The sequence below is a fragment of the Protopterus annectens genome, chromosome 3.part0 (assembly GCF_019279795.1).
Source record: "Protopterus annectens isolate FY-2018-M chromosome 3.part0, PAN1.0, whole genome shotgun sequence".
Classification (NCBI taxonomy): domain Eukaryota; kingdom Metazoa; phylum Chordata; order Ceratodontiformes; family Protopteridae; genus Protopterus; species Protopterus annectens.
Genome location: NC_056731.1, coordinates 1,967,839,114 through 1,967,911,202, shown reverse-complemented (window position 1 = coordinate 1,967,911,202; position 72,089 = coordinate 1,967,839,114).

Here is a 72,089-nt window from a genome sequence, read left to right as displayed (position 1 = left end):
CTTCTGTCAAACACTATTCCTGACATTCGGTGCCTGTTGGCATCAGCCCAGCTAATTCTATTTGTACCCTCCTCATTCAGGCTTTGCTTCTCAACCAACCCTCCCAGATACTTGAAGCTGTTAACCTGTTACACTATTTTCCCTTCTATCTCAGTTATCTTCTTCTGATTTCCCACATTTGCTGTCATTGCAGTTGCCTTATCTGTATTCAGTTTCATCCCGTGTGCTTTCAGTTTTGCATTTCATTCCCCTGTCCTTTGTCAAAAGTCTTGCTCAGAATCTGGCTGACTGCATAGTGCAGCTTTGTTGATCTACCCCCTCTGACCTGTTTGCTAATGTAGTTCATCACCAGTATAAATAGCAGTGGGGTCCACAGCCAATGAGACCAATACTGCTCTTCGTATAAATTATTGTTTTTGTCCTTTATTTTGTTATTCTTTGAGGCTTACAACATTTTATGTGCTCTTATATTATTTACTGTGCTTAAATAAATATATGGAACAAAACAAGTGAAGAAAATAAACTCTAATTAATCTATACTGTTAATAAGCATGTATAAAGTGTGATGTATATGTTCTCTCACAGAAATCTCTCCTGTCCATGTCTGTGTAACTGTTATTGTATACACCCATCATGTCTTGCATCTTTGTAAATTTCTATAATGTTTGTAATATTTATGTAACCCACAGAACTGATTGAATTCTCACATCATGTCTTAAATCTTTGTGAATTTTCTCCCCAGGTCTCCACTGAAAAAAAGGACCTGTGTCCCAGTCGGACTTCCCTGGTAAACAAATGTAAAATAAATAAATATAGTCATGACCATGAGTTAGGAAGACAATCTGCTAGACACTGTAGTCTGGCCAGAAATGTGTGAGGCTGTCTGAATTTAATATACTTTCCTTAAGCTCTTTCCCCTTTTAAGGTAAGTAGACTGGATTACAAAAAAGACTTCTCAGTTGCAGTCAAAGTATATAATATAGCAATCAAGTCTTACAAAACATTTTTATCACAAATGTTACAAAGGTACTGCTATATAGATTGCTAGTCAATAATTTTTATTTTTATTTATTTTACATTTGTTGACTGGGATAGTCCGACTGGATGCATGTCCATTTTCAGCGGAGGCCCGGGGAGAAAAGCTCCAAGGGTAAGCAGATACAGCATTACATAATACCAGCATTACATATTACAGACTATTTACAGAGATTACATAAGTAAGCAAGTTAAACAAGTTCCACAGGTTACAGTTAATCCTGAGCACAAGTCAGGATTAAATTAAATTACACAGTAAACTAGTTAACAGGTTTTTACACATTCTAGAGAGAGTTAGCCAGGCTTGATACATTGACATAGCCAGTTAAGTGACAAATGTTGTTTGAGTCTAGTTTTAAATTGACCTAAGGTGGAAAGTAAGGTAATATCAGCTGGAAGAGAGTTCCAGGATCTACTTACAGAGTTTGCAAAGAGAGAATCAACGGCTGTGTTATTAATTTTGCTAGTCTGAATTAGTAGTTTGTTAGAGGATCGAAGCGGTCTAGGATTGTTATAGGGGGTGATAGTATTTTTAAGTGCAGGAGTATTGTCTGGATTATAGAGGATTTTATAGGCCATAATCACAGTGGCGGCTGGTGACTTCAAATCAAAGGGGGGCTGCAGGAGACAGCTAAATGGGTGGGGTCAAGGGGAAGGGGTGTGGTCAACTAGAAAGGGGAGGAGCTAAAACCACAAAACTAACTTTAATTAAATACGCTGCCCTGGGTTGCAAACCATCATTATGAGAGTCCAATCAAGCTAAAAATAAGTGTAGAAGAATAAAAATATTTCAATGCATTGGCTGCATGACAGCTTACTTAATATCTAGATGGAAACAAAAGGTTGTGAGGCATGAAAAAATAAATTACTTTTTAAATACATTACTGGAATGCCAGTCAAAATCAAGTATAAGAAAAAACAGAAGCACTCAACTCAAACCACTTCTCCTTGCACTGCAGTTCTAATTATAATTTATATTCAGCTTTATTAAAGTACCAAGTAACATGTTGAAAGTAGAAATATCTGTGATGCCCCCACTTGTAAAAAATGTTTCTTATCCAAAAAAGACCTGTTGCCTGACAACTATCTACTTGTTTCATGGGGAAAATATGATCAAAGTAAAAAATGAAAAGCAAACAAGAAACAAGCTCAAGATACATTGCTTAAAGGATTACTGTACAGGTTATGGACCACACATGATTGGCATTCTGTTTAGTTTATGGGTAAAGTCTGTAGAGATGACTGGAAGTCTCCAACAAGTGTAATGAGCTTTTTAAAATAATGGAATCCTGTCCTTTAATACCCAAGGCTTATACATTATCTAGTCAAGTATTCTCTGCATGGCAACAACAGAAAGGCTTTCAGTGTTGGCAATTCTTTAACAGTATGCTTATTAAAGCTTACTTGCATCTTACAATCTCAGACAAGCTTACCTTATGGTCATTAAAGCATTGCTACTTAAACACAGAGCAACAGGCACTTTCTGAATAATAAGCATAAATCTGAGTAATAAGCATAAATCAACAGTACAAAAATATGACAGAAACCAGACAGTTCTGCAAAATCAAGGACAGATGAAAAGCCACTGTAGTACTTGTGTCTACCTTGGATGGGGGGACACACTGCACATTTACACTGCATAACTACTCCTTGCCTTGCTTGGACACATCCAGAGTCACTACATGGGGCAGTGGGGTGCAACAAGTATGTCACAATTTGAAATGTCTCTGGCTGACTGTGATGGCCCTGACACATTTGTCATACCTCTCAACCTCAGAGCAAGAAATCTGGACAAAGCCATACACAGAAGTGGGACAAAGGCCCAAACATAAGGACAATTTTTAAATATTGCTCTAATAAACTTAGAAAGATAATAGAATAGGTCTTGCATTAGTATGAATTTTCTGAAGGGTATACAATCTGAAACTCAAATTTCTGTCATTATTTTCTAACTTTAGTCTTTAGTGATTTGTCACTAATTTGCCAAAAAAACACAATTTTATGAAACATTGACCAAAAATGTGATGCAAAAATATAAAATAGTCACACAATACAGCTGGGAACCTGTCAAAGAAGGGGCACTTTAATATTAGAACTGCTAACTTGAGCAGCTGACAAAATAAAATAATCTGCATGCATTTCAAGTAATCAATAACTTTGATTATTACGGTTATTTCTTAATTGTAAACCCTCCATGTTTTCTTCCAAAATTGCTATTTTGCAGAGGGATTATTAGGGGGAAGAGCAACATTTTGAGCCAAAATTGGGGACAGTTGAGAGGTTGGCTATGCCTAATTCTATAAAGCAATTTATTTGCATGTACCTCTCAACCTGTTAATGCAGTAAATCTGAACAAGGCCAAATATATTGGGGGAACATATAAACAGTACTATAAATTGCTCTTGTATAAATTGAGACAGTTGATAGAATAACAGTTCTTACTTTAGCATGCATTTTACTGAAGGTTATGAAGTCTGAAACTCGGTGTATCATTATTTAGTGACTTAATTCCTAAATGATTTGCCAGAAAACTACAAATTTTATGAAGAACAAACCAAAAATAAGAAGCAAAAATCTATTCATTCTTTGAAAATCTGGACAGTTGGGAGGTATAGTTCAGCTGGGCTTGTCCGAGTTTGCTGCCCTTCCCCCCTGACAAAATCATGGTTGAATGGAGCCTCTGCAGCCATTCCAGTGAACCATTACTTGGCTATTTTACTCCATTTACCATAAACACTAATGTGCATTCTGCTTTACTTCTATGATGAGTTGGACTTCATTTGAAAGTTTTATTTTGTATTTTACAGCACAAACACTAAGTAATCTGCTAAACAAAGCAATGCAGTCTCACAATGAAAATTTAGCATTAAAACTTCTCTGCCCTTGAAACTCACATTAATTGAAACAGCATTGAAACCTACATTCAAAGAAAATACATTTTGCCAGTGGCAGATAAAGATTAATTTTGGGCTATTTTCAAATCATAGGCCCCTTGCATATGAAACATACATGTGCTCTTTGATACACCTTCCTCATTGTACTAAATTATATTCCTTGTACAATACAGTACAGTTGTTAGAGGGTGTTTTAAATTTGTTTTGAACATTTTTCCAGTAAGCAATGAAACAAAACACATGCACCCATAATGGCAAAACTGCCCAGTTCAGAACATTCATCATAAAAGTCTACTCAGACTTCCACAGTCCACCATTATCAGTAAATATGCACAATTCTACAGTCCGCCATTATCAGTAAATATGCACAATTCTACAGTCCATTATCAGTAAATATGAACATTTCTACAGTCCATTATCAGTAAATATGCACAATCTCTGAAGAAGTAAAAGTCATCTAAATAATTCCACATTAAAGAAATCTGTAACTAATGAAGAGGTTGCTGCTAGCAAACACCTTTATATTTCATGGTTTCATCGAAAAATAAAGTGTCTGTTGACCCTCAGGAATAAATTGCCTATATTACATTAAAAAATGATAAGCTAGTAATATTGCAAGAGGAAATGGATGGCAAACTGATAACAGACTCATAGTTAGTATCTTCACCAAGGAGAACATTCTCAGTATGGCAGCATCCACCCCTTGTGGGAGTAGAACCCACAGCCTTCTACATCAAAAGCAAGTACACAACCTGTTGTGCTATTAACAAGGCAAGCCAACTTCATTTAAGCAACACTAAACTTCTGTTCCCCTGCAGCTCTCAGCTCCTTGTAAAATCTACTCAATACTCAACTGCATCTCAACTTCGCAGCACAAGAAAACTGGAAAAAGCCAAAATGTATTGGGGGGGTCAAAAAACAGGGACACATTAAACATTGCTTGTATAATCTTGGAAAGTTGCTAGAATAAAATGCTGTGTTACCACCATACATTTTACTGCCAAGGTCCCTGTGCAAAACAGTCAGAGCAACATACCACTACCACATCAGCTGCTTTGTAAAAGAGAGGAAGACTGAAACTTAAATGGCCATCATTTAGTGAATTCAGTTCTCACCATAGCTGTCAACCTCTTAGTACAAAACACCTGGACAAACCCAGTAATGAGGGAATACAGCCCTCAGACATATTCAGTGAATTCAGTTCTTGCCATAGCTGTCAACCTTAGCACAAAAAACCTGGACGAAGCCAATAATGGGGGAATACAGTCCCAAAAATAGGGACAAATTTCAAATATTCATCTTATAAACTTAGAAAATTGCTAGAATAAAAGGTTGTGTTACAGTTGTGTTACTATGTATTTTCTGAAGAACATGAAGTCTGAAATTCAAATGCCTGTCAATTTTACTGCTGACAGAACAAAAACAATTTTCAGCAGAGACCCAGGGAGAAATACTGCAGACACATCTTTGTAAAATGACAGGGCACCAGAGAAAATCCAAACAAACACAGGGAGAAGATGCAGACTCCACACAGAAGGCACTCCAGCCAAGAATCAAACCAGAAAACCTATAGCTATGAGGCAACAATACTATCACTGCACCATCAAATATGCAAAGGATTAAACATTCAGAAACCTGAAGTCTGAAATTCAAATGCCTGTCAATTTTATTTAACATTTGTTAATCAGGACAGTCTGACTTGGAACAAAAAAAAAATTTCAGCAGAGGCCCAGGAAGAAATAATGCAGACATGTCTTTGTAACATGGGAGGACACAAAAGCAAACCCACACAAACACAGGGAGAAGATACAGACCCCACAAAGAAGGCACCCCAGCCAAGAATCAAACCTGAGGACCTGCAGCTGTGAGGCAACAATGCTACCACTGCACCATCAAATATCATGCATTATAATATTTACAAACCACGGATATTATGAGGAACAGATCAGATCAAATATGAGGCAAAAATCTGCAATTTTTTTTTTTACAAATGGTGGTGGGTAGGGAATTCAGGTCTTTAACACCTGCATACAAGGTACAGGTTTCAAGCCTGAGGTATTCCCTACCACACACACACACCTGTAGTAGCAAACCACAAAAACTAAATATACTGCCCTGGGTGCCAAACCGTCATTATGAGAGTCCAATCAAGACAAAATGAAGTGTAGAAGAATAAAAATATCTCAATGCATTGGCTGCATGACAGCTTAATATCTAGATGGAAACAAAAAAGGTTGTGAGGCATGAAAAAATAACTTACTTTTTTTTAAATACATTAATGGAATGCCAGTCAAAATCAAGTATAAGAAAACAAGCAGCACTCAACTCAAACCACTTCTTGCACTGCAGTTCTAATTATAAAATATAAATTATAATTAGAACTGCAGTGCAAGAAGTGGGTTTATTCAGCAACTATATTGTGTAGTCATTTTATTTGTTTTCATCTTAATAGCAGACATTTCTTTATGACATACAGCTTTGACAGTATTTCTATAAAGGAAGCTGTAGTCTCTTTTTTCAAATTCTTTGTAGTCATTTTCCTGGCTGTTAGTAAGTTACATAGAAGTCTGATTTGGAACATTAAACAACACAAACGGTTTACTTTATACAAATTTATAAAACCACACTGCTTGAAGGAAATATTTGTAGGTACTGCACAAGTATGTCCTCAGTAATTAATGTTAAGGTTTCAGTTACAGAGCACTGTACTCTTGCACTCTGGTGTGAAATATGATGCATGAACATAAAAAACAGCATTTGTATCCATTATCATTCCCCTCACAAAAATAAAGCAGCTCTGTAAGTCAATGAGTCAGCCATACACCCATCAGGGAGCCAAAGAGTATACTTACTTTAGTTCTTCACTCTGTTCTTCTAACTTCTTTTCTGTCTTCCTTCTTCTTTCTTCAGTTCTTCTTGACTTCTGTTCTGTTATTCTTTCTTATCTTCACTGTCTTCAGCACAGGGTGCACAGCAAGTCAGCAACAGCACAGCTGACAAAATAGTATACCGGCGCCCAAATAAAAAAAAAATAAATAAAATGCAATCGCAAATTAAAAGAAAATTATTAATAAAATAAATACTGTGTGACTGTGACAGTCATGATCGATCCACAAGGCAAGCCCACAATTGAGTATCTGATTGATTCTCGCTCTTTTCCCAACGCATAAAGCCCGGGAAGAGAGCGACAACCAATCAGCATCATTTAACCCAGCAAGCACGTCATGACATGCCTGCGGACGTCGCAGTCCGAGCCCCTTCCAATTCTATGCGGTTTGGAACCGCATAGACTTCTGGGCATCACAATGATGCCTTAATTACTCCCCCGGGCTGCAATAAAAAAAAAATAAATCTATTTAAAACCGCCGCAACCTAAGGCGGTTAAAGTGCGCATGCGCGTACTTCCGAGTCGCGGACTCGGAGAGACCAACAATTTTCATTTAAAACAAAAAAATACATCTCTGCTGCAAAAAAGGTACTTTATTTACATTTTCTTTTTCAAAGCTGAGGGGGCTGCAGTCCGGCAGTCCGATGCCACGAGCCATCCCTGCATAATCAGTTGGTTATACTGGATTAGGCTGGGTAGTTCAAGCCAACCAAGCTGATTTAGATTGATGCAATGATGTGTCCTAAAAGGCAGCCCAGTGGCAAACCTGGCAATGTGGTTGTAGCAAATTGAGAGTTTGTTAAGGACAGTCTTGTTTAAATTTGAGAGTAGAGGGGATGCATACAGAAGGGTTGAAAGAAGGTGAGAGCGAGCTATGGCAATTTTAGCTGGAGGAGTTAGGAAGGCTTTTATTCTGTAAAGTGATCCTAGTTTTTTATTGATGGTTTTGATAGTTTGGTTAGCATGTAGGTAAAATTTTAGATTATTGTCTATGATGACACCTAATCGTTTTGTAGATGGGTCAGGGGAGATTATTGTGCCATCATTTGATTTTATGGTTAAGGTGAAAGCAGTAGATCTACGTGTTGGTGAAAATAACAGCATTTTAGTTTTTTTGAGATTTAGGATCAGACGATGTTCAGAAAGCCAGTTTTCTATTGTATTAAATGTGGTCTGGGTAGCTGACCATAACTCTACTGGAGATGTGGCTGAGCAAATCAGAGTAGAGTCATCAGCATACTGGATACAGCTGACTTTTGGGATGACAGTATAAAGGTTGTTAATGAAGATGGAGAACAGCAAGGGCCCTAGTATAGAGCCTTGTGGTACTCCAAGGGTGTTAGATAGAAGGTTAGAGAGTTTGTTCTGCCAGAGGACAGCCTGCTGTCGACCATTCAGGTAGGATTGAAACCATTGGAGGGCTCCAGTATCTAGACAGAATGCTTGCAGGGTGTGGATTAAAAGTTGGTGATCAACCATATCGAATGCCTTGGAAAGATCCAAAAAGAGGGCTGAGAATATATAATTATTGTTGTGATTATGGTTTATGGTGTTAGTAAAGGCTAGGAGGGCTGAAGTAGTGCTGTGATGAGGACGGAAGCCATGCTGAGTGTCTGCCATAAGGCGATTTTGGATTAGGTGGTGCATGAGTTGTCTATGAATACATTTTTCCATAATCTTTGCAAGGGAGAGTATAGCTATTGGCCTATAATTGGAGAATTCAGTAGAGCTGCCTCCTTTGTGAAGTGGGATTACATAGGATATTTTCCAGATGGTGGGAATTTTAGCTTCTACTATGGTTCGATTGATTAGTATTGAGATGGGGTAAGCAATAGCATCAGCTGATTTTTGTAGGTATTCGGCAGGGAGTTGATCAGCAGAAAGTGTAGTGGGTTTTAATTTTTTGATCAAGGTACGTATAAGTGAAGTGGCGACTGGTTGGAAGCTGAACGCAAGTAGGTTTCTAGGGGTGCTACTTTCAGGACCAGGGGAGCTAGGAGGTAGTTGGCTAGCTAGGGCTTGAATTGTCTCAGTAAAGAATTGGTTTAAACTATCAGAAACATCTTCAGGAGTTTTATCAGTAGTATCAATAAATTAGTCAGTAGGAGCTTGGTCTGAAAAATGAGTAAGTGGCACATTACACCAGAACATTACTACTAGTCAGAGGCCTGTGACAGTCATTTAACTATTACTAGTACATGTTACACTGTGCAAGTTGTATAAGCACGTAGAAACAAAAAAATTGTATGGTTCATACCAGCCTTTCAAATGAATTGTGCTGATAACCTAAGAAGTATTTTTAATGGCAGCATATTGTCCCATTACATACCACAGCATATTAAGATGCAAATGAAGACAATGACATAATTGTTTGTAAGATTAATAGCATTAATATGCAGAATGACAGTCACTATAAACATTCAGATACCTTACATTTTCAAATAACTCAAGTTAACAGTTACTATAGGTTTCAAATAACCTAAGGAGCATTTATTGCAGCCATACTTTCAAGGGAACTCAGAAAGCCTACACACATTCATTGTCCAGAATTAGTTATGAGCTGTCTCCACTATAGCCAAGAAAATATACAGCAGCTGTTAAATATTTGTTGGGCTAGAACAAACAAAGGAGATAAAAATCAGCCATAAGGCATGAAATAGAGCATTGTCGTATGGCCTGACTGCACAGGAATAAAGAAAATATACACAAGTGTGTAATGAAATTCTGAGGTCTGCTCTTTCATTAGCACTACACTTCTGTGTGCAGGAGTGGTACCCTGCAATCTATATTTAGAAAAGTGAATTTAAATAACTCATCGTCATACCTTTATGAAGCTTTTCAGATTCTCAGGTAAAGATTCAAAGTGACTACCTTTGTAATTGCTAGATGAAATGAAAACTCATGCAGAAACTGACAGAAGATTAAATCTTTAAGTAAATAAAGAACTCTGATTGTGTGAAATATGCTGGTGGAGAGAAACATCAGGCTTTTTCCAGCATTATTGCAAAGGTTTTCTATTATGAATTCAAGGTTTAATGTTATATGAGAACATGCCCATCTGTCTGTCTAATCTTTCTATTATGTGTTTGTCTTATCTATCTATTTATGTATATGTCTTTGTTTGTCTATCTGTCTATCTATCTATCCACCCGTCATTCTGTTTGGCACATTAAAGTATGTATTTTAAAAACATGCCTGTTAGCAGGACAGTAGATATGTTTTACCATCACTCTACCTACATTGTCAAGCATTTATTGCCATCCCAGAGATGTAGCTAGACTCTTAGCCCCTGCCCCCCAAAAAAAAGTTTGCCTCAAATCAAAAAAAGTGTTAACATTTGCTAAAAAAATTACCAAGAGCCCTGCAAAAGCTTGCACCTGGAACAGGTGCCCCCTTTGCCCTGTCCGAATTATGGCTCTGTACCACCCTACCTGTGTTAGTGAGCAAGTATCACCATTCTGTATTCAATTCATCAATCACCAAAGCTGAGCCCTACTTGTGATAAATTAAAACAAAACTTCACATACTGCAAATTTAAATAACAAGCCCAAATAATCCAAAATAACTAAATCCACCTAAAACAAACCTCCCTCCTAAATCCAAATTTAAAATAGTAAAAAAAATAAATAAAATAAAAAAATAAAATGAAACATTGACTACATCTCATTATTGCCAAAAACATATTACTGAAAAATTGGAACACAACAAATGACAGCAAAACTAGGTTAAAATGTACAAGTACAGTACAAAACAATAGAAAAATAACCAGACTCCAACAATACTTTTAAAAACACCAGAACTCCATTCTCATACAATGTAATAAAAAGAAAAATCACATTCTGCACAGACAAAATACATATTTACAAATACACACACACACACACACACACACACACACACACACCTATGTTGTGCAAAAGCCAAAACAACATTATGCATCTAAATGCAATATCCATAAGTGGTCTAACATTAGTATAATGAAAAAGTAAAAGGAAAAAAGTAACAGATAAGTAAACATAAAACACAGTCAATCAATCAAAATCCAGCATTGCCTGCAAATAAAACAAATAAAAAACTGTACTAAAGTGCATACCATACTTAATTAACTATAATATTATAAAAATAAAATCCTAATTACAATTAATTAAAACAACACACCAAGATTATGTAAAAATCTAATAAACAAACAAAATAGTAAATAAATTCACAAAACAACTCATCCATAAAAATCTATTTAACTTAACAAAGCTAGTTAGCACATCCCTCAATGAAATTAATGGAAAATAGTAACCTAAACTTAAACTAACAGGAAATAATTTTTAAATATAATATGTGTGGCCTGTTTTTTATGAAGAATTACGTATCTTTTAATGCAGAATTGGGGAACTTGATTCTGGACTCATGACTTTTCAAAACTAATTCCCTAAGCATATACTACAAGATGCTCAAGTTGACCATTTATTATAGAATAGACCACCACCTCTGTATGAACATATATATATTTAATATATATTTCTTACAGCCACAGTTACAAGTGATCACAGCATTGGTGATAGAGTGACTTTAGTTTTAAAATTTCTGCCACAGTCCATTTCATATCAGTATGTTGTACTGTGTGAGCTATTGGGGCATTTTTACAGGACATTTTCATTTTTCTCCATTGTGGTCTGACCATGGAGTTGGTATATATAATTTAGCGGGGTCTGGGGGTAGTCTCAACCAGATCAGCATGCAGGAGAGTTTGCCTACCTGCAAAAAAAAATTTTTTGGTGTGTTTTTCTAAGTTTTTCACCTCAGCCATTTTCAATATTTAATTTTCAATAAGAGTTGAGTCAAAACAGTATGCTGCAATGGCTTGCAGGTAAACCATTTTGGCATTACAGTTGATTACAGTTCTTTTTTTTTGGGGGGGGGGATTTCCCAAATGTTGCCATAGCAACAGAAGGATATAATGTCCATAATACATCTTGTGTTACCCCGGTACCTCTTTGAAATGGGCCTCCTCTAGAATAACGTCTGTGGAAGTCATTGTGAGAGCAACCTTATAAAATGGTTAATCTACCTTCTCTTAATGTAGAGAGGCAGTGGCTAGTCTCTGAGCCTCTCTGACATCATGAAGCACCTCATCTTCCACATATCATAAGCCCAATGACCTCATTTCTGTAACTTTTGCCTGTGATCTTATTATTTCCATCATCTTAAACTCTAGGCGTTCGTAACTGCTGCAAAACGTCGATTGATGCTAATACACTTGTGGCAGTTCCCTGGATGAACGAATAACCAGCTGATAATTCCAGAATAAGAAAACTTTTATTATACAAATCAGATTAAGCGCTTTCACCTACTAACAACGTAGGCTTCATCAGAATAACACTCAAATACTTTTGCAACTCTTATATAGTATTATTTTGGCACCAAAAAGTCAAACAAATTTAAAGCTGTATACACTTAATACATTAGTACTGAAATTCCATAACATATTCAAATTATTAAAAAACATTTTCCAATTTGATCTGTAAACCTTTAAAACCCGAAGGTATTATAACTTAATATTATAAAATAAATCATACAATACAGTATAATACTTAAAAATACTTTATAAATATTAAAAAACTCTAATATACTTTTTGTTGATATGCTCTCATTTAATCCTGGGGGTGTAGTTGCGTCTGTTAAAATTTGCCAATAACTTTCTCTATAAGATAATGCATTTTTTATATTTCCTCCCCTAGGATTTGGTATAACTATTTCCAAAATGCCAAACCTAAATTGATGTTCTGTGCCCTTATTTATCACATGCTTTGCCAAGGCATTCTTTTCATCTTTTTTCTTTATACAATAATTATGTGCATAAATTCTCTTTCTGAATTTCTGCTCGGTTTTGCCTATATAATATGACGGCCTCCTCTAGAATAACGTCTGTGGAAGTCATTGTGAGAGCAACCTTATAAAATGGTTAATCTACCTTCTCTTAATGTAGAGAGGCAGTGGCTAGTCTCTGAGCCTCTCTGACATCATGAAGCACCTCATCTTCCACATATCATAAGCCCAATGACCTCATTTCTGTAACTTTTGCATGTGATCTTATTATTTCCATCATTATTAAATGATTATCAGCATGAGTGAAGGTATGGATGTAAACTAAGTGAAGTGTGACCTTTATCTAAGTATTTACATTCCAGATTAATAACTGCAAATTGCTTCAACCCCCCCCCCCCCTGCAAGACAGCTGCCTGATGCATCATTCTGCTTGACAGGCTCATGTTCTCAATTTCTGTTACTTTCATGATGTCCTTGAAATATACAATCTTTCCACTGACAGTAGCTGATCTCTGCCCACCAACCTGAAACAATCAATTATTTTCTAGAGAGGTACCATTACATCAGATTTGGTGATATTGTTTCTATTCCATTCTGCTTCACATTAATTAGAGAATGAGTGGAAAATGATGCAAGGTTAAACGCCAATCAGATAAGAAGGAATTAGCAAACTTGTTTGGCCAGACAGGTCACTTGTTAGAGCAGGAAACTCACTGGAAACATATTAAAAGCTGTTGACAGCTGGAGATGCACAGAGAGAGATGGTCTAGATAATCAGAACAGTAGCATGGCTATATTTGTCTATGCTGGTTTTCATGTATGGTTGCTATGGTGTCATATATTGGCAAGTGAGTAGTCTTAGGGGCTTATGCTTTCATATTTGCTTGAATAGTGGTGCTGTTTTGGCCATTACAGTACAGTCACATCTGGTACTGGTTTAATGTTTCTTTATAGCCAGATTACACTGTGAATTCATCCAAGATTTTGGGTGTTTTATCACTGGATTCTTAACTGCAAGCCATACATCAAGTGCATGTATGTCAATGGACACATTGAGATACAGCCAAAATGGTATCCTTATAGGCTGCAAATATCAGAGATGCAAAGCTAGGTTCCCAATTTGAAGTCCAGTTGGTGTGTGAAAGCACTTATCATAAATAAAGGCTGTGCTATTCCAGTGACTATGTCTGCTCTAGTTTTTCTTTAATACTTGTATGGAAGAGGAATTAACATCTGAAGTTTTGGACTATTTACTATTGCTGCTTTTAATTCTAAGTTTAAGAGGTTTTATTTTTCATTTTTCTCAAATAACAAGGAACTGAAGGCAATCTGCTATTTTTATGCTAGAGACAGTTACCTCCTCGTATCTCTGCTTTCTTTCAAATAAGCACACTTTCAGACTCAAGTATATTTTGACATCCTGTCTATGAAAATTATAAACAGGGGTTGTGACAAGACAGTTTTAGGAAGAGCTTGAAACTTAACTTGAATTAAGTCAACTTAATGCTAACAATCTCATCACAAACATCACCACCTTCATAAAGGAATAATATGACATAGAGCTATGAGGCTATTAAGCCTTACTGCCACAACCCTTGCAACTGTTCATACTGGTTCATGATGTTAAAGTCTTCTTCATATTCATAGCATGTGAGCAGATCATATTAACACATAGCCACACATACACTATTATGCCATGCTAAGCAGTTGGTCCACTGCTCCGCGGCCTTCACAAAAATCTGTTTTGTTCCTCCTAAAATCAAAGCTTCTGTTATCAGCCAGACTCTTCTGTCCAACATGATACAAATATATACTTTTAAATAATTGTGTAGATGAACTGGTTGAGAAGACAGACATACAATTCCAGCAAGATATTTCCCATCACCAGTTTAACATATTATAACTCAGTACAGCAAATGGAGTATAATAAAACATCAGACAAATAACTGCACCAAAACTACTTTGAAAAAACAAATATAATGCGTGTAATAAAAGGAAAATTTGTCTATCCTCAGTTTGCAATGTACCAACTTCATGCATTTCAAGCAACATAACTCATTTTGAACAAAATGTATAACATTATTACTACTGGATATTAAATTTATTTTATTAAGTTCTTTTTTCTCAGACACATGATATAGGAGTAATCAACTCATGACAGAGATGAACAGACAGAATTCTTCATCTTAGTAGGTATAGGTGTTCTAGCAAGTGCTAAAATACACTAAAATAAGGAAATTGTATCACATCTTATGCAACATAATAGGTTTAGGGTTAGCATTGTTTACTGGAGTTAGTTCTTCAAGTACTCTTTCAGATGATGCAATGAAGTAGTTTGGCTAAAAGCCACTTTCACTCTCATATATTATTTGTTCATGTTTGCATTACTAACTCTAAACCATGCCACACTGTATTACAAGATTTCATTTTAAAGTTTACATTATGGCACATAAAACTCTGTTGAAATTTGATATCTAGCGAGTGTAGCTAAAGGGATATAGTGTATTATTTGTATTGTATGTATTGGTATTGTAATTTTCATATTTCTCTAAATATCTCAAAAAGCAAGTGCCACAAATAGAACTGCTTTGCCTCATATGAAAGCTCATAGCTGAATAAAGATGATGTTATCAGCATATGTGCTACTTGAATGACAACTGAAATATCGCAAGCTGTTTAAACATTATGAAATGTAATATTTACCATCTTTATTGTGTTATTTAGAGTCAAATAAATGCAACCCCTGTAACAATGCAACCACTGTAACAATTAATTTACAGTTTCTAGTAACACTTATGATTCCAGAGATAGGGATTTATTTGAACTATGAGACAATAACTTTATTTTTATAATGGCACAGGCCACACCCATAGGGAAGTAGAGTATAAACTCGAAAGACCCCCATTGGAGGGAATGAGATAGGGTCTACAAAATGACAATCTTTAGAAAAGCCTGTTATTTAGTTATTTTCTTTGACTGGAGATGAGTATGATGCATATGATCATCATTAAGGAAAAAAATGCAAACATGCCTGCTATAAAAAGTGTGTTAAGATGCCTGTGACTCACACTACTACCATTATATCTCAGTGGGATAAGAGGGCAATATTACTGCCTTATATCCATCATGACTCATATAAAAGAGACTTGAAATGGATTCTAGGAAAGGGACAAAAAAGCACTTAAGGAAGATCATATAAATATGACAGGCATCATGTAGTAATTTTTGGGAAGAACATATAACATTTTATAAGAAGCATCCAGAGAGATTTTGATCATATTAAAATAGCTTGTTAAACAAAGGTGCAATGAACATGACATTTTTTTAGTTTCAAGGAGGAATTTTCCTTTAATTACTACATCAAATCCTTCAGTCTATATTTTTTAATTAGAATTGTTTAGTTATGTTCATATCTTAAAATTTATTTGGCACAATCCCATATATTCCATTAGTAAACTGCTCTGTTATTACTGAGCACTATAGCATTTTCAATGGCTGTTGATCAGCTAATTAAATTAAATATCTTGAAACCAGAATTTGGCTATCTTGATTTAAAATTCAGTTATACCAAGGCATTCCTAGACACTGGTGTAATAATTTCTTTCATGGAATCAAAATGTAAGTACTATTAAAATGATCAAATTACTTAGGTGCTTCATTAATTAATAATGCTACTTCTTTTCCTTCCAACTAAGTTTGAGACTTTTACAAACATAAGATGGTTCAATTTTGTTGGTATCCTTCAAGGCTAATGTTATAATTGGCTATTTTCTTTAAAACAAACTCAAATGGTATAATCCAGGTTTGAAATTATAAAAATTACTAACATATTTTAATATTTTTTTGCTTATTGTTGCTTGAGGATTACAATATTTTTGGAAGACTATAGAGGCAGAGATTATTACTCATATTTCCAAAGACATTGGGGTCGTTTTAAATTCCAGTAAGCTTTTCCTTATTCTGTGGTTATTTGTAATTAAGCAGCAGTTTAAAATGGTTTCTTAAAAAGCAAATGCACAGTTAAGAAATTTCTTTAGATATTTGGAGCTGTCTATAGCACCATCCAGTAGAAAAAATTAAAAGTTGACAAGGTTAAATAGTTCAGACTCACTACAGGTAACCTGCTAACAATTAGAAGGAATGACCTCATAATAATATGTAAAAAGCACTTTTTGTTATACGCAGTTCTTTTTTTTTATTGAAACCAAATTTATTGTTCTTGACACTTCACTCCAACCCATACTTAAATTCATTTTTAATTTTACAACAATCTAAAAAATAATAGTAATACAAAAAAGAAAAAAAACTAGCCAAACATGACTCTATTAACTCTCCAACTCATCAAAATTACTAAATGAAAATGTTATAATTTGACCTATGGTCTGACAGCATATGAGTCTTAAGTTATATTCTTTTGTACAATTAATAAGTATTCATTCATAATTTTCATCAATCTCCCTGTTCTCTTTGGGCTCAACATACATAATCATCCTTAAGTCAGTAACTCACTAACAAAGTTTAAAATAAAGTCCTTGCTGGGGTGTACCCCAGGACATCTGTGTATCACAACCCTTTCTAGTTTGTCAATAAGTCCCAATGTCTCCATTTGGCTTATCTCTTTTTCTGGGCCTCCCCCTTATTCTACCTAACTCCGGGGATTCCACCGCCTGCATAATATTTATAACCTCCTCTGTCTTTGGAACTATCCATGTTTTCCAGTTTTTGATTATTGCTTTTTTTAGCAGTCAACATTATGAAGGTCACTATGGCTGGATGTCTTCCTGGGGTAGTTATGCTTGGTGTCCAACTTAATAAAAACATGTCTATAGACACCTCTAGCTCATCTCTCTATACTTTCTTCACCAATCTATCAAAATCCTTCCTAAAAGAGGCTACACTATCATGCTTCCAAAACACATGTTCCCAGGTAATAACTGTGTTATTACACCTCCAGCATTTTCTGAACTACCCAAAAACAACTTGTTTAACCTTGTGGGCCTATAAAAATATTTGTGGAGGCATTTCCAGACAAAAATTCTAAAATGCCTTTGACAATGTGGCTTTGATGGGGGCTGCACAGATACTAACCCATTGTTGATTTGTCAGGTATTTGCTCACTGATCTTTCCCAAATGCTTCTCATGCTTAATGACGGGTCATGAAAATTGTTCTACAAGATCCTATACGTGATGTTAATACATTTCTTTCATTTAGCAAGAGGAGACATGGCTTCACTCAGAAGCTGAATTATACTGGGCTACTAATTCACACTCCCAGGAGTTTTTAGTGTCTTCCTGGCCTCCTCATACCACACCCTATAGGGCAAAAATTCCTTCAGAGTTAAGTGATAATCCACCTTGATAGAGCTCTGATTCTCTAAAAACTCTAAAAACTTAGAATTTGTTCCCAGTAACATAAATCCATCCACTTTTTAGACAATTCCTGCTGCCTGTATGATCACAATGCTGAGAGCCACATTTCAGTGAAAGAGCAGTGGGTGATAATAGCCATGCCCAATCCATCAGACCCTTATTTGCTAAAATCATTTCAACCACCTGAATAGAGTGTGAACTTACTTGTATATTATTAATTAGCCTTGCCAAGCTGGTTCTACATACCCATTTTCTCAAAAACATGCTCGCTTAGTAACTAATGCAACATTCCTCTCTTCCATTTCAGATGATATTCTTTCATTTGCAACAAGTAAATCAGTCTCAGCTGGGAAGCTCCATAATAGCCTTTTAATGTTTGAAGGCCCAAGCCTCCCTGCAACGTTGCAAGCATAAGCTATACCCAACTGACTCTAGACAGTTTGCCTTCCATTATTTGGTTTTTAAAGCTCTTTGTCAATTTCTTCCCAAAATAGCCTCATCCAGATTATAAAGAAAAGATTGGCCAGTAAATAGTATAAGGGAAACCATGGACATTTTAAATAATTATATTTTACTGTCAAGATCCAGTGTTAACATTTGAAATTCTTTAACCATCTTGACAAGATCATCTCCTTAGATAGGCATCCTCCCAGCTTGAAATATGCTGAAGCCTGATAATGGACAGTCTGTATTAAATCTGCTAAACGTAGAAGGAAAAAACATATTTTCTCATAATCTGGCATGAGTATTTCCTGGACACCCTATCAAATGTTTTTTCAACATCAGTTGACCATGGTGCAGTGGTGCAGTGGTGTCACCTCAGCAAGAGGTTCTCTGGTTTGAGTCTTGGCTGGGGTGCCTTCTGTGCACAGTCTGCATCTCCTCCCTGCATTCTCATGGGTTTCCTCCAACATTCCAAAGACGTGTCTGGAGCTTTTTTCCCTGGGCCTGTGCTGAAAATGGGCTCTGACCTAGTCAGACTTTCCTGGTATACAAATATTAAATAAATAAACAAATAAATAAATAAATAGCAGTGATTTACCCAACTGCTCCATCTCTCTTTGTATCAACATTACCCTGTTAACGTTAAGTACCCTCAATTGTTTCCTGGCCAGTAAAGATGCAAAAACCTTATATATATATTTATTTATTAATGCATTTATTTATTTATTCTTTGGTGACTGGGTTAGTCCCACTAGGCTAGTAGCCTTTTTTCAGGGGAGACCCAAAGTGATATTTATACTACTAGGAGAAATTTGGCCAGTGCATCAAGGAACAGCCCTACTCATTTGAAAGTGGGTATGCTGTTTGCTGTAGGACTTTCTTCTTCTGTTCCAGGTGTGGAAAGTGGCTTTGTGAAGCAGGAAGGAGCATGGTGAGTGTTGAGAGATCAGAGGCAGGAAAAGAAGTCAAGTGAGAAATGGGAGAATTCCATTTGAATGCAGAGGAAATCATTCCTTCACAAGAAAATAAGTGGCAGCAGGAACAGAGGTATGTGAAGCACTAGAAATGTAAATCAAGAAGGGAAAAACATATGTGGAGAGTAATGTAAAGGTAGTTGAGTCTTTACAAGACTTGGAGAGATTGTTCTAGAAGGGATTATTCGAAGGAGAAATTGAGTCATAGACAGGCTGTAGCATTACAACCCTCCAATCAGGAGGGTTGTGGGGTGTATATTAAAATGTCTTAATTAATCAAAGTAAACCAGAGAGTGAAAAAGCCATGTCATGGGGGGATATCATGGCTAGAATACAGGAAGAAGAAGTGGAAAAAAATAACAAAGAAAAGAAGTCATGTGCGCAGACTGTGAGAGGAGGAGAAGAGAAAGAAGAGAAGAAAGCAGGTTTGGGAAGGAAGAAATTATTAGCAAGAATAAGCAGTAAGATAAAGAAAGAACTCAAGAAATACGACATTTGGGATAATAGAATTTTACCTCTGGGCATTTCACCTAAAGAGGTAATACCATTAATACATATTAATAAAGATATATTTTGTGGTGTTCTTTCTGAATCAGGTCAGAACATGGAGAAATTTTTAGAAGAGTATGAAGTAAAGAAAACTGCAACCCATGGAACTCATACATTATACAAGCATTTAACAGAGTGACATAAAAGAGACTGTGTGTGCAGTTTAGAACTGAAGTCGAAACGGAAACAATAAAAGACTATTTAAAGACTGCATGGAAGGATGTTATGGACTTTACACAAATTATGATAATAGGGCTTATGGACTGGGGTTAGGCATGTGGTGTGTACTGGAAATGGAAAATTAAAAAATAATACATATTCCAAGTATGATAAATGTAAAAGGAAATAGAGGTAGTGTGAAATATTGGGGACAACTGAATATGTGTTTCTTTTGTGGCAAGAATGATCATTTAATTATCAATTGTGACAAAGGGTAATGTTTTATTTGTGGTAAAGTGTGTATGAAGCTAAAAATAATGTGAAATGAAATGTGTAAAATGTGAACAAATGGGGCATTTATAGATGGATTGTAAGGAAAATATAGAAGACAAAGAAGAAAGGAGTAACAAGTATGAGAAAGTACAAGAAAGAACACAAGGAACAAAATATAGAAGTAGACCAAGAGAAGGAGCAGGAAGAACCAAAAATGGTAGACAACAAGGGAGAAGATGAACAAATAACAGCAAGACAAATAACATTGAAGTAGCAAGAATGGATTAAAATCACCTTTATTGTACTGCAAAAAATGATAAAATCACCTTTATTGTACTCAAAAAATGATAAGCGCTTTCACACCTATACAACCCTTCTTCAGAGCATCAATGTGACAAAAGTTAAGAAAGCACAATATATATATATATATATATATATATATATATATAGAGAGAGAGAGAGAGAGAAAAAAACATTAATTACAAATTTAGTGGGCTAACACATGTGATTTCAGTATTGGTCTTAAAGCAACAGTCTCATTAAGGCCTAAGCCCTTGTCCACTTGTAGCTCAAGTTTCCAATCATCCTCCAAGCATTCCGAGCAATTTTTAATGTCCCCTCCTCTCTTATTAACTTTATATAGTTGTAAAACCATAAAATGGAAAGTATGATCATTTCTATTTACATGTCCATGTCTATACAAATCATTCCTTAAATCACATTTCTTGATATCATTAAGATGTTCTCTAATGCAATCTCTATTTGTTTTTTTAACAGAAAAACTTTTATATAATTTATAGGATACTAAGTATACTAAATTACTACTTTTACAGTCAGCATAAAAATTAAAATGATATACACGACCAGTAGATGGACAGACATGAAAAGTATCACTACATATATAATTGCACATATTGCATGTTCTACAAGCAAATACCCCACCTGTCAGATTTAAGATTCTCCTTTCTGCATAAATTATAACAGCCTCCTTTATGGGGAATGGCTATCTGTAAAACAAAAATGGGGAATATCATCTAAAAACATTCAACATTTATCTTCTGTCATTAAAATTGGCTATTTTTTCTTTATAATATCATAAACAAGATATACATCATTTGAATACGAATATGTTAATAAGTCTGTTAGTGTTAGCAATATTTCTAGGGACAATATTATTCTTAGAGAAGTATGGTCTAGCAGAAGTTTCTCTGTGTGACAGAACTTCATTAATAGTACAATCAATCTCAGTACCAGAGTAACCTCTAGCCAAAAAATCAGTTTTCATTTCTTTAAACGTGTTTTTCATACTATCATCACTGTCATTAAGTCTAGCTGCTGTAAAAAACTGATTTTTAAGAACATTTTTGTGAATATGCCAAGGATGCATGCTATCTCTATGCATGGGGTCAAGTACTATGAAAGTATGTGATTCACCTTATTTCACTGATGTATCTGTAACAAAAAACACAGCTAGATAATGACACATGCATCTGATATCCCATGTGCATGCAAGAGACCTGTGTGAGTACATGCATCAAGTTGTGGTACAAGTGATTCAGAAATCACACTCTATCATAGTATCATTTTTAGAAGGCATTCATACAACAATAGCTTCCTCTTCCAATTCCCATGGGAGAATAAATGTTTGGTGCAGGAAGGACAGCATAATTTATTTATTTTATTTATTTTATTTTATATTTGTTGACCGGGATAGTCCAACTGGATACATGTCCATTTTCAATGGAGGCCCGGGGAGAAAAGCTCCAAAGGTGGTTACATATGCAATCATCACAATATACAGATAAAACAAGAGTCATAATAACATTGTACAAATAAAACACACTTTACAGTCATAGTTAAATTTATACAGTCTGACAAACTTGTAATCTGGCTTAACAAATAAAAAGACATTTGAGTTCCATTTACAAACATAGTATTAGTACACTAGTATGAATGATGATTTAGTCAGGCTTGGAGCAGGGACATATCCAATGAGACCTGAAATACTCCTTGAGAGCTTTTTTGAATTGAGATAGGGTAGTATCTAGGGTAATGTTAGCAGGAAGTGAGTTCCAAATTTTGCCAGCAGAGTTGGCGAGCAGGGAGTCACCTGCTGAGTAGTTGGATTTGATGATTTGCACTACCAATCTATTAGATGAGCAGAGTGATCTGGAGTTAGAGTGGGGATAGATGATATTATTCAGTGCAGGTGTATTTTCTGGTTGGTTAAGTGCTTTGTGAGCCATAATAAGTTTGATTATACTGAATCTGCCTGGGTAGCTCTACCCATCCGAGATAATTTGGATTTTTACAATGATGCGTTCTATAGGGGAGACCAGTGTCAAATCTAGCTATGTTATTATAGCAGCTTAAGAGTTTGTTAAGATCAGTTTTATTTAGGTTGGCAAGTAAAGGGGAAGCATAGTAGAGGGTAGAGAGTAGATGGGAGCAGGCAATTGTAGTCCTAGCAGGTGGGGTAAGGAATAGCTTTATCCTATATAGTTAGCCCAGTTTTCTATTAATGGTTTTGATAGTTTTGTTAACGTGCACATCAAACTTAAGATTGTTATCTACAATAACTCCTAGGAGTTTTATATGGGCATCTGGGGAGATTAAGGTACCATTATTAGACTTAATGGAGAGAGAGAGAGCGCTGTGGATCTTTGGGTGAGGGAGAAAAGTAGGAGCTTTGTTTTGTTAGGATTTAGAATCAGACAGCAAGTGGCAAGCCAATTCTCTACTAGGTTAAAAGTACTCTGAGTTAGGAGTTAGGATCTTGGAACCTGCAATTAAAGGTAAGTATGCTTAGGTTTCACAGAGTAGGCTTTGAATGCTTAAAATTACTGTTTAAATTGTAAGTCAAGGATATGCATTATTTTCTTTTTTTTACTTACAATTTTTTGTTTAATTTTGGGGAAATATCTGTATTTTGCTTCCAATTTAAAGATAATATATGGGGGAATATATGGTAAGCATCTAGTATTCATACTGTGTAGTTTTAGGGGTTGGTACTGTAGTTGGGGCTAGGTAATAGTGCTATGGACCCAAGTCAGCAAATGTGGTATTCACAGAGAGATTTAATGAATATTAACCTTAGCAGGGCTTTTTGGCCATTGGGCAGCTTAGACCAGATTTGCAGAGTAATTCAGCTGGGTAGCATCCTTCTTGCTGTAAGCCTTGCAGGACTGCTTGTTAAGGGGGGTAGTTCCTGGTGGGAAAGACAGATTAAAAGAATGAGAACAGGTTTAAGGTTCAAGCATTTACACTATCTGCAGAGAATCACTATGCCCAAACAATACAACTACAGCAACAGCTCAATTAGTTTCCCTGTATTGAATACGAAGAATATGTCCCACTGCCTAGGGGTAGCCAGTAAAAACCACAAAGTCAAATGATAAACAAGCTACACCTCCACGACTGTAGCACTCGAAAATTTGAAAAAAATAGTATATTTTAATCAAAATATTAAAACACTGCTAATAAGATGTAAAGTCCCTTAAATTCCACAAACGATAAGCGCTTTTGATAAATCTTCATCAGATCACGGATAAATTGGGACTGAGAATGTCTTTTAATGCTCAAAGTTTAAAGCAGTCTTTTCTCCTCCTTAAAAATGGACCAATCACAAGTGTTTAAAGTGGGCACACCTTCTTAACAACCAATAGTTATTTCACTAGCTTTCCGCTTTAAAGAAAACAGGAAGATTTTCTCTCATCTAATTACAATTGTCTAAAATAGACACTCCTTCTTTTCAGCATTGATCTAAACGGAATCACCGCATTTAGACCAGGAAATTGATCTGCTCTTAAGTTAATTATCTATCTGATCTCTCTCTTTTCTGTTTGATTATTAATATCTCCTTGTTTCATTCCCACAAAGGCCCTTTCTATTACTTTGAATAAAAAGAAATGTGTAGGGAAAGTATTAACATGTGCAGCAAGGGAATTATGTAAGTCCTTTCATGGATGTCTCTCAGATGCCTCAGGATGTGGTTTTTAAAGGCTTGATTTGTTTTGCCGACATAATAAGCCGGACATGATGTATAGGTCACCAAATACACAACATTTGAGGTGCTACATGTAGCTTTCAAATTAAATGTGCATTCCCTTTCAGAATTTGGTTGGAAAAAGGAATTACTACAATCAATGTGTTCAGAAGCTAAGCAGTTTCCACATTGAAATGTCCCTTTGGGACCCAAAATTAGAGGTTTTGGAAAGCCATCTCTTGTGCATAATAATCTTTTGATAGTCTTCCTATTCTTATACCCAAAACTTGGATTCTCCCCTACTATCTCCTTTAATTTGGGGTCTTGAGTTAAGATGGGCCAAAATGGATGCATTATTTTTTGAATCTGTGCATTATCTGTGCTGTAGGTCATCAGCACCCTTAATCTGTTGTCCTGTTCACTACTACCTTTTTGTTTCCTACATGCTTCAAATGTAGTTTTTCCATGATTTATATCTTTATTTATATTGTCCATTGGAACATAGGTGTCATTTTCACAGTAGCCACATGCTTTTAAATTCTTTTGCAGATTTTGGATGTCTTTTCTCTATAACTGCACATTGGGTGCATCTTTTCAAAATCCTTGTAGTTTCATTCCGCATGATCTTTTTTGTAATATGGCTGAGATGCATAATATTTTTATGCAGATAATGATTCCTCCATGTACTTTTTCTGTACAATGCTGTACTAATTTTATTTCCTTCCTCCAATGTAATGTTAACATTCAAATAGTTGACAGACATTCAAGACCATTCTGCTGTTAGTTTCAAAAAAGTGGTAGTTCCATTTATTTACTCCAAAAATAAAAGGAATTGATTCTCATCTCCTTCCCAAAGTACGAAAAGGTCATCCACAAAATGGCCGTAGAATAAAATGTTCTTATGCCAAGGATTAGTGGGACTGAGTATATGGGTACACTCCCATTCTGCCAATACAAGATTTGAATAACTGTTCACACAGGGGGTGCCCATGGCAACCCCCCAATGCTGCCAGTAGATAGATTGTCCATAGGCAAAATAGTTAATCTCAAGAATCATTGACAATAATGAGCACATTTTGTCAGCGTCTATTCCATTAAGGCTATGTGTTAGGATTTCCCTTGTAATCTCAATCCCAAAGTCATTGGGTATGGAGGTAAAAGGATTGTTCACATCCATGGTGGTCTTCAGAAGGTTACAGCTGTTCTTATTTGTATCCATAGCTCTATGTAATTTCCTATGAAAGTCATCCATGTCTTGCAAAACTGTCTCAATATCAATCCGTATTTTTCTAAGCTCTTTCTCTACATATAAAGGCATAGTTTCTGTGACCCAACCTTGCCCAGATATTATGGGTCATAATGGAGGGCCATACAGATCCTTATGGATTTTTGGTAATCCACTTATCAAAGGCGTAGTTGGATGTGTTGTATGAAAAAAGTTAAACAAATTTAGATCAAGAACTCCTTCCAATAGCATGTCATTTAGTTGTATTTCAACATTTTGCTTGGCATTTTTAAAGACAATAGGTGTTACTTCTGTATATATCTTCTTGTCTTTAGCATTTTAAATCTATACCAATCTGCCTCAAGTACCACTATGACCTCTCCTTTGTCTGCGGGTTTCAACACAATGTTTTCATTCCGCTGTAGATCATAAAGGGCCTGTCTTTCCTCATAAGAAATGTTGTGAAAATGCTTATTACCTGCTTCTGCCCTTATCTTTTCAGCTTCATTACTGCATAAACGTGTGAAAAGCTCAACCGCTGGATGATTGAGAGGAACAAAGGTGCTGGGTTTCTTAACAGCCTTTATGCCAGAAGTTTGATTACCATAAATGTTCTTCAATGTAACATTCCATCCAAAATATTTTAACTCTATGACAAACTCACTTAAGTCTGATTTTAAGAAAGGAATAAATGTGAGTCCTTTCTCTAAAACTGCATGTTCAGCCGGAGTTAACATGTAGCTATAGATGTTCACCACTAGTGACAATTCAGCTAACTCATAGTTTTCTTTCTTTTCCCATCCTGACTCTGGGTTTGTTGATTTCTGTATTGGGTTAGTTTAAAAAACAACAGTAGATTATGACTAACCGGTATGTGCACTACTCCTCTCTTTGGTACAGCTCCTATTTGATTCAAGCTACTAGTGCCTTCTAACAATTAATTATGTGTAAGTGTATTGACTTCTCCAGCACCTGGAGAGTCAGAAACAATCTCCCTTGTTTGTAGTTGTTCTACCTCAGCTACTGTGATGCTCAGATTAACAGGATTCTTTTTAGGCTACTATACGAGTTTCAAATTTCCTTTCCTCACTGGGCCATTCAAAAATGCCCCTTTGCTTGAAATCTGAAACATATCTAGTTAATTTCTTTATTTTTTGGTCCTTTAACTTAGAGTCATATATGTTCAGATTAAACTGCAGCATTTCTATCTTATTCACCTGGTAATAGTTAAAATTAAAGTTCTCAAGCTCCAACTGCTTCGTTTTAATCTGCTTGGCAATGTTTTCTTCTTCCGGTTTAAAATAATCAATTAGCAGCTTCATATATCAGAAGCTACTTTCTTAATTAATGGCCTGCCATTTCGCTAGTACGTCTGGATATTGATTCCCATAACTGGGCATACATTTCACTCTCATCCCTCTTGGGATGACTTGGTTATGCAGGCTCGCTTCCAAATGAAACTGCTGCCATGTGAGTTGTTTAAGCCGATAAGATGCTGACTCCACTTCACTCAGTATTTTATCAAATTTACCATCATTGCAAACATCTTCCATTTCATGTATTTCAGTTGAATCAAAACACAAATGCAGCAGTGGGTTGGCATTTACTTCCTTAATAAACGTTGGGCAGCTTAGAACAGATTTGCAGAGTAATTCAGTTGGGTGGTGTCCTTCTTGCTGTAAGCCTTGCAGGACTGCTTGTTAAGGGGCATAGTTCCTTAGCAGGACTTTTTGTCCACTGGGCAGCTTAGAACAGGTTTGCAGAGTAATTCAGTTGGGTAGTGTCCTTCTTGCTGTAAGCCTTGCAGGACCGCTTGTTAAGGGGGATAGTTTCTTAGCAGGGCTTTTTTGGCAGTTGGGCAGCTTAGCACAGGTTTGCAGAATAATTCAGTTGGGTAGTGTCCTTCTTGCTGTAAGCCTTGCAGGACCACTTGTTAAGGGGGATAGTTTCTTAGCAGGGCTTTTTTGGCAGTTGGGCAGCTTAGCACAGGTTTGCAGAGTAATTCAGTTGGGTTGCGTCCTTCTTGCTGTAAGCCTTGCAGGACTGCTTGTTAAGGGGGATATTTCCATGAGGGAGAGGGCTGTCGATTGGGTCTAGGAGCACTGATATTGATTAGTGTTTATGTTTTAACTCCTTCACACTGAGATTAGGGTATATCTACTGGCTTTATGACAGCTAACATATGGTATGAATTAGGTGAGGTGCTTATCAGAGCATCTATCACACACCTGACAAGTTTTGAACCCAGGACCCTATCAACTACAGCATAGTGCATTATTCCCACTAGGCCACTCAGCTCTGTAACAGGATGGGAGAGCAATGCATCCTAGTGCTCTTCATGTGTGGGAGACAGAGGTTAAGCAGCAATGTCCTGAAAGGGATTATTGGCACTCATTTATGTATATTTATTGTGGGGGATGTGTTCTTTATACTAGCAGGTGTTTATTATAGCTAACATAGAAAACTCTGGGTGAGCTACTGTGTGTGCAGGTCAGTTAACTTATGTACAGGGGACCTGCACCTGTCAGCTCCCTGAGATGGTGTTAATGCACAGGTTGAAACTGTATTTTGCAACTGTTGTTCTAGCTATTATCTTATACCAGCCATATTCTTTGATGTGATAATTTGGCTTTCATTATGAGTAGGATGTTATTTGAACAAATTTGGCAACCACAGGAGGCAGGAAAGACTAGAATTCAGGCAGGGATAATGTTACTGAGAGTCGATAATCTTTTGTATTCATTGTAAAAAATGCTAAACTCAAAGAATTTCATTGCACATGCAGTAGACACTTTTATTTAAAAAACACACAAGCTTTCACAGGTGATGTACAGAATAATAAAATAGGTAGTTATGAAAGTAAAATAAGTAACATCATAATTTCATCAACTCATCAATCAGTTCATCAGTAGTACTAATTTCAAGATGACAATATTTTTTTTAAATGGAGTTCTGTCTTCCCTAAATCTCGTCGCCCATTTGAACTCATACAAGTCAGTTGCATAAAAAAACTGTGTTAAATCATAACTTGCAGACATTAAATGAGATCTCCTGTTCATTCCCTTTTCAAACATATATCTGTATAGGCCATGAATTACAATTCCTCCTGTAATGTTAGTTTGCTACTCACATATTATGACACATGTCATGTCAAAGGGCATTATGAGTCACACATAGAAGCAGGGCATGAATTCTAGTCCAAGTGAATTTTCTAGACTCAAGGGTGGACCATGTAAAATGATAATCACTATAACTCACTTATTAGCATTTGAAAATATCTACATGTGGGGATATCCCACAGGGTCATTTACCAGGGGATACAGGTTATGCACTGGAACCATAGCTGATGACACCCATCCGAAATACACACACACACACACACACACACACACACACACACACACACACACACACACACACACACACACACACCTGCTGAAAAATGAGATAATAAAGGAACACGCTCAAACCAGAAATATCATAGATCATAGGTTTGGGCTGCTGAAGTCGTGGTTCTGGTGTCTAGATACATCTGGGGGAGTCCTCCAGTACAAACCACATACATGTACTGAAATATTCACAGTTTGTGCCATGCTACACAACATCATCCTGAGAAAGCAACTTCAGCAGGATCAACAAGGGGAAGGGAAACACATCCCACAACCACTGCCAAGGTCACCACAGCCACAGACAGGTGAGGAGTCAGAGGGGAAACCAGCTGCTGCTGTGGGTGTAGCCTGGCATAGGTATGCTTAATATGCCCTTGTATTGGCTAAGAGACAATGCATAGCACACTCACTCACCACCTAAGGGGCTGAAACTTTCCTCCTATGCACATACATATATTAACATTGATGCCAGGCAACACTCACACCATTTTCCTACCCATGTAATGGCTATGTACTGCTTGCATCAGACAGAGTCAGCCCTGAGCTAAAACTCTTGCAACTGCTAGATTTACAAGATAAGCATTGAATCTAGAGTGTATTGTGTTATAATATGAATGACTGTCATTATTCTTGTGAGCTGTTACTTGTTAGAGTAGTGTAATCAAGTAAAAGGTGGATGATTTGTACAGAAATTACCTTAACATGTGACAGCAGAGACTTATTTGACATACATGTGTCCAGTACTAAGAAGTAGGCTTCAGGCATCAAAGAATCACACAGTCATACCTCTCAAAAGTAGTGATGGTCACTGCATGCCCTCAGTTAAGCACTATACATTTGTATTGGAAAATCATTAAAGAGAGAAGTTAGAAAGTAATGATACACATTTCAGTTTCAGACTTCATAACCCTCACAAGATCATTATCAATAATTATGGAAAAAAGTTTGATGCTATCAACTGTCTAACTTTCTAAGACCAGTATAAGTCAAAAGTACAACTGCCAATTCAGCATCACAAATGCAGATATACTAAGCACTAAATCAGCTATGCACCCTGAGCATCTGACATAAAGCTTATGTATCCCTGAATCCAAAAGATAGAAACAGGGATTTGGCACGTCATCACTTGCACAGCATGTTGTGTGTTGGGGGGGCAGGAAGCCTAGGCTGACACAAAAGGTCGGTGAATGTGTGTAAGTAAGAAAAGGAAGCAGGTAGACATTCGGATAAAGTAACAAATGGCCAGTGAGACAAACTGAGTTTTAAGCTTCACAGCTGAACCATGTAACTGTTGTATGTGTGTCTGTATGAGTCCTTCAGGTGAAATAGGTGTGTGAGTGTCTGCATGAACACAGCCATGGTCTGTGCTAGCTCTACATATTGGTATGTTTGAAAGGTGTGAGCTGTGCATGGTAGAGGTGGCAGTTCATCATTGTCATACCTGACCAAAAGAACTGGCTCTGCCAGGAGTTGCACTGGCATGTTCATGTCCACGATCAGATGCACTGCTGCTACCTGAATGTGACTGATGTCTGCTGGCCAAGATCCCCTCATGAGGACCCCCGGGACCATGACCCCATGACCTGTCATGTCTGGGTGTGGACAGCTCAACCATTGACTGAGTAGTGGAAGTACTACCACTATGAGTTTGTGATCAGGCATGGTCACATTGGCTAATAGCAGATGATGTGGCTGACCTACACCCATGAAAATGCTGCCCCCCCCCTTACAGCAGATGTTCTATCACAGACACCACCCATTCCAATGTGTCATTCATCCAACTGATTGAATCAGAAACATGGTGGAGGCAGTCACACATGTCAGCTTGTACCACATCTGCAACCCTAAGCATTTCTCTGGACAACCTATGGGAACATCCCTGTGCCTCCATGGTGGTCCTAAACATATGTTGAGTGGCACAGGAAGAGACACTTGGATCAAGTGCAGGAGGAACAGCAGGCCTTTTCCGAACACCCCTAACAATCATCCTGCATGACACCTCACTCACATTTTGGCTATGGCCAGTCAACAGGCACTGAAGCCATAGTAACCACACTTCCCTGATCGATTGTCTCGCCCTTCACCTGTCCAATATCTGAGTGCTCAGTGGAATGGGTAGGTGTAGGCATAGGCCTACTGGCTGTGTCTAATAGAATTTCAGGAAATGGCTGTATGTCAACCTTAGTGTCAGATTCAACCTCTGCACCCATGATGGTTAACACAGAAAACTTAAGAATGAGTGGGAAATTATGGAAATGTCATGTAACTAATCCTGTGGCAGCAGGTGTAAATATAGGGCTAGAGTGGAGTACAGAGAGTCCTGGGTTCTAATACAGGGTGTGCAACCTCTTTTTCTGTTGTGACTGTGCAGTTTATAGCAATGCACTCAAAAATAAACAAGTGTTGTTTCAACATTCTTCTGGCAACAGGTGTAAGTATAGAACTGCCATACATGTGGTCCTGGTTTTAATACAGGATATTCCACACACTTTTACTGTTTTTCCACTTCCCGTTATATTCATTGTCACTTATAACAATTTAGATAGTGGAGATGATATGAATTATATGTAAGAGGGATAAGCACCCTTATTGTGTTTTCAGATGTATGACTAGGGGTATACTGTCTGCTATTAAGTATAATTCTGCTATCTTGACTTGCATGGTCTTCACAATTACATAACACATATACAGAATTGGATCTATATACTAGAACCTTGTCAGATCGCACACACAAATGTGTAGCACCTCAAACTGTCACCTGTATTTATGAATGATTCCTGAGTACATCAGAGCAGTACTTCTTCTGTGGCAAAGATGGAAAGATCAATGCTGTGGAAGAAAATGTTGTGCCTAGGCATGAATCCCATACTTTAAAAATCTATTTTAACAGTGCATAAAGCCAAAACAAATGTGTCAGGTCATGACATTTATGCCCCCAGTGCATGCCTGCAAACTAAACTCACCTAACAATTACCATCCAATTTTCAATACATATTTCTAAGCTATACCAGCAGACACCCCTCAAATTAAGGCCAAGTGTCAGATTAACCTTTGCGTTTCTAGTATTTATTTCCTCCCTGCTTGGCACTGCTGCACTCCACTTAACATTGCACAAATATGGTTGGTATCATTGCTTTGGTTTGCACATTACCAATAAACACGATAACTGGAATTGACGGTAAAACATCAGTTGTTATTGCTCTAGTTCTGGTATTAGACATGTCTGGCATTAGAGGGGAAGGTGCCCAGTTTAGGGCACAGAGGTGGGGTGTCCAGGAGTCCAGGATATTTACTGGACTCCTGGTAAAGCACTATTCTGGCTACCAGTACAAGTCTAAGGCACGGAATAATTTGTCTCAGGTTGTATCCAGTGCTGCTGGAATCCCACACACTGAAGAGCAATGCAGGCATCATTTTAATGACCTACACAGGTGTAAAAGGGATACCCTAAACTGTTGGCTAAGTGGAGTTGAGACTGTGGACATCCCACAGCTGTGTAAGTATGATCAAAAGACAGTACTTGTAATAATTAAAAAGATAAATATAGACAAGACTGGTAAACATAATGCTCTTCTGTTCATTTCCTTTCCCCAGCTAATATGAAATGTGAGATCAGTTGACAGGATCATGTTGCTTGAATGGAGAGACTGAGGAATGCAAGTGGTATGTATGCAGCACACAAGAGGTTTTATTGTAGCTTTAAAAGTTAAAGATAGATTTGGGTTTTTTATACAGTTGTAGCAAATTTAGTATGCATATCATAACTGTAAAAGCAAGTATGCATGCATTACTCTGTAGCATAAACCAACTTTAGGAGTCAAATATTAGACTGTAATGAGAATTTGTGGGTTCAAATACCACAAATCACAACTATACAATACTGCATTTCTTTAATAATATTTACATTAAATTAAACTCTATACACGTGGCATGAATGCCCTGCAGTTAACTGTAATCTCTATAACTGGAACATGCATATGTGCAACATAAGGAAATTTCAAGGATTACTGTTAGCAATTTGTAGTTACAGTGTACATTTGTTAGGATGTATACTCAAATGTCATACTGCAGATCAAATAATTGTATAATTGTATTAATGCATTGTATGCCACATATGATGGCACTAATTTATCTCTTTTATTTCTCTGACCTCAACTCTTATCTCTCATTTTTTATTTTCTATTATGTGTTGTCAAAAGGTTTCAATGTCATCCATCTGCACCAAATCACTAAATGCTCCACAGTACAGCAAGGTAGGCCAGGCTCAGGGGATCAGCCTCCCCCACTCCAGTGGCTCCAGCACAGATGCCCAGCATATCTGGGACCCAACCTGGCTGCCCCTGTACTACCTGAGTCCTCAGGTAGTACTGCCCTGGCAGCTAGTCCAGTGGTACCCTCCAGGAGCTGTGGTGGAGGTAGGGATTGTATCACTCACCAGGAGATGCCAGGGTTGGTGCTTAGGGTTGTGCAACATACCATTGGTGTATACCTATGCTGGATGGAGAGGCTGTTCTTCCACATGATCCATAGGAGGAGAAGACATCAAGCACTCCAGCCACCACTGGAGTAAGGGGACTGTGATGGCAGTCCAGTGGGTGAGGACTCGATTCTCACTGTCTCCAAGTTTGACAGACATGAGGCTGTGTTGTCCTCTACCTCACCCCATTAATGCTGTCCCTCAAACTATTGTGCCCCTCACCCTCCCTGTCTTTTGTCTTGTTTGTTTGCATTTGCTTCCTTACCTACGCAACTTACCTGGCATGTTGCTTGTGTACATTACTGAGCTCTGTAGTCTGTGTACATAGATAAATAGGGGTTCTGTCCTCACTGCAGTCAACTGTGTGTGTGTGTGTGTGTGTGTGTGTGTGTGTGTGTGTGTGTGTGTGTGGGTCTAGCCAAAAGAACAGAAGTGTGTATCATACAGTTACCTTCCACTCCCATAAATTGACAGTATTTTGTTACTTGCACATACCTACATATCCATTTCATGCAAGCCTTCCAACATCTTTTCTCCAACATGCAATGCTGATGTCATCCACTATAAATCGGTCTGCAACCTTGTAAAAGTCAGACTTGTGCTATGGCATTTGCATAAATTACTGAGCTCTCTAGTCTGTGTATTTAGATAGGTATGTGTTCCGTTCTCACTGCAGTCAACTAGGCTCTGTGTACTTGCTTAACATTAGAGAGAACTTTTTACACCAGCATGTGAAACACTGTTATTCCCATATCTTCTCACCAGACACAACTGATGTCATCATCTATAAAGTGCTGTCTGAGACACTCCAAGTCAAACCTGACCTGTGGAGCTTTACTTAAACATAGAGTTCTGTAGTCTGTGTACTTGGATAGATAAGGGTTCTATTATCACTGCAGTCAACAGAGGCATGTGTGTGCACCTGCATGACATTAGAGAGAGCCTTTTACACCAGCATGTGGGACACTACTATTACCATATTCTCCTCATCAGACACTGCTGATATCATCAGCTCTATCTGATTTGTGGATGTGCACTATTCCCACCAGGACATGGTCAGAGATGTGCCTGGAGACTAGGCAGAAGTCACCTCATCTTATACAATACAGATTACAGTGACATGGCTTTCAGTCTATTCACATACATCATTGCATGGTTTGCAAACCTTGTGTTTTCTTGGTGAGAAACCCTTGTGGTCTCTCCAGCTGCTGCATGTGTCTGGTGAAGTACATGCAAAATAAAGTATTATACTTTTTTAATTTCTCCAAATCTTCTGGGTTTCTAATACCATGATGGGAATGGACCCCATTCCTAAGTCAAAGTACAATTAAAGTTCAGGTAATTAGTATTGTTTCAATCTTTGACGTCAGCCAAAAGTGCTCTTCACAGCACCTGCAATGTGCTCCGTAATGACTCATTCTGCAGTTCTTAGGGAGTTACATGGATTGGTAACATATCTAAGTATGATTGTAGATTATTTTTTTATAAGATTTGTTGCTCCTACTACTATTGGAACTGTCTGGGTATCTTTCTTCCACTTTAATCTCATGTCTGCCTGCAGATCCTGATATTTTATGACTTTTTCTCTCTCTGTACACAAGACACTGTAGTCACTGGGTGTGGCAATTTCAATGATCAACGCTACTTTTGTCTTCTTTTCTTGGAATACAATATCTGGTTTTCTGGCATCTATCATTTGAATTGCTGGTAATGGGAGATCCCATGTGATATAAACTTCAACATTTTCTATGATTTTTTTGTGGCTCATGATTCCAGTGTTTTTCAACCACTTCCATACCATAATGTTTGCACAATCCCCAGTGCAACAATCTTGCCACATTATTATGCCTTTCAGTATACAGTCCTTCTGCCATTAGCATGTTGCAACCTGCAACAAGGTGTGCAAATGTTTTACAAAACCTGCATCTGTCTGTTTCTCCAACATGTTCAATTGACTTTGTAAACCAACGTGTATGTAGCCCACTGTCTTGGGCTGCCAATATTAACCTTTCATCTCTTGGTTGAAGTTGCCTCTCCTTAACTATTCCTGCATTCATTCCTGATCAACATGAGGTTCTTCTGGAAGTTTTATATACTTGCAACTATAATTATATTTTTTCCACATGTCTTGCCTTTTCATCTGGTCCTTCACCTTATATTCTTTCTTTTATTTTTTGGCACATTCAGTTGCTGCCTGATTTTTATCTGCTTCTGGTTTGATTTCCATTTCTGCTTGATGCCCATATGCTTCTGCTAAATTAAGCAGAGAAGTCATCTTAGATTTATTCTCCTCGTGTTTCAATACTTTCTTTACATTTGGGTCTTGTGAGGTCAGCAGATATGTGTGGTGTCCCACAATTGCAGATCTATACATGTAATCAATTTCAAGAAGGCCGATCCCTCCTTTAAAATGGGGAATATATAATCTTGGTATACACTGATTTTTATAAATCATTTTTTGAGCATGAAGATTCTTTCTTATTTTCCTATCCAATTTATCCGATGCATTTTGAGGCCAGTCAATCACAACAAAACTCTAAGTTAGGACAGGAAGAGCAAATTGGTTTATAGCTTGGATTTTGTTCCTAGATGTCAATGCTGTTTTCAGAATTAATTTTAGTATTCTAAAGTATTCCTTATTAAGTTTTATTTGCATTTGTTCATGTTTTATTGTTGATCCTTCATCAGTTCCCAAATATTTATAGACTCCTTCTCAAATTCTTTTATATCATATTCTTGCCCCAAACTGATGTTTTCCTGGTGCTGCAGTTTTCCTGCTTTAAAGGTTGCTTTTGCACACTTATCAAGACCAAATGACATTCTTATATCATCTGAAAAAGTTTTGATAATCTGCAACCGAGCTTTCAATTCACCATCTGATGAACTATACAGTTTTAAATCATCGACAAAGAGAAGATGAGAAGTCTTTACACTTTGTCATTTTTTTAGGAGCCAAATTGTAGCCCTGGCCTAAGCTTTAAGGAGCCAAATTGTAGCCATAGCCTAAGCTGTTAAGTAATACTCTTAAGTATTCAACTGCGGTACTACCTTTATCATTTTTTTAAGAAAAGCGCAGTCCGGGTCTGAACTGTCTGCAAACAGCTAAAGTTAACTTTGAACCTAACACCACTCTTAAGTATTCAACTGCGGTACCACCTTTATCATTCTTACAAGAAAAGCGCAGTCCGGGTCTGAACTGTCTACAAACAGCTAAAGTTAACTTTGAGTATGTGTATACCTGTTTGAGCCAATATTCATTTTCCCCTGGAGAGCACTCTGCTTTGGCTTGTAAGCAGCCCCCCCCCCACACACACACACACACATCTTCCATTTTCTCTCTTATTCCCTTCTGTTAGCAAATAGTATCCATAACTGATAAATACTGTGTGTTTGTTAATTTAATCTGAGACCACAGTAGCCTACTGATATAAGGTTATCCTGTTTTTCCACCTGAGAAATGGTTAAGAAATGACTTACAGTTTCAGAGCAGTCCTTGGTCAATTCTGATTGTTTCTTAAACACAAACTTGTCTTTGCTTTGGCTCATTAGCAGCAGTACAAAAGAACTGCCTGCTCATACCTTTGTTCCCCCCCATTTCCTGTTTATTACCTTAAGCCAATTCCAAAGTCAATAAATATTACCTGTGGCAAGCACCATTTTTAAAACTACAACCACCCTTTGAGCACCTCATGCTCGGCTCTGCCATAGAACATATTAAAACTACCTGAACTGGGGCACAGCTAAATGATAGTTTGTGGAAATACAGTGTACCTACCTGAGTCTCCACATTCACTATCATATGTTCATTTATCAGTTTACTCTGTTACCTCATTTTTTCCAGCCCCCTCATAAGAGCAACTAGCAGGGTCTCTACCCGCTTCGCTCCCCACCCTGCCTCCTATTACTGCCCCAGGTGGTCCTACCTTTATTACACTCACAAACCCCTCCCATCTTTCCAATAGCCAATCACAGCGCTAAACCCAACAATACCTCCTCCATCTTCCCACTACTATCACTCCTCCTCAGCTAACATGTACAACTATACCTTACCTATGCTCACTGCATGCACTCTCCTTGCATATCTTACATCCTACCAAAACTCCATCATTCCCCCACTCAACCACTACCACTGTACTACTACACACACCACCACTCATGTCTCACCCTCACTCAGCTCCCCTCCCACCAACTCAAGAACCATCTCTATGCACCTCCCGCATAGTCTACCAACTATATTATTCAAACATAAAGCATCCCTACAACTTAACATAGTAACCCTCCCACCATACCTATTACCCACAGAGCACAATCATAAAGTTTCCCTAATAAACAAACACATTCAAAAAATGAGAAAACTAATAACCTCATGCATATCAAAACTAGCCCTAAGTGGAGACATCCACCCCAACCCTGGCCCTACCATCTCCAACCCCAATCCTCATAATCAGACTAGAAACCACAACTTCTCCCATATCACAGTCAATAGAAAGCCAAGTGACTTCCTTCTACTAAGCCTAAATATTAGAATTATATCCAACAAAGTCCATGAACTCCATGCCACCATAGACTTGTACTTCCCAGATATAGTCATTGCGACAGAAACCTAGCTAAAACCTCACATTACCAGTGAGCAAATCCTCCCTACCAGTTACAGCATACTAAGAGAAGACCGGCTAAACAAGAAAGGAGGTAGTGTAGCTATAATATTTAAACAGCATCTAAACATCCAGATCTTAAAATCATCAGCTCCACAAATAGGCAATGAAGAAATAATATATACCAACCTCAAAATAAACCAAAACAAAACCATAAACATAATTGGATGCTACTTCCCACATGGCCAAAACAGCCCTCCACTAGAAAACCTCCTCAGCTGGTCTACCCACTATCTCCCCCAAGAAACTATAATTTTAGGTGATTTCAATATTGACTGGCAATCCCTGTTCTGGTAACCATCCATCCCATCATGTAAACCTTCATAGCTTCACCCAACTAGTCCAGTCACCAACCAGAATAAATAAAACTCTAGCAAGCACATTACCTTGGATTGGATACTGGTCAGTAAGAGCCCCCAGTCATATATAACAGGCTGCTTATCAGATAGCCTCAGTGATCACTCCCCAACATTCCTACTCAAAAAATGCCTATACCAAGCTAAATCTGTCATCTACCATCAAATACATAAAAAACTAAACTTTAACCCACTCACATTCATCTCATCCCTCAAAGAATGTAACTGGCATCCTCTAAAGTACCTCAGGCTTGATGACGCAGTTGAATTTTTTAATACTACCTTCCTGAGCATCCTTAATTGCCATGCCCCCATAAGACTTTCCAGATCCAGAACCAAAGCACAACCCTCCCCATGGCTACAGAAAACCACTAAGTCAGAAATGAAAAACAGGGATAAAGTCTGGGAGCACTGGCGCAAAACCAAAACCCCCTCAACTAGACAGAAATTCCTAGAACTATGCAAAAGAGTCAAAAAGCTAATAAAACAGGACAAATTCCAATACTACCAGTCTGCCCAAGACTCCTCCCAACACAGCCCCAAACAATTCTGGTCCTCGATAAACTTCATCCTCCACCCAGGTAAAGTCAGTACCCCTCCTCCTAACATCCCTTACTCCTCCGAAAATATTGCTACCTCATTCAGCACACACTTCACACAAACCATACTATCACTAGCTAAACAACACAACCCCCTTCCCCTCCAACCCACACCTTCAACTAGTAATCTCCCCACTGCCTTCTCTTTTTCTCCTGTACCTACCTCTACATAAAAAAACTCTTAACTAAACTTAAGCCCACCAAATTAGCAGCAGACAACCTCCCAAGTGAATACCTACAAATCACAGCCGATGCTCTGGCCTACCCAGTATCCATCTTGATTAACCAATCTCTGTCAGAAAGTTACGTTCCCACACTATGGAAAGTATCACATATAATTCCCCTCCACAAAGGGGGCCCTCCACAGTACTAACCAGTTACTGCCCCATAGCTATTCTCTCTCCACTCTCCAAAATACTAAAGAGATGCATTCACTCTCAGGTCTCAGACTACCTCCTTACTAACAACCTCCTTTCCAATACACAGCATGGTTTCTGATCAAACCATAGCACCACCACTGCCTTACTTTACTTTACTTACTGTCTTTACTAACACTATCCTTCAGCATAAAAACAATAGCTATCTCTCCTCTGCTACTTTCCTAGACCTATCTAAAGTATTTGACATGGTCCCACACAAACAACTCATCTCTGTCCTCAATAACCTATGCTTCTCTCAATCAGTCACCAACTGGTTTCAGAGTTACCTGTCTGACCGCCAACGATCCATTGTATGGCAGAATGACATATCTCCCCAACTATCTGTCTCTATAGGGGTTCCCCAAGGATCCATCCTTGGACCCCTACTCTTCTCTATTTTCAGCAATAATCTAGTCTCTGCCACCAAACATGGCACACTCATACAATACACAGATGACTCAACCATCATCTGCTCAGCCCAGTCCCTACCCAAACTGCAAAAAGTCCCACAGGAAGCCTTTTCCTCTGTTGAAACTTGGTTATCCGATTCCCAATTAATACTCAACCCAAACAAAACTAAACTACTCATCTTCCAACCCACCAAACATACTCAAAACAACTCTCACTTTAACATCACAGCAAAAGACAACACCAGTATACACCCACAGAACACACCAAATTGCTAGGAGTGGAACTAGACAATAAACTAAAATTTGACATTCACATATCCATGACCATAAAAAAGCCCACAAAAAACTAGGAGCGTTATACAGAAATAAGCAACTTCTCACCAAAGCAGCAAAGATTTCAGTAGTAAATTCCCACCTTATCTCCACCCTACTTTATGCCTCTCCAATATATACCAACCTAAGGCAATGTGATCTAAACAAGCTAGAGACCTGCTACAGCAAAATCGCCAAATTCGCCACAGGGGCATCCTACCATAGTCACCACTGTCTCTCACTTGCTGAACTGGGCTGGCTTGAACTCCCTCATCTCCTTCAATGGTATCAACTCTCACTCGCCCACAAACTAGTAAACCATCCACTAAATGACCCATCCCTCCAGAAACTGCTCCAACCCTATCACACCACCAGACCACTAAGATCCAGCAACAAAAATCACTTGCAGATCACTAAAGCCAATAACTCTGCTGGTGAAGCACTATTCTCTTGTACCATAGCCAAATTATGGAACTTCCTCCCACCCACAATTACCTCCGTACCATCATGGACCCACTTCAAAACTTTACTAAAAGCGCACCTAAAAACATGCTGGCTATGCACTGCAACTCCCACTCTAATATCACCCATCCCATCCAACCACTACCTTTCTTTCCACCCCACTAACTACCTTGATTATAGCAAGCTCGGATGCTCATAAGCCTACTACTTATTATACAGCAGGAACTTCTTATTCTAGCAATTGTTAATGTCTGCTATGTACTAAGCAGATAAAGATTCTAGTTGTCTACTGATGTACTATGTTCTTCATCTGTAACTATGTTTGTAATTAATTGCTATGTTAATCAAATTATTAATCACTATGTAAATCCAATATAACTACTGTCTGTATATTTTAACTGTGGAGCTTTTCTCCCCGGGCCTCAGCTGAAAATGGATCTATGTCCAGTCGGACACTCCCGGTCAACAAATGTAAATAAATAAATAAATAATGGATTAATGGCAAAGCAGATTAGCAGTGGTGACAGAGAGTCACCCTGGAATATCCCCCTTTGAATTTTTATTCCTGGAATAATAAGTTGTCCTTTATCATGGCTTAATTGCAAAGTGGCCTGCCACTGTTTCATGGTCACTGTAATGGAGTCAATCAGTGTAGGGTGTATCTTACACATTTTAAGCACACTTTTATCCATGAATGTGGGATACCATCAAATGCTTTTTTGTAGTCAATCCATGCCATACTTAGATTATTCCCCTTTTTACAATTATTCGCTATAATAACAAATGATCCTTTGTTCCAGATAACATTATACTCTATATTAATGTTCTGATGAGGTTTGCTACAGTGTTGCAACATAATCCTTAGATCTGAATGCAACAGCATAACTTATGAGGTGCACAACATAGGCTTTCAATGCCAGTGTGGACACTTAATGGTTGAAATTCAGATTGCTATGTATGTGTGTTCCCAGTGCTTGCATCACTGGATTTCAGCTTAACAGGACTGTTGTCAATTCTGTACTTGGCAGGGAATTCAACTTTGCAAAAGGACAAAATAAAGACACATTTTTCATTTATTTGTAGACCGTGTTGCTTTGTCACCAATCATTTGTCTGTGTTAGCCCCTCCTGTAGTGTGTTATCATCATAGGTGGACTCAATGATTGCACCCAGTACACTAGAATCAGCAAATGCGGTCAGCCAAAGGTAGTATACTTTAGCCTAACCTGTCGATAAATAGATTCCAAACAGTAAAGGGCCAAGCACCAATCCCTGGGGTACGCCAGTGGTGACAGATCTACTGGTACAGGTTGATTCACCAACTTTCACACTATGTGCCCTGTCAGTGAGCCAATCGGTTACCCATTAGTGATGTAAGGTTTAATCCCCAGCTGGGAGAGTTTCTCAATGATGCCTGCTTGGGGAATTATGTACAAACCCTAGGCAAGATCAGGATAGCAAGTATGCACTGTCTTACCTTCATCCAGGCCTATCACACATAATCAATGGCCTGTGACAACATCACAGATTGCCTATCATGTGACACATCACATCACATATACCTTATTTAAATGGTTGAATATACACTTCAACATACCCTCCACACAGACTATGTTCCTGTAGAAGGGTATATATCAACATGCATTCATCTGAGTTGGGGGGGGCAGCACCAGATGCATGCATGTACAGACACATCCTGACTCTCCTTTTCTGTGAGGTAAACCAACATGTGATCATGGACATTTCCTAAATGGACACTAGTAATATCCCAGCTGTGTGCAACAGACCTGTGTGACTTGTTAATGCTACATCATGTCTGTTACATCTGTTAGATGTCCGCAAAGAGGTAATTGACGGGATGCATGATAACAATGCTATCATCCTTTTGAACGTGACAAGCCCAAGGCATTTGACACAAATCCACATCGACACTGTCAGATGTGGCCATAGACACCTATATTACCAAGAGGGTGGACCACTGTGTGACATACGTGCCATCTAAATACATTGAAATGAGTGAAGTGACCTATATCTGAAGTCCAGTGATCAGGTCCACACATCAGAGCTGTCTACTAGACCCTTTCCTCTCCATTATGTAAGTGACAGACATCACAGATAACATACACATGCTGCGACCAAACAGCTGTCTGAAGGATTAAAAATTGTGTACAATCATTGACTCCAGCTGTAATATTAGTAGAATATAGACAGTATCAACACACACCAAAGATTATGACAACACCTGCAATGACACAAAAACATGGGAGAACTTGTTACATTAGGGAAACAAACACGCAACCCAAGTATAATGTAGAAATCACATCCTATAATCAGATGAATAGGTATGTGTCTTGTGTCCTGGGGTAGATGGCAACTGGAACATCCACCAGCATGAGGTTACAGTGCTGACTACTTCCTTGTATGTAACACAACTACTGAGTAAGTTACACCAGATGTATGTGTGCTGCCTGTTCCAGTGATGCACACAGTACATAAATAGCTGTCTGACAACATTACTGGCATGTTCACATTCATGACAGTGTGGATTGTGCCATATATATCACCTACTCACTCAGTCTCCTCTCTTACTCCTCTGTCTTCCCCTTCCATCCCATTAGCCTTGCTAGCTTGTTCCACCTTCGTGTGGAGCATCTGCTTTATATCTGTTTGAGTTTACTGCAATATTTGTATATAAGATTTAGGTTTAGGAGTGTAGAACAGTATATGTTTGAGCTTAGTACTATCTCTATAAACATCCTACCTTTATTCCTAGCCTCTTGCTAGATATTGGTATATCTGTTCATTACTATGTTTCATATTGTATGCATAGTTACTGTTTGCTGCAGTATGTATTATTTGCTATTGTATGTATATTCAGTTGTTCTTCATGTGCTCTCCTGCTCATTTATTGTTCTGTGGAGCTTTTCTTCCCAGGCCTCCACTGAAAAAGGACCTATATGTAGTTGGAATTTCCTGGTAAATGAATGTAAATAAATAATAAATATATACATATATATATATATATATATATATATATATATATATATATATATATATATATATATATATATATGCCATGCACACCAGTCAACTAGCCTGTATTGATCATAATGTCGCATACAGGTATAGCAGTGTCCCCTCCTAACACCTCAGTAGATATTACAGTGTCAGGACAGTGTGCCTGATTACCCTTATAAAGTATGGATGCATCGTAATAGTTGTACAAGTGTATTTGTGCAGAATCATCTCTGTTCACTCTAAATCACATATGCTATGTCAGAGACATGGGATTACTGGTAATATTATTCTGATATTGTCCATGATTATGTTTGCTTCTTTTAATGTTGTCCATGATCCTTTACCTGTATCCCACTTGTTGGAGACCTCTGCTGAGATTACACTCATATGCAGGCAAATCAGTTTGTACAGCTTCACAGTATGCCCCCTACCCCATTTGTATATCACATCCCTGATACATGTCCTCTGCATTATTCATGTAAGGAAGCTAATCACAAAAAGACATCTTCCCCGTTGTTATTTCACCTTGTGCGGCAGTCACATAATACACATTTTCACTGTGAGGTCCATACTGTACCATATTGTTATGTGATTGGTGTTGCTGTTACAACTGTCTTCCATTGACATGCCCTTGTCTGCTGTACATTAAGTTGTTTCACCTGCCCTCTTTCCCTGTGTTCATTCCCACAATTCATCTGTGTGCCCATTTAATGCACACATCCCCTGAGTGTTTATTTAACATGGCAGTCCAGGCACCTTTATAGATCATTTATACAACTTTGGTACAGAATGCCAGGAATAGGATTTCACAATACTCTGCCCTGTATACACTGTCCTGTACTGTGTTTGGACCATATACATAACTAATATATACCTCTCAACTGTCTAGGTTTTTTTCAGAATTTCCAGATTTTTGCCTTGTATATCTGTTGGTGTGTTCCCCATAAAACATGTGGTTTTCTGCTATATCACTGGGATGATCTCAGGACTGATGTCACGCAATAATTACATGCATTTGAGTTTCAGACTTCAAATCCTTCAGAAAATGTATCTTCACACAAACCCCTTGTTATTCTAGCACATTTGAAAGTGTAAAAGAGCAAATATGTAAAATCTGTCCCTATTTCTGGGTCATTGTCCCCCATTATGTTGTGCTTTGTCAGATTTCTTGCACTAAGAGATTGAGAACTATGAGAAATACTATATGTTAAGCCCTAGTGATCATTGTGGCATTCCACACAAACCCACTAAACTACTGTGCTCTGAGTTAAACAGATTTGCTATCAGTGGTTGTCAACCACGAAACCACTCTTATTTATGTTTAAATGCAGTGTGTGGCGTGAATATGCAATTAGTGTTGCTACTCGCCGCTCGCACATGTAAACTTTGTCCAGGTTTCACATGAAGCCTACTAAGTTTATTGAATCCCAGGGAACATCAAATAAAACTGAACTACAGAATTGTATACATACAATTTAATAGTGGAATCGATAGCATAAGGAGATACCAATGATGTAATAATGAAAAAAAAAGAAGAAAATTACAATTAAATGTGACAATCAGTATATACAAAAGTATTCTAAGTATAGTCTGCTATGAAAAAAAAAGATATAAGACCCCCCAAGAATGGGGAGAGGGCAGGTGTTGAAAGGTTGATTGATGAGTGGTTAGTATGAATGTGAAGTGTTTGTTCATGTAGATCATACAGGTGAGGAGCATAGGTGTAGCCACGAGTTAGGGAGAAAGAGAGGACTTAAGTACACAGAGGCTAGGTATACTTCTAAACTGAATTTGTGATAGAGTTTCATAGTTTGGCTATGCAGTGTGAGTACAGACTTTGTCTCATACTTTTGTTTTTGTTCATAGATTTCAAGCAGGTTTTTGTCTTGAAAGTGCAAAATGTCATTTATGAGATAGTGATTAAGTACTGACGCGATAGAATATCAGGGAGAGGGGTTATCTAGTAATTTATTGGTTAGAAGTGATGTATTGACTATTTGATATGAGAATTCTAACTACTTGGGAACATCAGAGCACATCATGTAGAGAGTGATGAATTTTATGTGACAGGTTAGCTGCATAACTAACTATCTTATGGCATTACTCCAGTTTTGATTTAAGAGAGATTTGGCTGTTAGTCAATATAGGTTAGCCATAGAGAAAAGAGAATAAAATATGAGGGTTAACTAGGGTGCTTCTAACAGAAGAAGTAATAATTTATTTTTGTATACCACTTTACATGTAAAGACCAAACTTTAAGTTGTCATCTATGGTGACTCCAAGCAATTTAGTATGGATAACTGCTTCAACAGCTGCATTGTTACAGAGGTAATATGAAAGTTACTTTTAGCACTGACATGGAACTTAGGAAAAATATTAAGAATTGTCTTTTTGGTATTGAATAAAAGCTGGTTTTGATGTAGCGACAGTTCAACTGAGTTGAAGGTATCTTGTGTCATGGATTGTAATTGTAGTGGGTCATCAGATGAATAGATGAAAGTTGGGTCATCTACATACTAAATAACCAGGCTTGCTGAGAGGAGTTATAGTCTCTCAAGGGATAATTGGCTAGGCTTAAAATGGCTCACAAGGGCAATTAGCTTAGTACCAACCTATGAATCTATGAATATACGTTATTGATGAACATATTAAACAACAGTGGACTGAGAATAGAGCATTGAGGAACACCTGATTTAACTAGGAGAAAAGTAAAAATAAAAGAGAGCCTGAGAAAGTAGTTAGAGAACCAGTGAAGAGCTGGTTTGAAAGGCCTAGCGAAGACATTTGAGTCAGATAGTTCTCATTTGGCACTGCAGCAATGGCTTTAGAAAGATTTAGGAAAACAGAAGAAATTAACTTTCCATGGTCTCTAGCTTTATTAATGGTGTCATAAATGTTGATGAGAACTGTGGTGGTGTGATGGCCTGATTGGGAAACATAATGTGTTGGGGTTTGGAGGTCATTTTTTAAGAGGTAATAAATGAATTGCTTATGAATACACTTTTCCAGAATCTTAGAAAGTGGGGGGCAGTTTGGCAGTTGGCGCAAAGTTAGAGACTTCAGATTTTAGGGAAGATATTTAAGAAAAACAAAAAAAAAAACAAAAACAATATATATATATATATCATCATTGTCATCATCCCCTTTTTTCCCATTTACATGGGGTCGGGGTATTGTATTAACTGTCGCCAACTCTCTCGATTCAGTGCCACTCTCCTGCCTTCTTCAACACACATGCCTGACTGTCGCAGATCTTCCTTCACACAATCCATCCACTTCTTTGCTGGATGCCCTCGCTACCTCTTACCTTCTTCCTGGCTGTCCCAAATCTCCCTCACCAGATTGTCTTCTGCTTTTCTACACATGTGCCCATACCATCGTAATCTGTTTTCTTTGATCTTTTCTGCAATTGGAGCTACTTTGGCTTCTGCTCTTATGTCCTCATTTCTTCGCCTGTCCCGCAGTGTGCATCCTACCACCTTTCTCAGGCACTTCATTTCCATCACCTCTAGCTTCTTCAACTGTTCTGCCTTTACTGCCCAGGTTTCTGTACCATACAGTAGTACTGGTTGCACCACTGTCTTGTACACCTTGCTTTTTAGCTTCTTTGGCATTCTTCTGTCATATACTACACCTGATACTCTATGCCAGTTGGCTGCAGCCCCTCTGATTCTAGCTTTGACCTCTTCATTCAGACTACCCTTCTCCTCAACCACCCCTCCTAGATACTTGAAGCTGTTTACCTGTTCCACTATCTTCCCATCTATCTCTATTCTCAGCTTCTTCTGATTTCCCCAATCTGCTGCCATTACCACTGTCTTATCTGTGCTTAGTTTCATCCCATGTGCCTTCAGATTTGTATTCCATTCTCCTATCCTTTGCTGAAGTTCTAGATCAGAGTCTGCCTGTACTGCCACATCGTCTGCATACAGCAGCTTTGTTGCTCTGATCCCTCCAACCTGTTTGCTGATGTAGTCCATTACCAGTATGAACAGCAGTGGGATCAAAGCTGAACCCTGGTGTACACCCACTCCCACTGGGAACCCCTCAGTGAGGCCAAACACTGTTCGTACTTGAGTCACTGGGTCCTTGTACATAGCCTGTACTAATTCTACCAATGTTTCTGGGACTTCAAACCACCGCAGTACTGCCCAGATCAGCTTTCTTGGGACCTTGTCATATGCTTTCTCCAAGTCTAGGAAAGCCCAGTTTGACTCTCTCCTTTTCTCTAGTTTCTTCTCAAGTATCTGTCTCAATGCAAACATCGGGTCAATTGTGCTGCATCCTGATCTGAATCTGAAATGCTCATCTCCCATCTTACATTCTACTATTCTGCGTATCTGTTTATCAATCACCCTCTCCAGAACTTTCATGCAATGTGGTAGGAGTTTGATGCCTCTGTACTGTCCACAGTTGTGGATGTCCCCTTTGTTCTTGTATACTGGCATGCGTATGCTTATTCTCCAGTCATCTGGAATACGCCTTTCTCTCCACACTGCAATTAGTACCCTCAGGAGCCATTTCTCCCCTAGCTCACCCAGCATCTTTATCATATCTGCTGTGACCTCATCTGAGCCTGCTGCTTTCCCTGACTTCATTTTCCTTAGTGCTGCTCTTACCTCTTCTAAGCTGGGCTCCTCTTCTACTCTCATTGTAGGCTGTTTCTGGGGCAGTACCGCTTCTGTGGGGTTTTCTTCATTCAGAAGCTGCTGGAAATACTCCTTCCATCTGCCTTTGATGTCCTGTGGGCTGGTAAGCAGGTTGTTGCTGGAATCCCTTATGAAGGGTGTCTGACTATCTTCTTTATCTTTCTGTCTTTGCCTTGCAACCTGGTATAGTTTCTTTGTGCCTTACTGAGTCACTTTCCAGAAGCTGATAGAGTGCCTCTGATGCCCTATTCTTTGCTATTGCAACTTCTTTCTTAGTTTATTTGTTAGCCAACCAGTAGTCCTTCCTAGCTTGGTCAGTCTTTTCAATCTCCCACTTCTTCCTGCACTCCTTCTTTCTTTTGATTACTTCCTGCACTTCTGCATTCCACCACCAGCTTTCCTTATGTACCTTATTTCCATACCTGGCTCGGCCACATATCTTTTCTGTAGTCCTAACACATGCTGTTTTTAGGCGCTGCCACTCTTCTTCAACTCCACCTATTTCCTCCTCTTCTTGGGGTGCTAGAGTCCTGAGTAATTCCTTGGACTGCTGTACTTTCTCTCCAGTCAACTTTCAGGTCTTCAGCCTGGTCTCTGTTGACCTTAGAGCCTTCTCTGACCACTGCTTGCAGCTGATTGTGGCAACTACTGGTTTATGCTGTGAACCGACTGTTTCACTGGGGATGACTTTGCAATCATGGATTCTACCCCAGTGCCTTTTCCTTACTAGGTGGAAGTCCACCTGAGTTGCATGTTGGCTACTCTTGTATGTGATCTTGTGACTGTCTCTCTTTCTGAACCATGTGTTGGCTACTATCAAGCCATTTGCCAGACAGAAGTCTAGAATGGCTTCTCCTTCTTTATTCCTGTTGCTCCACCCATGTGGACCCAGGCAGTCCTCATATCCTGTTCTGCCTGTCCCGATATGTGCATTTAAGTCACTATGGGTCTATATTATGTTATCAAAAGATGTGTTCAGCAAACACATCTTCATTGACACATAAACACTGATCCCAGTAATTGCCAAATGGCCACATCGGTGACTTTTTTCCCAGGGGGGAAATAACACTTAGCCAAAGAAATAGTAAACAAATGTTCAAACCCTACATAATGTGGGGGCTTCACTCCCCATAACCCCCAATGTGGGGGCAGTGCCCCCCACACCTCCCTAACTAAATATAACAACTCTGAGATTGCCCTACAGTGGAGAAAAGGGCAAATCCTCATAGACGGCCAAGCATTTTTTTTTCCTCTGGGAAAAAAATCACTGAAGTGGCCATTCAGCGATTACTGGGTTTGATGTTTATGTGTCGATGTAGACATGTTCGCCGAACATGTCTTTCGACAACATAATATAGAGCCACATATATATATATATATATATATATATATATATATATATATATATATACAGTTTACTATCAAAATTGCAACGTTAAAAACAAAAAATGTATTTAACGCCAAAAAACAATGTCAAATTCATGCATACTAATGAGGTGTAAATGTCGAATCTGATGAACAAATTCATCATATTCGACATTTACATTGAATATCAAATGGGATGTCCTTATAGGAGCCAAGGTAAGTCTAGTTCCTACCCTGGAATTCACTGTTTTGCAGGGAGGCAAGCCCCTCTGCACCCCCACACCCCCTGCTAACTATATATTCCAGCTACACAACAATGAGAAAAGGGATGAATTTCCCATTACGCACTGTACCACGATCTCTAATCATAACATCAAATTCCTATTAGCAAATGCACAGTGACATTCACTGATAAGGACTCTCGCTCAGTTAATCTTTGGCAACACAGAAATTGGCCAATGGCCGTTTGACATTCCCACGTTTGCCAAACGTTTATTCTATCTTTTTATAGTAAAACTATTTATATATTAAATGGACATCTTCAATGCCAAAAAGTAGATGAAATGCATGTTTTAAAAACACAAAATAAAATAGCAAAGCTTTCAGTATAAGTTTTTGTCAATGCTGAGATAAAACCTTTTAAACAGCTCAGTATAAATAAAGAAAATTAGAAAGAATTAACCAATAATTAGATAAGTAAAAACCTCATTTTAAACATAGGTTTGATACTCACAGTGCTATTAAGACCTGGAAAGCTATCTGCATGGGAAAAAACTAACCCGTTTGTATTCATTACATTCAGTTTCTAAAGTGATATCACTACCTCTTACATTCTTTCATAAAATAGCTACAACACTAAATTTAAATTTCTGCAAATAATTTTGTCTGCTACATGTCTAGACAAAGCATTAGTGGTAATGTGTCTTTGTATATCAGAAAGATTTTCAAAAATATACTCCTTTAACATTCTATTCATTTTGCCAACATGAAAAACATGCATGGTCTTTTAAATCTTTCAATTTATTACACTAACTATTCCAATGATTATTTTATTATTTTTATTTATAATAAAATAAAATAACTAAATAATAAATAAATGATTATAATACTTAGAAAGGGTTTAAATTGTATACTCTCCATTTCTTATAGAACTATGATTATTTGTATGAAATTTAAACTTGAAATATTTTTTCATGATACACCATCACATTTTTCCAATAAATGAAAAAGAAAGAGCTTTTTTATTCCAATTAGCCAACCATTAGTTTTGGCATTTCAGAATATGTGAAAGACAACTTTATGAACTTTTTGATAAAAGTGCTGGTACTAAGTATTATAAGTTATCTAAAGATAAAATGTAAGCTTTAAATATAATTAAAGAAGCAGATAAAGGGGTGTGATTGCAATTACAAATAGGGATGACTATATTGCGAATGTGAAATAATTATTGTCTGATGTTTATACTTTTACTGCTATAGACACAGTTATGTTCAGCAGATGCTTTATAAACTTAAAAACTAATCTTTATGATTTACAAGCTAAGTGTTACATTTCATTAGACAGCTATACATGTATGGATGTTTGTAACCCTATTATGCCCATCATTTATTGATTATGTAAAATTCATAAATATTTTAGTCATCTCTCCATGAGACTCACAGTATCTAGGACTGGTTGGATTACACAACCTATTGCAGTTTATTTAGAAAGCATTTTATAACCATTAAGTAAAAACCAACGGGAACCCACAAGATGAACGTTCCTTCACACAACAAATTAGTATAAAATCCAAAGAGTTCCACTAGTTGAAGGAACGACCAAGGTGACATACACTATAACGAATATCAAAACAACTGAGATGCAGAGACTAAAAATAATGGACAATTTTATTTAAACGAGATTAGCGCTTTCACAAACTTGCTTCATCAAAATTACCTAACCATATATACAAAATAAGTATATATTTACTGAGTATAAAGAGAATAATTGGATGATCCTACTCAGAGCTGACAGAGGGAGGGGACTTAACGAACGTGTTTCTATTAAACCACTACTTAAGAAAAGGAGGGTGCCTAAATGATTTTTATGATGAATGTTTTATGTATTTTATGTTTTAGGATCTTACTTATTTTGTATATATGGTTAGGTAATTTTTCTGTTTAGTTTTTTACAGTGTTTATTTATTTCAGTGTTTGTATCATGTATTGGATGTTCTTATTTATCTGATGTATCTTTATATATGGATGCATTATTATGTATCTTATTTGATTGGATGCTTTGAATTTTGGCTTGAGTATTTATAGACCTCTTATTTCTTTTGTTTGTAAGGTCTGATGAAGCAAGTTTGTGAAAGCGCTAACCTCGTTTAAATAAAATTGTCCATTATTTTTAGTCTCTGCATCTCAGTTGTTTTGATATTCGTTATAGTGTATGTCGCCTTGGTCATTCCTTCAACTAGTGGAACTCTTTGGATTTTATAACCATTGTTGAATTTGTTAAAAATTTTATTAAGGATACATGAGATTTTATTTTTCAATTTTATCAGTGGCAACAGACAACAAAACTTTGTATACCATTATTAGTAGTTCTTTATGTAAACTCTTTGTTTACTGTTATCCATAATGATGATAATGAATATGGCTTACAAGCTGTTTGATGACATTTTTGTCAATTTACTAATAAATCAGCTAATTAAATAGAGACTTTATGTACTTTAATAGATATGGTTTTATGTAATATGTTCAAGTTTAATGACAAAATCTATCATCAAGATAAAGGCGTTGCGATGAGTACTCCTATAGTTAGTACATATGTTAACATTTCCTTATCTGTTTATGAAGATGAATATATATTTTTTAATAACAATACTACTTATTTTGAATGTATTACATTTTATAGGCATTTCATTTTGTTGGTAATATTTTTATGATTTGGAGAGGTGATGACAAGACTTTGAATCATTTTGTTTCATTCGCACATTCTACTACTGATTTTTTAAGATTTAAAATTACTTCATCATATACAGAAATTAATTTTTTTCCATATAAGTATTTATTTAGAGAACTGTCTGATGGGTATGAAGATTTCTAGGAAGCAAGTACAAAAATCTAGGTATCTGCATTCAAGCAGTATGCATCCAAAGTGTATCTATAATTGTGTTGTACGCAACCAGTTTCTTAGGGCCAGCAGACTTAACACCAGAGATAGTGATTGTGAAGTTCATTTAAATGAGATGTATTCTGAATTTGTAAATAGAGGTTAAGGTTAAGCGAGGCAACATTTTTTTAGAGCAGCAAGCTTTTAGTTATGAAACACATTCAACTGTTCAACCTGTTGGGCATTCTATTAAATATAACAGACACACCAAAAATATTAAAGATACTATAAAGCAGAATTGGTCTATTTTATGTTCTTCCAATGTAATTAAAGAAATTATAGGAAAACAGTACAGATTATTTTATATAAAAAGAAAGGAATTTAAGACAATAGGTTGTGCGTCAGGGCCAGCAACTCGGCAAATAAAAATCTACTGCCAATCATTACCGGACCGGAGTTCCGCTGTGGCGACTCCTAACCAGGAAAAGCCGAAAGACACAACAACAACAACAACACTACATTTTATTACAAATAAAGATATTTTTGTTTGTTATGATTGTCAGTTTTGTGCATATGTAGGTAAAGAAAAATGTTTAAACATCCTGTTATTAAAAAAAATTCTTCTGATCTTTTGCAATGTGTAGAACATCTAATCTGGTTTATTTACCAACCTGTGAATGTTGTACTTGCTCTTATGTTGGCCAAACGACTAGAATGTTAAATGAGCATATTTAAGAACATCTTTCTGATTTACCAAGCAACATTACCTTCAATACTTTGGCCAGACATGTAGCATACAATGATTTGCACAAATTTAAATTTAGAGTTATAACTGTTTTAAGAAAGAAAAAAGAGGTGGTGATATCACTTGAAGAACTGAAATGTAATGATGGATTAATTAGATCGCTTTCCTGGTCTTAGTAACACTGTGAGTATCAAACCTATTTAAAAATGACATATTTTGATATCTAATTACTTTTCTAATTTTTTCTAATTTTCTTTATGTATATTTAGGTGTTCATGTTTTTTTATCTCAGCACAGTTATACTGGAAAGTATTTTTTTATGTGTTATTAAAACATGTATTTTGTCAACTTTGAGGTGTTGAAGAAATCTTTTATTTTTTATTTATTATTCATTTACTTATTTATATGTTTATTTTTTGTTTGTTTTTTTTTTTTTTTTTGTTTTTTTTTTTTGGTAATCTTCTTTAGCTGTTGCAGAACTTGTTTGTTTTGATTTTCTTTATATATGCATGCATACAACTACACAATAATACATATAGACAGATGGGATAGATAGATTTTTCCTTGAGTGGTCCAACATTATTTTTATTTGAAAAGCTAGAGAGATAGTTATATACATAGAAAGACAGCTAGAAATATAGCTAGACAAATAACTTGACAGAATGATAGATAAATAGATAGATAAATGAATGGCTAGATTGCTAGACAGACAGGTAGACAAATATCTGTACAGACAGATACATGGATACATTCATTACTAATTTGGCTAGTAAGGGGGCTGCTGTGACACTTAGTCCCCTAGCCCTAGTATATATATATATATATATATATATATATATATATATATATATATATATATATATATATATATATATATATATATATATATATATATATATATATATTTTTTTTTTTTTTAAGGTTCATAGTTGTTAAATGTACACCTGCCACCTTATTAGAGGAATTAAAAAAGAAACAGACAAATGATGTGACTCTTATCAAATCAAATATGTGTTGACTGTTGATAAGAAACTGCTGGTCTTCCATTTTCCTGAAGCAATCAGAATGGCATATTAACTGTCAATCTATGTTGTGAGTACATTGGCAGCTCTGATGGTATAGAAGGATAAATCCCTGTCTACAGCATGAGTGACCTTAGTTTAGGTAGTAGCTCAGGTGCTTAGCAGAGCTGGAAATAGAGGATGGGTGGGTCTATGATGAGGATGAGTGGGTGGAGCCAACTACATACAAGTACAGTCATTCAGAAGAGTGGCAAAGTATGCAGATGCGGTTTGTGGTAGTTGTGTGGTGTACCCATCTGTCAGGTGATGATAAGCTTCATTCAGCATGTGCACAGAAGTGGAACACATGCATAATGAGAAGGTCTACTGACCCTGCTGTAATGTGGGTTGCATGACCCACCCAGGACATGGGGGGGTTAGATCATCCCAAAAATCCTCTGACTACTAGAATGTTGATGAAAGGCATGAGCAACATCCTCATTGTTGCTTGAATGATGCCCCCAAAACATGGCTCTTCTCCCTTTATTGCATCATGTTTGGTGTGATGAGTGAGCTGAGTCTGATTGAGGGAGGATATAGAAAATATGCTAGTCCTGTAATATTCTATTCACTATAAAGATTAGTTGGTGCAGTCCATAGTCCTCCATTACTGCCCAGATGTGTGCCTTCTGTGGCTGCTCCTGAGCTACGAAGGTATATACATTAGACTGAGATAGCATTATGACTGTTCTAACTCTTTCACATTGCCATACAGGTCTTGTACCTTGAGCAGCTTATGGATATTCCACACTCAGACTGTAATCCTTTATGTACTACATTTGATCTTAATGGTGTGGAGGGATTGCCATGCACCATTGAACTGGCAATAGCAAGGTACAGACAAGAACTTTCACTTCCTGAAACAGAAACTGCTAACATTTACATCTGATACCTTTGTTTGACCTTAAATGGTGGTTAAAGAGACAACGGCCTATATCCTGGCCCTTTGATTCTGTAATATCAGACTAGGATACATGTTAAACAAATTAAGGAAATAGTGTGCATTTTCCAGCCCTGGGAATGTCTTTTGAAAACTCTTCTTGAAAAACAGGTAGGCTACTCTTCTTTTGTCTGTCTAAAGCGTCTATCTTTTATTTAATAACTCCTACAAGATGAATTAACAGAGGCAGACTACTAATGGGGCAGTTTTGATTTATTTTATTTATATTTTAACTGGGTTAGACCATGAGGAAAAAGGACTTTTTTCAAGGGAGACATACGAGCACTATTTGGTTATGTGGCATCTTAGAATACTGCAAAGTGAAAGACTCAAACCAAGGACTATAGGAAGAAGCTTGTTAGCAAATTATCATCTTAATCCTTCTCTTAAACATTCAGTTTTTCACTGTGTCATGTTAATCCTGCCACGATTCCTGAAATATTCCACCATTTACAAGGCAAGAAAATCAAGACATCTCCATAATGGTCATGGGCATGTTCCTCTCCAGAGTTCTGGCAGATGGAGGAATTAGTACCTATGATCACTCTAGCTACAGTATACTGTCGGTAGTCTGTTCTCATGAGTTATGCCCTCAAACACAAAATGTTTCAGTGTACAGACAAAAATAAGATCATAAACCAAGACATATTGCCATACACTATGACATTATGAAATTTTGCTCTGTTTTTTTCTGCTTTTCATCTGTAGTACCTACCAGAATTATGAAAATAAAGAAAATAAGCCCCTTGTAGTTCAGTTCTGAAGGTAATGCACTGTAAACTGCACGTCTTTCCCTTTTGACAGGAGGCTAAGGTTTATATTTCTTTGTTATAAAGACAGTGGCTGCATTCCGTTTGAAATAAATCTGCCAGCTGCACTGTTCTGGCCTTTACTGTGCAGCAGTTTACAGTGTGAGATAAATGCACCACTGCATAGATTCCTGAGATGTATACATTATCGTGAATGTTAGGTCTGGAAGAATATAATAAAAACAAGACTGAACAAGTAAATAGGATATATTTAATTATGACTATCACAAATTAATTTCTTGAAAGTTCAAATTCAATTTAATTATAACAAGAAGAATGACTCATGGGGTATTATTCCCAACTAGAAAAAGAAAAGTCATATGTTCACTTCTAAAGCTAACCACAGTGATGTCACTAACCACAGCAATGTCACTAATCACAGTGATGTCAACATAGAAGTTTATGATCGGGTCTCCAGTTGTAACCATGTTATTATGTATTCAAGACATGGATGCCTAGAAATTCACCCCAAGAGCGAAGCTCGAGAGGTGAATCTTGGCATCCATGTCAAGAACACAATTTAGGGTTACGATCGGAGATCCAATTATAATTCTTTGTAATGTATGGAGATTTGTTTGCTCCATAAACTACTCATTACAAAAAAAGCACAAAGTGTTTTGCTGGCTTTTAAAGCTGGTAATGCATTCAGTAAGTGCTGTCAGACAGCTAGACATGTTAGTAAAACATTGTGAAATAAAGTCAGGGACTGATATAGGAATATACAACATGCAGAAAAGAAGCGGTTTTGACTTCTGCCACTGTTATTTGTTGGCCAGCACTGTCATTTCTTAATGTGAGACCCACTCTTAATAACATTTTTTGGGGTGCTTAATTGTTAAGATCGGGTCTCACTCTATTGAGTGCTTAACTGTTTTTTTTTTTTTTTTCTGATACTGGATCATAATCATCATCTTACTGTTAGTATACTTTTTTACATTTCAGAAGTATAACTAATATATGTCAAAGTTTATAACCCAGATTAAAGCATTGATCTGCATGGACCTTTTCAGGCCCAGCACAGGAGAACTCTCTTGCTTAGAGTCACACAGTAGACGAAATGGGAACTATGAATTAAAAAGTGAATTACAGAAGGTAGCTTGTTAACAGCTAATAGTCTCAATTTCCACCACAAACTGACAGACCATGCCTGAGCTTCTCTGCTGCTCTTGATATAGCTGAAACAGGTACCAAATATGAAATAAAGTGTGAAAGAAAGTAATTACAAAGAATGAATGTATAAAAGGAAAATAAATGTAAGAAGCAATGGAACTGATCTGATCACAAAGCAGTCAATCTGTGATATAGAGCCCAACTGAAATCAAAACGTGCCACTTACGTGTGACATTCAGAACATAATTGATGGGTAAATGTTATCTAAAAATGTTAAACAGCAGCAGTAATTACAGGCTAACCTACAAACTTCTGGGTCTAAGAAAATTAGTAATTACATTGTTATCAGATTTTTATGTATGCAAGCAGTTGCAGCTTTAAAAAAGCACTCCTAAATACTTCAGTTAATGCTGAATGTAACAAAGGGAAGACTTTCTTTAAAAGTTGCCACTGACAAGCTGATCTGATTTTTCCAGTTAAATCTGAAGTTGCTATCAGTTATAGCCGCTCTCATGCTGTGCTGGGTCTCTGTTGATTTCCACATATCAGAAGTGGAAATAGGAGAACATGAACTAACAAATCTATAAAGCACTAAACCTCTCCAGAGGCAGAAGCTGTCACAGGTTAGGTTGTTTTATGGTACTGCATTGCCTTTTGATAATTCTAGAAGTTTCATAAGGTACTTTAAAATCACTTTCAGATTTAGGTTGATAGCATCCCTAGCACCCTCTAATATATCATACAGCCAGTACACTGACAGTATAAATTCAGACTATTTGCAGTGAAAAAAGTGGCGTGACTGTGGCCCCTACTAGTACATATGTACTCTGTGTAGAACTCATGATATACATCATGTGATAATTGCAAATTAACGTAGCTAAAGCAGTAAATGTGACATTTTAAAAGTATTTCACCATTTTTAGATGCCACTATAATATCATCTGCCCTAAGTTTACACACACAAACTGAATATTTACTTGTCTTTTTTGCAGTAATTATTTTGTACAGAAAAGTAAACAGACCTAAAACAAAAGGGAACAAAGAGGGTTTTATTGCTATTTACAGTGTCTATATAAACAATATAATGGATCTAACAAAAGGGAATCATCTCAGCCCACAATACTTAAACATTATAGATACTGCATAGTCATATATTTTGAAATACAAGACATCAAGTAAGAAAGATATCCTTTTAGTATACCATACCTCTGTCCTGGAACAAATATACAGCAGATGTGTAGTCTAATATAAGGGCAACTATGTTTAAAAGATAAAGTAGACAGAGTTTTTACAAATAGACATGGAAGAGGAATAGTGATCAGAGTAACACATCCAGACATATTTTAAATAGAACATGTGTAGTACAGGGGTCATGCAATGAACACATGTCATTTAATAGTACCAGTGTTTAGGCTTTGCCAAAGCACCTGTAAGAAAAATGCTTCATATAATGTACAGGAGTTTTGCTGAGAAATACACCATAAAGAAGCAAACTAAGATGTCTGCTACCACAGTGGTGAATAATTCAACAGGCTCTTACCTGAATGTTGTAACAACTGCTATAAATGAGTTAAACATCAACTGGAATATATTCAGAAAGAAAAGCTACTGGAAAATGTAATAAGTGCTACACTTCCAAGCAAAGATGTTAAGGAGCAACATTGACAAACTGCAAGTAAAGAAGGGCTGACACCTTTCCTGATCAGACTATTCAACTATATATTACATTATAATTTGTAAGTAGTTATCAGTCGATTTTAATGGACTCACATTCAGCCAAGAAAGTAAGTTTAATATATGCATTTTGGAAAGAGATGGGAAAAACAAGGAATCTCTACTATATATTTATTTTGTAACAGATAACACAACAACAATTATTTGCTACATGCAGAAAAGAGAAATAGAAAAAAATGGATATAATTAAATCATTAGATGCCATTCCTGGAAGTTTGCAGAGAAAAATATTACACATAAACATTTACATTTTTCACGTAAGACACATCTGTCATCTCCTAAAGAAGTGAAACAGGCTTCTGTGCCCCACCAAAGTTCAAATTAGAAAAAACTGGACAGAACGCATTAACAATTAATTAAACTAAGATTGGCAAATTGGAATTCTGCATCATTATTCTGTTTCAAGAATGGATTCTGTTTTTGAATATGATGGGTTACTTACAGACCAACATTGCTGCAAGAATCTTGTCAATTGATAGCTATAGTGCAAGTAAACAATACAGGTTTGAAAATATCAATATATTTTCCAGTCAAGGTCAAATCTGTCTGTTGAAGCAGGAGTCTGTCAGGTGGTGCAGAAGACTGAGAGTTGGTACAAAGTGTTAAATAAAGATTTCTAGTTTCTGAGGTACAGTGTTTGATTTCTTCAGCCCTCATTTGCTTACTGTGTGATCTTGAGAAGGTCACTTTACCCAAGAATGCTTGCAGGTACTTGAGAATTTTGACTGGGATTCTTAATAGTCCCCTGGTCTTCAAGCTTAATAACTAACCATGAACCATACATTCTGAGTTTATTTTCTACTGTACCCATGTTGAAGATATTCTGCCTCTAGTCTATCAATTAGTCAATGAAGGAGGTAGTCAGAATTTAGGAAAGCTAGATTATCAAACTCTGGCTCAAACTTTATAGATGTGCATTTAAGTGGGAGGTTGGCATGATGGTTAAGGTGTTTACCAAACACAAGGTGCAGGGTTTGATTCTCACATGGGGCAACTGGCTAGGCTTAAAATGGCCCACGAGGGCCATTAGCTTAGTTCTAATCTATGAACCTAAAAATGACAGAAAAGACAAATCCAGGAATTCATTAAAATGCCTTTGGCTCATGTTAAAATGTGCCCTCCATTTGCAATTCAGAGACATGCTAACTATGACAATGTGAGGCCTCATTGTTGACTAATTTGCATGTCTCTAAATCACATTTACTACCAAGATGTGCAAATCATTGCTGTTCTGCATGCTATGGTAGTAAACTACTGCTCATGGAGGCAGTGGTAGCCTCCTGCCAGTCAGTCCCCCCCTCACACAACAAACACACACACACACACACACACACACACACACACACACACACACACACACACACACACACACACACATACATGCTGACAGTAGTCCTTGTAGCTATCCATAACCTGTCTTCTCTCCTATTTTTCCCCACACCCATGATAGTTGAAGTGCTATTATGGCTGGTACATCTATGGACCTCTGGTGTTAAGTGTATACCCCCACCCCTGATTTCAGTTGTGATCTTGGTGCTTATACAGCAGTTCAAATTAAGTAATCCCTGGTGGCTGTTGCATCCTCCCACTCCCAGTCCACATTGCAATGTTGGTGCTGGTATGGTACTTCATTTCAAGTTATCGCAGGGAGCTGGTATATCCCTCACTTCCCAGTCCCTGTGCCATTGCTGGTCCTGGTACAATGAGGTAACTGTGGTGGTCTAGTGGTTCTATGCAACCCTATCGCTGTACTGCTTTTGGTGCCCATATTGCACTTCAAGAGTTATCCATTGTGGTCTAGTGGTCCCTCCCCATCCTTGATGCCTGTACTGTCATTTGGGCCTATGTGGTAATTCCATTCTTGGTAATCCATGGTGTCTGATCTGTTCCCCCACCCCTGATCCTGATATCATGATCACTGTATGTAGCTCAGTTACCAAAATGTAGTGGAGACAATCATGCTGAGCTACATGGATGAGTGATTTCTTGAATCATTTGGCCTATTTGGATGCCTTTCTGAAAGCAATACCAGGGAGAGAGCACATGGCTAATTAGTATATGCATCAACCCAGAATTCTTCATTAGCATTCATTACAGCCACAGGGACAGCCCTTCACAGTGCTGCATGTTTTAGTGGTGGAGGACTGTTCAACACCACGTTAGGGCAGTTGCTTAATCTTGGAAAGGTACCCTGACATGCACATGGAGGTGTACACATCACAGTACCTTAATGAATTTCTCTCAAAGACTTTTCTTTTATTTCTCCGAATTCTGCTGTCTTTAATTTACTAACAGATCCATTATCAGTTAACCAAAAGCAAAACAAACTGCTAATGGGACACCTTTGATTTACTTTATTTGCTCTTTTTGTTTATTTTTCATCTGGGTTAATATTCATATTAGAACTGATCTTTTCTGTTTGTAAACATGAACACATTTACTTTTGTGTTTGGCACCAGGACATAGAATAAAAAGACAATAAAGGCTGTAGAAATCATTGGAAGGTCTCAGGTTTCATATTTTTGTTAATAATTTGACATATTCTTGAAGAAAGTTTAGTAAGTAGCAAATACATTTTAAAGAACAGCACTTACTTTCTTATAAACAGAAGTATCTATCTGAATGTGATAAGTTACCTTGTTTGTTATTTCTTATTGTATTACTCTTACATACCAACATTTTCAAACATGTTTGCCAATATTAGATGTGCATATGTGGTCATAGGTTCATAGATAAGTACTAGACTAGCTGTCCTTGCAGGCCACTATAAGCCTAGCCAATTTCCTTTTCTGTGTGCAAAATAACCTATCCCATTTAGTTGTAGACTGGCCTTACTCATCCTATGGTTGGTAATTTTGTATTACCCTTAATGAGAATAACTGGGATCATACAGTAGATAATTTGGGTCGATCCATGCCTGGGATAAAACATTTGAGAGCTGCAACTGTCCATATGTAGTACAGGGTAGTACAGAGGGCGGTCCTGGGGCAAATTTTGTGTTTCCTTGAAAATGGATAGGGATGAACTTTGTTTTATCTGGATTGAGAGTCTGTTCCATAGCAGTGGTATCCTCTGTGAAATATACTTGTCCTTCTAAACTGTTCTAATTATACTGCAGAAGTAGTTTAGATCCCTAGACCAAGCATTTCTGATGCCATTTGACTTGCTTGTGGGCAGTAAATCCATCAGTAATGAATTGGAGAATGCCTATGTAGGCCAGACACAGGTCACCTCTTAGTCTGTAGGATACTGAGTATAGTGACAGGGCTTTTAGCAAGTCCATGTAGGACATGCTGTTTAGACTGTGAATTCCTTTAGTAAGGTACCTCTGTGGGCATTCCAGTTGCTGTATGTATCTAGACAGATACATCCCAAAGTGAACATTATATTAAATTAACGGCCTAATGAGGACTGAATGGGGGGGGGGGGGGCAATGACATCCCTACATCTAGACACAATCGCTTTGTTTATAACCTGTGGAATACAGAAGGGCTTACTTATAACAAAAGAAAGCTTTTTTAAACACCTTTATTGAATTATCACTTGTGACAAAGGAAAATTTACATTCATATGAAAGTAATCAAACTATATTAACATAAACATTCTACTTCACATATAGCGCTATATATTATATAACATAACCTAAGCAATGTTGCATAAATTATTCAATTCCTGCCTTTTTGCCTTTTTTTATAAACAAGAAACATCTTTATTAAACCATCACTTACTACATAGGCAATCATAGATTTATATAAATGAAAATAAACCACACTGACATAATCCTGCCTCTTATGTTAATTTGACCATATATCTCATTTCCTCTCTCCTTTCACTGGCTTGTGTGAGTAAGCACAAAATTACCATTTTTGTGAAATCATTCCCCTTCAACTATTTAAATTTATTGGCCATTCTACTGTATTCCATAGTACCAGAATACAAAAGTGATCACCCCCTTTCAATCTATCTTGCTGTTTTAAAAATAGTGACCCTCCACTAAAACTTAACTTTTTAGACAGGTAAAACTTAAGTTACCTATTTTCACATATAACTTCTCTAGTGCACCCTGCAGTGTTTAGGATAAACCATTTTATTTTTCATCTTACCTTTAAGCATCCCTGTGACTAGCACTTGCTCTAATACCTGCTGGAAAGCACTGGGAAGCCTTAAACTGATACAAGCACTCAACTCTCCTTATTAATAAGGAGAAATTCATCATAGGCACTAAATGGCCTATAATTGCAAAGTTCCTTGCTAAGGTAAGGAAAAACAGCTCCTGTACTTTTCAAAAAAAAAGCACCAAACCAGTCATGTCCAAGGGTCAGTTTCCATTGATTTCTCCTGTCCACCTGGTGAATCTGGGCATACTGGGGCAATGCAGCAATTGCCTCATGTACACAGATAACCCTCTCCTCCTACCACCCAACACCAGAACCTGTGAGAGATGCACTTACATAGCCAAACTGGAAGCAAAGCTCTCGCTAGCCAAGATTGTGCTAGACAGTCAAGAGGAGAAGGTTAATACCAGAACTACACCTCAAGCAAAACATAGCCCTTCTAAACTCACACCACCAACACCCACACATAGCAGCACTAAATCCACATATGCGGAGGCCCTTAACTGTAACCTGCCCAAGCAACAAGGACCTCTGAAGCTGAAATGCAAACAAACTCCAATCACAACCAAAGTGTCACATAGCTCACAACACCAGTGTGCCACCCAGCAACAGCCCCTAAGGCAAGACAACATACTTAACACTTTAGTCATAGGTGACTCTATAATCAAGCACACTGATGTCCAACTCACCAGGCTGAACAAGGAGAAAATTACAGTGAGCTGCCTGTCGGATGACAGGATCCGCTATATAACTCATGCACTCAAGTCACTCCACAACAAGTACAAATATGACTCTGTCATTGTCCATGTTGGAGTGAATGACTTGAGAAGTACCTCGCTGGACTACATGAAAAGAGACGTGGAAGAGCTCTCAGATCATGTGGCCCAGGCAGGTATGACCCTAGCCCTGAGTAGCATCCTGCCTTCGCCCAGAATGATACCACAATATAAGGTCAAAATGATTGACTTCAACAATTGGCTAAGCTTCTGGTGTCATTCAAAGGGGATCCAGTATCTGTCTGCCTGGTATGACATGATCGACATACCACGATGCTTTGCCAGAGATGGTCTGCACCTGTCACCCCTGGGATTCAGCTTACTGGCTAAGGGTCTTGCCACCCCTATAGTGCCTTTTTTAGGCAAAGTTCAAAGGACAAAACCACCACCATAACAGGTATAATCATGCAAAATCTGAAGATAATGCTACTCAATGCTAGAAGTCTAAACCTCAAAATGCACTCTCTCGAGGCACTCCTAAAAATGGAGAACATTGATATCTGTGCAGTAACTGAGACCTGGTTCAAGGCTCCAGAGAGCACCCCAGCTCTTACCACACTTTTCAGCAACCAAACCAGGATCAAAACACTAAAGGTGGAGGAGTGTCCATATTCACCAAGGATATTCACACCACCAGGTTAGTTGCCCAACACAATGCATTTGAAATGTTCCAGGTTCAACTAGCACTAGGTAAGACTGCAATCCAAACTGTAGCTTGCTACAGATCCCCCACCATGCACCAAGATTCTCACTACACCTTTTAAACATACTGGAAAATATTAATATACCAGCAAACACCCGAATACTGGGTGATTTCAACTACCCTGCCATTAACTGGGAAAACTACTCGTGTACCAACACCTTTGCCCAACGGTTCTTGGAATTCATAAATTCCAATGCCATGGAGATCAACTAATCCATAGTCCCACCAGGTGCTCCAATATCCTAGACCTGGTCATTACCAACATGGGAAATCAATGCTCCACACCAATGGTCACCCCCTCGTTAGTAAGGTCAGACCATAAGCTAATCATCCTTAACATTCACATCCAACCCCCACACCCCAGTAAGGAAACCTCCATAAAAAACTTCTCCAAAGCCAACTTCATGCTACTCAAGTCAGAAGTTACAAACTTCATGACACCCATGCAGACGGGAACTGAAAGTTCAACTGATAAGTCCTACACTAAGGTACTGTATGAGCACATCCACTCTTGCATGAATCGTGCCATCCCAAATAGAACCAAGATGCTCTCCTCCAAAAAAAGGAAGCCAATCTGGTGGTCCTCTGTCATAAACAAACTTTACAACAAAAGGAAGAAACTGTTGCAGAAAAGAGGAAAATCCCAGGATGCAAAAACTCCCTTACAAGCCTCAGTAAGAAGCTGAGATCCCTCATAAAATCCTCCAAAGCTAGTTATGAAAATAAAATTGCCAAAGATTCCAAAGATAACCACTAGGCGTTCTATAACTATGTCAAGAATCTAAATGGCAATGCTCAGATCTGCTCTGAGCTACAACAGAATGGCATTAAATATACTGATCCCATAGGATATTGCCAATATCCTGGCAGATCGATTCAGTGCCAACTTCACCCCCTCTCACCCCCTAAATGGCCCATCTGAATACCGGAAGATTGCCAAATTCCAGTAATAACGGCCACACAGGTAAAAAACGCACTCTCCAAAGCTAGGAATACAGCATCCATGGGACCAGATGACATCCCAGGCTGTGTACTACATGAACTACAAAATGAACTGGCACCTCACCTAAGTGTCATGTTTAATCATACCCTCACCTCAGGCTTCATGCCCACTGAGTGGTGCACAGCTACAGTTATCCCACTCCACAAGGGGGATCCACCTTGGATCCCAGGAACTACCGCCCCATCAGTCTGACGAGCCTGATCTGCAAGGCCATGGAATGTATTATCATGGAACTTATAAACAAAGGCAATGGCAACCTTAAAACACTGGGCCCCACCCAGTTTGGGTTCATGAAGGGCTGATCTTGTCTCCTGAACCTGATTGACTTCTTTAAATCAGTCTCCAGAGCCGTGGACGAGGGTAAGGCAGTTCACACAGCCTATCTGGACCTCACCAAGGCCTTTGACACCATCCCCCACTCTGGAATCATAGATAAACTTACTAAGCTGGGCATTAATCCCTATGTCACTCGATGGGATGCCAACTGGCTTACTGACAGAGCCCACACTGTAAAAGGAGCTGACTCCAAATCCAGCTCCAGACAAGTGACAAGTGGATTACCTCAGGGTTCAGTCCTGGGACCTCTCTTGTTTGGCATCTACTTCTCTGAAGTACAGGCCAACACTAAGGGACTCTGGCTAACAAAGTTCGCAGATGACTTCAAACTGGGAGCCATTATTGAATCCCCAAATGATGTGGATACTCTACAAAAGGGCCTTACAGAAAGAGATACTTGGTGCCAGAGCCATGAGCTCAAGCTCAATGCCAAGAAATGTATAGTTATCCCCTTTGGGGAAAAACATGTACCTGTGAATTACCACATAGGTGGCAGTACACTAAACACTGAAAGTGTGATAAGAGACTTAGGGACACAAGTGGACAGTGGTCTTACCTTCAATAACCACATCGCCACAACAGTCAGGAAACCTTTTATGTGGCACATCTAATCACTAAGGGCTTTTCATCCAGAAAAAAGGAGGTCATTGTCCCACTGTACTCATTAGACCCATTATAGAATACAGTGCCCCATTTGGTATGTACCTGTCATGACATCTGCAACTACTGGAAAGGCCGCAGAAATACCTCACTAAAAGAATCACAGGCCTAAAGCAGATGCCCTATGCTGACCACCTTACAAAATTCCAGCTATACTTTTTCGCATATCGTCTACTCCGAGGCGATTTCTGCTTAACATACAAGGCCATATCAAACCTAGAGCTGTTGGACATGCTACACTTAAAAAATCCCAATCCCTCAGAGCCACACACTCCAGGGATCTAAACCTTGTCATCACAATAAGCAAAACATGCTGGAGGAATAGGTTCCTGACCCAGACACTCCCCAGACTCTGGAATAGACTGCCCATACATCTCTTTGGCCCTCTTCAAAAGGAACCTTGATGATTGGATGGGAGAAAGAAAATTCACCCCTGGGATCACGTCAGTCACCCTGCTAGACAGGGGTCCAGGGAAGTAAATAGTGTGGGAAGAAATGGCCAGGGAATTGTTATGGCTAGGCTTGTATAGGCCCTAGGGCTGATAGTCTAGTACCAACCTATGAACCTATGAACCAAGTTGCAAACATTTGCATCACAAACCACACTGGCACACTCCCAGTTGCAAATATTAATCATCCCTTATAATCTATCCAATATTTCTCACTCAAACATTACATAGCACATTTAAGTCCTGCTGCCTTTTAGGCCTCATTCCTCCCTTGTATGTATCATTCTCATAATTCACATTTTTCCTATCTAGTCTGCTCCTACTCTTTTCAAAAGATCTCAATTCCAGTTGGTTTATCAATGTTACTATATTCACTACTTCAAGTATAGTTGGTTTATAGTTTGATTTCTATTTTCTATAATTGTTTTTTTTGGCAGCCAGCATTATTAGATGCAACAAGGCCTTACAATGTCTAGACAATTCTGATTGTGTATCATAGCTCAGAAAAATCATCTCCCTGATCAGACCAATCTGCCCACCCTGCATCTCTGACAGTACATCCCAAAGGGAATCCTTAAAGTTTGCCAACTCACCGCACTCCCAGAAAATATGTTCCCAATTATCTCTTTCTTCCCCTTCACACCTCCAATATTTGTTGTCTGCTTGAGGAAAATCTCTCTGGAGTCTACTTGGGGTATAAAAATATCTATGTAAACATTTCCAGGCAAAAGTCCTAAATCTTCTAAATTCTGTTGTATATTTGGGAGACATACATATACCTTTCCATTGTTTCTTTGTGAATTACTTATCCAATCTCTCTTCCCAATCCTTTCTAAGCTCCTCTGATTGATCCTTATAGCTATCATGCAATATTTCATATGCTCTACCAAGTATTCTTTTTTTAATGGGAGCTTCTGTTATAGACTCTGTGGTCAAAAGTTAGGTCACTGTCCACATAAGTTCCCAAATCCAGAACAACTGGGTCAACCTTTAGGAGCATATTGTTAGTGTAGTAGTTCCCTAGGGTAGATTACTTCTCAAACCATATAGTAATGCATTTTTGGACATTTAGTTTCAAACCATGATTCTGATACCAGTTATTTATTTGAGACAAACCTTCCTGCAGGATGGCTAAGTCATATGAGGATTCAGTGACTCCTCCTAGCTTGCATTCATCTGCAAACTTAGTCAGCCAGAGAATTTTGGTATTGGCTTTTACTTCAGAAAAGTAGATACTAAACAAGAGAGTTCCCAGCACAGAACCCTGGGGGACTCCAGTGGTGACTGGTCTCTTTCTGGAGGCAACTTCCTCTAGTTTGATTATCTGTATCCTACTGAATTCCTCAGTATTTACCAGTTTTGAGGTGAAAATAATGGGGTGCCACACATTCCCGAGTAGTCCCTTTAATTTCTGAATTTCCCAGGTTAAATTTCAAAAAGATGTTTTGATGATGTCATCACACACAGGGGGCGTGCATAATGACATCAGCTTCATCAGCAGACTGCCAGCCTTTTGGAATTTGGAGGGGGTATGTACTACTCTCTGACTGTTTATTTCCATACAGCAATGTGTAAGGGAGAGGGCGGCACTTTAATACAACATTACAGCAATGTATACAGATCGGAAATGGTGGCACTTTAATACAACATTACAGCAATGTATACAGACCGGAGATGGCGGCACTTTAATACAACATTACAGCAATGTATACAGATCGGAGATGGCGGCACTTTAATACAAAATAAAACTTTTATAAGCAAGTACGTTTAAGTGTCTTCTTATTGCTGCTGTTGGTTCAATCCATTCTGAAGTGCACTTTCTTCTTATTGCTGCTGCTGGTTCAGGCCATTCTGAAGTGCACTTTCTTCTTATTGCTGCTGCTGGTTCAGGCCATTCTGAAGTGCGCTTTCTTCTTATTGCTGCTGCTGATTCAGTCCGTTCTGAAGTGTGTTTTTTTTCTTATTGCTGCTGTTGGTTCAGTCCGTTCTGAAGTGCACTTTCTTCTTATTGCTGCTGCTGCTTCAATCCATTCTGAAGTGCACTTTCTTCTTATTGCTGCTGCTGGTTCAGGCCATTCTGAAGTGCACTTTCTTCTTATTGCTGCTGCTGGTTCAGGCCATTCTGAAGTGCGCTTTCTTCTTATTGCTGCTGCTGGTTCAGTCCATTCTGAAGTGCGCTTTCTTCTTATTGCTGCTGTTGGTTCAGTCCATTCTGAAGTGCGCTTTCTTCTTATTGCTGCTGCTGGTTCAGGCCATTCTGAAGTGTGTTTTTTTTCTTATTGCTGCTGCTGCTTCAATCCATTCTGAAGTGCACTTTCTTCTTATTGCTGCTGTTGGTTCAGTCCATTCTGAAGTGTACTTTCTTCTTATTGCTGCTGCTGGTTCAGGCCATTCTGAAGTGCGCTTTCTTCTTATTGCAGCTGTTGGTTCAGTCCGTTCTGAAGTGCGCTTTCTTCTTATTGCTGCTGCTGGTTCAGTCCTTTTTGAAGTGCATAGTGCCACAGTTCAGACGGAGAGTGCATGTGAGGTTCTGTTGCTGTATAGTTCTGCCTAGGATATCGTATTCCTTCAACATAGTTTATAGTGTGTGTGACTGCGTGTGCATAGTGCTGCTGTGCTCATTCATTTGTAAATGAGCCATAGTTAATTGCAGCCATTTAGTTTTGCAATGCTGTGAATTTGCTTCTTATTGCTGCCATTTGTAAACTACTGCTGTCATAGTGTGTGTATACTGAAATTCAGAACGCACTGCCCTGCTCATTCATTCTGCTTCTTCTTATTACTGCCATTAAATTTAACATAATTCAATTAAAGCGTGGATGTGTCTGTTTTCTAATTACTGCCAGTTTTCAATTACTTGCTGCCATTCAGTGCACAAGTGTGTATGTGTGTAGGGATGTGTCTGTTTTTCTCTCTGCTGCCATGCAATTCAATTAAAGGGTGGGTGTGTGTGTCTTTTTCTAACTGCTGCCATGCCATTCAATTAAGGGGTAGGTGGGTGTGTGTTTTTCTAATAGCTGCCATGCCATTCAATTAAGGGGTGGATGTGTGTGTGTGTGTGTGTGTGTGTGTGTGTGTGTGTGTGTGTGTGTGTGTGTGTGTGTGTGTGTGTGTGTGTGTGTTTTTTTCTAATTTTCAATTAAGAGGTGGGTAGGTGTCTGTTTTTCTCTCTGCTGCCATGCCATTCAATTAAGAGGTGGGTGGGTGAGTGTGTGTTTTTCTAATAGCTGCCATGCCATTCAATTAAAGGGTGGGTAGGTGTGTCTGTTTTTTTCTCTGCTGCCATGCAATTCAATTAAGGGGTGGATGGGTGTGTGTTTTTCTAACTGCTGTCATGCCATTCAATTAAGGGGTAGGTGTGTCTATCTTTCTGTCTGCTGCCATGCCATTCAATTAGTGTGTGTGTGTGTGGGGGGCTGAAAACACCCCAGTTAGGTATAACTGGTAGTTAGAGTTACTCAGACTTAAACCCTGTAGCAAGAGTATAAATTCTCTACCCACATCATCACCACTTGTGATTTTGGCTCATACTTGTGGTCTGTTAAATTTGTGGTTTTCTGGCAAATCAGTGAGAACTGAATTTACTAAATAATTATAGCTATTTAAGTTTCAGTCTTCCTATCTTTTCAGGAAATGCATGGTAACACAAAACATTTTATTTCAGCAACTTTTCTAAGATTATGCAAGCAGTGTTTAAAATGTGTCCCTGGTTTTGGGCCTTTGCCCCCCCCCCCCCAATAAATGTTGGCTTTTTCCAGATTTTTTGTGCTGCATAGTTCTTCTCAGGAGAGAAATTAAGTGTTGTTTCTGCCAAGTCATTTTGTGTTTGTTGTTAGTAGCACAGCAGGTAGAATGCTTGCTTTTAATGCAGAAGTTTGTGGGTTCCACTCCCAGAGTATGCAGATGGATTGCTTATACTGTATTGTGTTGTACTTTTAAAGGGGGTGGATGCTGCAGTCCTGAGAATGTCCTCTTTGGTGGAGATACATAGTAACTATGAACCTGTTATCAGTTTGCCATCCATTCCCTATTGCAATATTACTGGCTTATCATTTTTAATGTAACATAGGAATTTATTCCTCAAAGCCAACAGACACTTTATTTGTAGATGAAACACTGAAATATAAAGTCGTTAACTAGCAGCAACCTCTTCATTATTTACAGATCTCTTTAATGTGGAATTATTTGGATGACTTTTACTTCTGCAGGGATTGTGCATATTCACTGATACTGGTGGATTGTAGAAGTTTGAGTAGACTTTATGATGGAAATGTTCTGACTGGACAGTTTTGTCATTATTGGTTCAGGCATTTTGTTTACTGGAAAAATGTTCAAAACAATAAATTTAAAACTCACTCTAACAAGTGTGCTGTAGTATATAAGGAATATAATTTAATATAGCCAGGAAGGTGTATCAAAGAATGCATGTATGTTTTGTGTGCAATGGGCCTATGATTTGAAAACAACCCAAAGGTAATCTTTATCTGCCATTGGCCAGATGCATTTTCTTTGAATGTGGATTTCAGTGCTGTTTCAATGAATGTGACTTTCAAGGACAGAGAAGTTTTAATGCTAAGTCTATTTTCATTATGAGACTGTATTGCTTTGTTTAGCAGATGTCTATTAGTGTTTGTGCTATAAAATGTAAAATGAAAGTTTAAATGAAATCTAAATAATCATTGTAGAAGTAAAGCTGCATGCACATTAGTGTCAATGTTAAATGAGATGAAATAGCCAAGTAATGGGATATTGGAATGGCTGCAGGGGGGGGGCTGTGTATGGAGGGCCCATATGACCATGATTTTATGAGGGGGGGGCAAACTCAA